Here is a 72,089-nt window from a genome sequence, read left to right as displayed (position 1 = left end):
GGTCAGGACCATTGCCGTTTATAGAAGACATGGCTCTCAGATATCACCTAAAATATCTTTTGAATTCTGAAAATGAATGGAGATCTCAGAGGTTTGAAATGATATGAGGGTAATAACGCTTATATTTTGCGAATCAACCCTTTAATAGGGAATTTTACAGCTGTCAATTTCTCACAAACATTTTAGCGTTGTTGAGGTTTAGAAACACCACTGATTGGCCATTGTGTTTATACTCTCAACCTGATGCTTATAATACATATTGCTCAACAATGCCCAAATGTTAGTGTGAAATAAATGTTTTTAATACTACAGTACTGATTGGTTGGTAGTTAATTGGTAATAACTGTATTTCAATCTTTATTAACCAACGCTTTCTTATCAGGCCCAACTAGGCGCACACGAGCCACAAAATCGGAACCACATCTTGGGAACCTAAACCAATACTTCAAAAATCTCCATTAAAATAGGTGGTGTGAAACAGCTTTAAATATCTCGTTATTTCAAATCAATAATTATAATATAATTGGATGAAAATTTAATTCCTGATTATCAGCAGTATGTAATCAAGAATTTCTTTACTCTAATTACTGATTTAACATCACTTGAAATATTTTTTATTTAAAAAGTGATGAGATGAAAATAACATACAAGTTTTTGCCATTTAAACTAAAGTTTCCATAATCTTGACATCATTTGCATATAACGTAATCTTTTTTCCATGTGCACCATATCCTCCACCATATCTTCTTTAAAGTCAGTGTAAACTGAACATTTCTGCAGGTCTTTATTTCTGTATGATGATGTATTTCCATAATGAGTGGTGGGTTTTTATTCTTGTACAGCTCCTCTTCTTCCACTAGCAGTCAAACTGATGTCATCAGAGAAGGACTGCAATTCCTGAGCGAAATCAAGCATTCAGATTTTGATTAAAGATTACCAAATGAAAGTTGTACCAGTTTTTCCAGTGGATTTATGTGCATGGATGGTGCATTCATTTATTTTACTTATGCTTGGTCCCTTATTTATCAGGGGACGCCACAGTGAAATGAACCACCAACTATTCTGACATGTTTAATGCAGCAGATGCCTTTCCAGCTGCAACCCAATACTGGGAAACACCCATTCACACTCATTAACACACTTGCTCATGCTCTACGTCCACTTTAGTTTATTCAAAAACCAGAACACCAGTGACCAAAATGACCAGTTTTAATCCATAGTGCATTTTGAGCTACAAGTTGCAAGACAGATCATATGAAGTGTTCATGATGTGATCATCATTCATGCGCAGTGAGGTCTGCTGTTTGTGGAACGAATCTAGGCATACATCTCACAGCATCTGTGATCCGAGTTAGCGTCGCATACCCTCAGGGTATATAACCTGACCAGTGGTCTCTGACTCAAGACCATCTGGATGCTTTAGCTCCATCAACACTTCAAGATCCACACTGCAAAGTGCCAGATGGGTCCCACTTTTTAGGGAATAAAATCATTTGCAAAACACACTACCTCCACTAAGTTTGCTCATTTTAAGGTCAATAAAATCAGTACTAGGACCCGTCACAGAAAAGAACGCAAAAAGTGATGGTATCAGATGGTAGCGGTCACTTGCATATTTGCCTTAGTCTCTTTTTTTATTAGGGGTTGCCACAGTGGAATAAACCGCCAACTCTTCCAGTATGTTTTACGCAGTGGGTGCCCTTCAAGCCGCAACCCAGTATTGGGAAACACTCATCCACTCGCATTCACACACACTTGTACGCTACAGCCAATGTAGTTCATAAAATTAACTTATGCCTGATTCACACGAGGATTCAGCGTCAACGCTTGACAGAGGGCGTGTCTGAAGTTGGGCTGACACGATCGTCATAGCAGCGTCAGCCAATGAAATTAGTCAGCAATCAGATACTGTCTGAGCTAGTGTAATTGCATACAGCAATCTGACTGGCTGACACTTGTTCTCAAAAGTTGAGAAAGTCCCAACTTCTGCAGCAAGCAATGCTACTGAAGCAGCGCAGACGTATCCACAATGCAGTTCAGCAATGTCTGACGTCACCCATTTAGGGCATCGACGCTGATACACCATGTGAATGGGGTGTTATACAGACTGTGGAGGAAACCCACGCGAACAACGGGGGAATATTCAAACTCCACACAGAAATGCTAACTGGTCCAGCTGGAACACTGGAAATAACACTGTGCAGTGATGGTATCAGATGGTAACATTCACTTGCATATTTTCTATGAAAATTGTGTCATTATAACACCAACAAAAAATATTTAAAACTATAAACGTATATATTAAAAGGTGTTATTTTGAAAGTCAAATAACCATCTAACTTGAAGTCAGTTTACTTATTATACTATAGACTTTAGTGATGATAATAAATCATTATTAGGTATATATTACTATACAGATGTTCACGTCTTTACCTTACCACACGAAGTCTGCATGTAATCCGAGATTTTTAGCCCACCATTGAGTCTATTAATTTACTTCTGTAAATGTGTGTACATTTATATTTATTCAGGTTTGAAATTTATTTCAGTAATATTACTAACTGATATGAAAATGTTCAAATGATTTATTTACAATACAGTTTGTAAAAGTAATATTTTCTGTATTTCAGTAGATATATGAGAGACTTTTTATGAGAGGCTTTGTTTACCAAATAAGTGGATTTAATTGGATTTGCATTGGAAACATTAAATAAGGTATAAACATTGGAAACACTAAATAAGGTAATAAAAAGCTATTCTTCTTTTAATTTAATTTATTAAGTTTTTAGCAATGAAACTCCAAAAAAATCATTCCACATAAATCTGCAGTTTATTTTACAAAATTCTAAGCAGAAATAGCAAAAAAATTCTGCAGATGTCTGAAATAATTCGGCACACTTAAAAAAAAAAATCAAACAGAAAGACTATATGGAGGCCATGTGAGAAGGTAAGCAAGTGTGTGAGTGTAAACACTGCTCATTACAGCATGTTTACTGTTTTTACCTTGAATTAATGTCAAACCAGTCCATTAAACATTATTAAAAATTGTTTAAGATGAAATACACTGAAGTGAAGAGCAATTAGTTGTCTAATAACTTGTATATTCACCACATCCGTGAAGTTTATGTTTATAATAATGTCCACGACTTCTACATTAGTGGAAATCACAATTTTAAATAATCACAATGGGAATTGTGTAGACATGACGGGTTTTAAGAAAACTAAAACTCAGATCAACGAATCATTAATTAGCTCTTAACTTTGATCATTTTTAATAAGTATTAGTGCAACTTAAACACTCGAATATATACATAAAAAACCTGTAAGCATATTAAAAACACAAATAATCAGCTTGGTTATTTGTTTCTTCTGCTAAATTATAAATTTGGCATTACATTGTATTTGCTCAATGGCGCAGCTGACAAAGAAATGATAACGTTAAGTTACATGATGGGCCTAACATGTCCGTGGCACCCCAATAACAACGTAATAATCTTCATAATCTATATGCAAACCTGGTTTTCTATCAAATGTAAACAATTAACGCTTCGCTATGACCTTGGCCTAAAGCTCCACACCCGCTTTTTATCCGGACAAAAGCAGATGCAGAGACCCGACATTCCGTGTCATTTTCCCTCCATAGACTCACCATATTAGGCGTCGAAAACACCGAAACAGGACCAAAAATATATTGTACATCCATTCGGGCTCTATGTACGTGCAATTCTAGTCAAAATGCATGTGTGTGCTGTTGCAAGAAAGAGCGAAATGTACATCCAGACCCGTATGTTTTCACAGGATGCGAGTCGCTGTGTGCAAATATTAGCTGGTGGGCTATTGCAGCCAGACCGAGCGCGAGAAAACGAAGAAAAAAACGATTATTTTCGACGCTCCAAACGCTTTAGGATGAAAAGTCCCGCTAATTTTTGGTCACCCTCGTGTGTTGGTTTGAAAGCATGAAAAACATCCAGCTCTCGTAGGCGATGGCATCGATTATTTTAACGTGTCGGTCTGTCTGACAGCGACAAACCCCCCCGCAGCTAACGCGCTAGCCTCCCCTCACGATACTAGCGAGCGCAAAACACGACCATCTCGAAGAAAACAAACAGTTTTGGTGACCTACATTTGGAATAAATGTCCTTTGGATTAAAATACACCGATATAAACGCGATTAAATCGACAAATGTCAGGTATAAACTGTAAAACGGTTTCTATTTAGCGGTAAGGTCAATGCTAGTCGGCTAGCTTGCCTAGCGACACAAAGATCCGGAGGCTCGCGAGCTCTGATTCAATGAATGTGGCCATTGTGTGCAATTAAACAAACACCTTCAAGCTGCAACCACTTACCCGACTTACAGACGTGCACAATGATCAGGAATGGGGGGTTATGCTCTTTTAGATTGCGCAGGAGAAAATGGTATGTTCAGTCGCTCGCCATTGTTATTTTTGAACTCTTTTTCTCTTCAGCGGGCGGCTCCACCGTCTTTTTCTCGGTGTATTCAGCACACTTCCTGCTGCGGGCTGAACGGGGATGGAGAGCTGCGGACGTGCTTTACCGCGTCACTATGCGCTCTTCTCCGTGTGTTTGCGTTGGAAGTAAACATTGCTCAGTGGACCCGATTTTTGATTAAAATCATACAGCTAGTTTTATGCACTTGAACTTTCTTGTTCTTCTTTCTAAAATGAAACAAAGCAAAGCAAAACGTGACGTTATCACATTTTTGACCATGCAGCATTGCTATTATTTAAAATGCATTGGAGTAAAGTTATAGGCTTGTATAGAAGACATTGGATTAGTTGTCTCATCAATATCAACCGTAAATGTTTAGGTTAACGCCAAGCTTATGCTATTTTTTACCTGTACACCTTTAAACTATCTAAATTGGATGAAAATTATTATTACCTGACTACATTTGATTTAAAGTTATATTTTAAGATGCTAAACCTTTGTAGTTTCAATATTGTAATCTGTCATATAACGCCAGCCAGGCCATTCTGGTGAAAGGGGTTGTTCTTCTTTTCTTAAAAAGTGTGACTTTCTGCAATCGCCCCATTTTCTATTAAGTTATAAGGTTTAAATACTGAATTTTAATGTACTATTTTTTACTAGATTATCTTGTCGGATGGTCATCGTAACCATACTTTTTAATATACCAAAAAAGCATTTACTAAAGATTCAGAATAAAGAATTATGTATACAAAACTTTCCTCAATCAGAATTTGGGATGCCGAATTTGGCATGGTGTGACTTCAGAAAGGGAACGGACAGCCAACACAGGATTCTGCTTGATCTTAAAGCATTTTTCGATGGGTTCTCACAATTTATTATGGAACAGCAGTCAAAATAGGATGAATGAGCTGATATATGGGACAAATTCTGGACCTTTTTCAGTAAGGCTGGGGTCTTGCAAACCACCCGAACCCCCCCTGCCTACAGGCCTGCCTACCTATAGATCAAATATTCAGCATTCGTGTCAGATTACTTCCCCCAAATTTGCAGTTAGTCTTAACACCCTTGTGCTGTTCAATTTTTTTATTCTTCAGTAGAACATTGAGGAAGATTTCTTGCTATCTCCTCAGTAATACAATGCAGATCAATAGCTGCCAGCACTCTGAGGGTGAATAATAAACATACACAGTCCAAACTAAATGAATAAATGTGGCTCTTGACAACACATCCATGTTTTATAAAGCAAAACAATTGTGTAAGGAATTAAACATTATTTTCCAGAATCAGTCATCAGTCATTTTCTTTTCAGCTTAGTCCCTTTATTAGTCAGGTGTCGCCACAGGGGAATGAACTGCCAACTTATCGAGCATGTGTTTTACGCAGCGGATGCCCTTCCAGTCACAACCCAGCACTGGGAAACACCTATTCACTCTTGCATTCACACGCACACATACACTACGGCCAATTTAGTTTATTAAATTCATGTGTTTGGACTGCCTCGCCCCGCTGGGAGGGCATCCACTGCGTAAAACAAATGCTGGAATAGTTGTCGGTTCATTCCGCTGTGACGGCCTCTGAAGTAGAGACTAAGCTGAAGGAAAACGAATGAATGTTATGATGCACTTCCAAATGTAAGTGAATATTAGATAGGGGCGGGGTTATATTTCTGCACTCCTCTCATCTTTCACTTACAGCAAACTAATGGTTGGAGCATATATGTGGCAACATATCATCTATAGTCATCAAAATGACATCTTCACAGAAGGACTGCTATTCCAGTGTGCGAAATATTCAGGTTTTGATTAAAGATTATTAGAACAAATCATTTTTTAATTGTGGATAACTGTCCAATTTAATACAAACAATGAGTGCAAGCTAAATAAACCTTGTAAATTCTGATTTCAAACATACTTTAAATAGTGTTTTTAATTATGTAATCACATGATTGATATTCTAAATATACCTGACAAGATTTTGGTAAACTGAATTTTTAAATCAGGGTGGTACAGTCTCCTTACAGTAAGGTGGTCACTGGTTCGAGCCCCAGCTGTTCTGTGTGTGTGTATGAATGAGAGCGTGTGGGTGTTTCCCAGCACTGGGAGTTCATGCACTAAAACATATACCAGTAAAACATATGCCTAAAGTAATTGATGGTGCATTCCTCTGTGGCAAAATCTGATAAAAAAGCAGGGACTAAGTCAGGGGTGTCCAAACTCGGTCCTCGGTCCTGGAGGGCTGGTGCTAGGGCCAATTTAGCCTATTCATCTGTACCACATGTCTTTGGACTGTGGGGTAAACCAGAGCACCCGGAGGAAACTCACACCAACAATAACATTCAAACTCCACCAAGAAACGCCAACTGACTCAGCCTGGGCTCGAACGAGTAACATTGTTGTTGCGAGGCGACAGTGCTAACCACTGAGCCATGTAGAAAAACAAATCTGTAATATTGTTTCATTTTAAATTAAAACTGCTCAGAAGAATAAATAAAGCTGTGTTTAAAATAAAGGCCTGTCCATTGATTTGGTTTTAGCAGTGTTTTATGGAGTCTAATGAGACTTTATGGCAGCAGTTGACATTTACTCCATATTCAAATGGTTCTGACTCACTGTAAGACATGCAGATAAGACGAATGACTATTCAACAGACTGATGTGTTTTCTGTATTGAGATTTTTATCAGTATAATGTATGATCAGGTGTATTTTCCTTCGAACGATAATGCCTTTTCTTATCAATACTAGTGATCGTCTATGCTGTGCTTGGTATTTTTACTACCCATGTTTTACTACCTTACTACTAAGCAATATTGAGATAATAAAGAACATTTGATTGGTCAGAAAATCTCACGAGAAGCTGAAGTTTGTCGTAAAACGTTGTTGATTCATGTTGGCAAAATTGACCACATCAGAGAAGTTGTCCATTTGGAGATAGAAAGCTCATTTAAATTATAAACATGGTTAGGTTGTTTTGTGGCATCTGTTTGGTATTGTGCTTACAAAAAATTCTCAATATGGAGATGATAGATCATTCGTTCATTTCCCGTCAGCTTAGTCCCTTTTTTTATTAGGGGTTACCACAGCAGAATGAACCGCCAACTTATCCAGCATATGTTTTACATAGCGGATGCCCTTCAGACTGTAACCCAGTAATGGGAAACATCCATACACACTCATTCACACACATACACTACGGCCAGTTTAGTTTATTCAATTCACCTATAGCACATGAACCAGCAACCTTCTTGCTGAGGTGACAGTGCTAACCACTGAGCCACAGTGTCGCTGATAGATAGCTAATGTAAATCTTAAACATAGTTGTTTTGTGAAACGGCACTAAAATAATCCTTATGTGTCGATAAAAAATCCCTTTGAATATCATTAGTGTGAAAAGGAACACGAGTTGTTGGTGCTATACTGCCCTGCAGTGTTCATTTTACCTAGAAAGTGTTGTCAAGTATGTTTAATTTTTTACAGTCTATGGTTTAACATTTTTCAGTTTGACAAAAATTAAAGCTGAAGAAGCACATATTTCCAACAAACCTGTTTTATTATCAGCAGAGGTAAACTGCAAGTTTAACATATCTTTCAATGGCACATTTATTATGTAGCTCAGTGGTGGCCAACCCTGTTCCTGGAGAGCCACCTTCCTGCAGATTTCAGTTGCAATCCATATCAAACACACCTGCCTGTAATTATCACGTGGTGTTCAGGTATTAATTAATTGGTTCAGGTGTGTTTGATATGGGTAGCAACTGAAATCTGCAGGAAGGTAGATCTCCAGGAACAGGGTTGGCCACCACTGATGTTGCTACACTACAGCCTATAGATGACCTTAAGACTAAAACATAGACATTAACACTAAACAAATTGATTTCAGGGGGATTTAACATGTCATGTTTTCACAGTTTGGTTTCACCTCAGACACGTTACATGTCATTAGGCCTAACGCATATTGACGTGTCAATAAAAATAATAATGTCAAAATCAGGAAGTCCTTCACTTTAAGGACGAGAAACTTTTTTTTTGCAACAAACAACATCAATTAATCAACCGAATCAACACTGTATGTATAGCCAGTTCGAAGAAAATACTGTACAAGCCCCAAATGCAAATAAAAATGCACAAAATGTCAACAAAGGCGGTAGCGTCAATTCCTCGACTCTCCACTAGAGGTCTCTCTGTCCATTACATCCACGCCTTCAGCTCGTCGACGCCAGTTTCTTGAGTAATAACACATTATCAAATCCAACAAACATATGCAAGAACACGCGTATGTCTTTGTGTGTGATGCTGGTTGCCACTGAGTTTGTATTTAGGTGTATAAAATAATGTTTTTGATAAATCAGCAATGGTCAAGCTTTTGAATTGACAACAAACTACGCGAATACTAATAGTAAAGGTTTGTTTTCTGACTCACCTTTAATTTCTGACAGTGAAAAAGCAGTAGAGGCCTTTATTGGTTGTGTGACCGAGTAGTCAGAGATTCAGAAATTTGATGGTTAGCATGGGGTTTCATGATAACATCAGGTCTCCTAACTGCACTAAATGTACTGTCAATTATTTCAGGGCCAAAAAATGTGTATAATTAATGTCCAGTATATAGATACTGCAATTCCCTGAGGTGCACACTTGTGCCAATCTTCAGCATCCCTGACACAGTTTCTGTGAGCGTCTTGAGTTCATGCCTTTCAGCAAATTAGCGTGTGATCAGGAAGCACAGGAAGGCCACTAATTAAAGCTGGTAAATCTCTCAAGTGGCCTCAATCAGGCTGCAGTTACAGTTACGAGGCCTTACAGTTTACATCATTGCATTTACAGGGGTCATCCATGACTACACTGAAAAAAGAAATGGTGAGGAGAAATGTTGACTCAAAAATTGTAATGAACTGAACTGGACATTTTTAAATAGAAAATAATTTATTGAATTCAACAAACAGACTTGAAACACATTTTTCACATCCTCAGATTCTATTTGTTTATTATTTTGCAGTCATGAATTTAATATAATATCTGTCCGTCCGTCCATTTCTATCTATCCATCTATCCATCCATCCATCTATCCATCCATCCATCCATCCATCCATCCATCCATCCATCCATCCATCCATCCATCCATCCATCCATCCATCCATCCATCCATCCATCCATCCATCCATCCATCCATCTCTCTATCTATCTATCTATCTATCTATCTATCTATCTATCTATCTATCTATCTATCTATCTATCTATCTATCACCATGAAAGTGTATTTTTAATTAAGATTTTTAGCTAACCTAAAATTAAACTCATTTGAGAATATGAATCTCTTTATTTATTTATTGTTCTCCTCTAAGCTGCATGATATGAGGTATTAATCACTGTCCATTGCAGGACAATTTAGGTCCGGTTTATTTGAAATTTGTTCACATCTGTAACCCATTATTATTGTAGTTCACTGCTAGACTTTGTTGCAATTTTACAGTTAGTAACTGCAAAAACAGCCAGTAAATTGCCACATCCATTCTGTACAGTTCATAACTGTAATATGCACTGCATTGTGGGTAATTTTAAAACTTTTACAGTAGCTTACTGCATATTAGGAATTTGAGGTATTCTACTGTTATCAAAGTAATCAAGTTCTGCTACTGTAGTTGAAGACAAAAATGAAGTTAGTAAATCCAAAAGTAAATACTAAAAATAAAGGTTTTGCTCTGTAAATAAACTGTAGAGTAAAATGTAAATACATGACAGTAAAAGTACTGTGAAACTGTCAAACTGTAAAGTTAATATGCTGTAAAAGTAATTTTTCCATAAAAAAAGTTGCGGTAAGCTTATTTTTCTGTTAAATGAAAATGCGGTACAACCCTGCTATTGTAAAACATATTCACAGGTAAGTTACTGTAAAGAGACGGTAGCGGTAACTTGCTGGCAACAGTGCTTCCAGTAAATTAACGTAGAAATACAATAAAAGTGTATATGGTATGTTTTAACACTCCCTCAGATGAACTTGAGCCAACCTGTTAGGAGGATTTTAAAGGAAGATGGCCCTGTGCAGACTGGCAGTTACCTACAACACGCCTTCAGACAATAAGCTCTTCTTGGCATGTTTACCTTGCACATTAGATCCATTAACTCTTCAGAGAATGCTACAATATCTGTTGTTGTTAGGTCAGTTTATCGAAAATACCTTTAAGACACTGTCAGGACTATTCAGGACATGCATGCTTAAATTCCTAAAATAAATAAAACATAGAGCAGATTTAATGAAAAGAAAGTGAAAAGATTTGCACAATGACTTTAGCAGCTGCACATGCATTTGTGGGATATGCAAATTGCAAATTATATGGGAGGAGATTATTTAAATGAATCACATAAGGTGATTCTGTGAATTCAGTTCACTGTTTGCCTAAAAAGCATATTATAAAGCCCATTTTGTTTACACTATGTAAATGAAAAGGAGTGGCGTCCTTTATTATACACTCACTGGCCACTTTATTAGGTACACTTGTCCAACTGGATGGTCGGGTCAGAATTTGGCGTCAACAACGTGAAAGTATGAATCCATCCTGCCTTGCAGCAACAGTTCAGGCTGGTGGTGGTGGTGTAATGGTGTGGGGGATAATTTCTTGGTATACTTTGGGCTCCTTAGTTCCACTTGAGCATTGTGTCAACGCCACAGCCGACCTAAGTATCGTTGCTGACCTTCTCCATCTCTTTATGATCACAGTGTACCCATCCTCTGATGGCTACTTCCAGCAGGATAACGCGCCATGTCAAGCACAAACCATCTCAGACAATGAGTTTACTGTACTCAAATGGCCTCCACAGTCACCAGATCTCAATCCAATAAAGCACCCTTGGGATATCAACAAATCTGCAGCAACTGCGTGATGCTATAATGTCAATATGGACCGAAATCTCTGAAGAATATTTCCAGTACCTTGTTGAATCTATGCCACGAAGGATTAAGGCAGTTCTGAAGGCAAAATGTTGTCCAACCTGGTACTAGTAAGGTGTACCTAATAAAGTGGCCGTTGAGTGTACATGCAGAAGTTTCCACATCTAACTTTTCTGCGTCTCTACGCTTGCTCTTTTTAGTAAATCTGTTCCTGTATGATATACCAATGGGTCTTAAAGGGATAGCTCACCCAAAAAGGATATTTTCCTCAACATTTGCTCATCCTAATTGTTTCCTCGTTTGAACACTAAACAAGATATTCTGAAGAATGTTGAGAGGAAAACATCTACATAGGGACAATAAATAATATGAAAGTCAGTGGATGTCTTTTTTACATTCTTTAGTGTACACTACCTGACAAAAGTCTTGTTGTCGATCCCAGTTGTAAGAGCAACAAATAATAACTTGACTTCTAGTTGATCATTTGGAAACGTGGCAGAAGGTAGATTTGTCTGAGGAATCATCTGTTGAACTGCATCCCAATCATCACTAATACTGCAGAAGACCTACTGGAATCCACATGGACTCAAGATTCTCACAGAAATCAGTCATATTTGGTGCAGGAACAATGATGGTTTGGGGTTACATTCAGTATGAGGGTGTGCGAGAGATCTGCAGAGTGGATGGCAACATCAACAGCCTGAGGTATCAAGACATTTGTGCTGCCCATTACATTACAAACCACAGGAGAGGGTGAATTCTCCAGCAGGATAGCGCTCCTTCTCATACTTAGGCCTCCACATCAAAGCTCCTGAAAGCAAAGAAGGTCAAGCTGCTCAAGAATTGGCCAGCCCAGACGCCAGAAATGAACATTATTGAGCATGCCTGGGGTAAAATGAAGGAGGAGGCATTGAAGATGAATCCAAAGAATCTTGATGAACTCTGGGAGTCCTGCAGGGACGCTTTCTTTGCCATTCCAGATGACTTTATTAATAAGCGATTTGAGTCATTGCAGAGATGTATGGATGCAGTCCTCCAAGCTCATGGGAGTCAGACACAATTATTATCTCTGTTTCCACTGCACCATGACTTTATATTCTATACTGTACATTATTTCTGTGACAAGACCTTTGTCTCAGCAAAGTCAGACCTTATTGTCCTAATGAACTAATTAACAATCAAGGCATGATCATATTTTATTTTGGTAAAATAAGCATAATCTAGAGGCCTTTGCCTTTCATATTAACCACTTCTGATACCAAATGATCAACTAGAAGTCAACTTATTATTTGTTTTTCCTAAAATGTGAATTGGCAACAAGACTTTTGTCAGGTGGTGTATCTTCCTTTGTGTTAAAAAGAAAGAAAGCAACTCAAAAAGGTTCGGAACAAGTTGAGGATTAGTAGATGTTGACAGAACTAAGATTTTTGGGTGGACTGCCCCTTTAAAATTAGATTAAATGCACAGTTTGACACATTTGCATGATTACATTGCCCAATAGGATTATAGCGTTTCTTCAAGCCAGAACCTCATTTTCTGCAGTGGAAATGTGTATAATGGTTTGAGTTTGCAGCTAGGAACCTACATAGGAACCATTTTAGGGGACTTTCTTTTTGGCAACTCATTTCTTCTAAAACACTGCTGTAAAAACACACTTTCACTTTTAGAGAGCATACAGTGAATAAACCACAAACAAATGATCACCATCATTACTCCTCTCTATTCTGATCGGAAGTGTAAGCCATCAGGAGGAGTTATCATAATAATAACTTTCCTCACTTTCTTCCTCTGTTGCTCTTTGTGTCCCCCGTGACGTCTGCTCCACGGATTCACCTGCTCTAATTCCTTAACAGGATTGCAGATTCCCGGATATCCACTTAGAAACTGATTAGGCGAGCTCAACTCATTAGCTCTGACAAACCAATTCAAAGCCAAAGAACAAGCCCCCTCCTATTGAGCCTTTACCAAACCTACACCAATGACCCTTACACAAATGGCAGATCGGTTATTAAACTGCTCTAATGAGATAACAACTAGTCTATTATGCTTTAAACAGGATGCAAAATGATTGTAGAATCAATACGGAGAACTTTACGACACTCCTAAGATGTTTGTGAATCTGACGTATTCGTGTTTACCCAATTTACCTTACTTGCTTTACTTCCAACAGATACACGGTTAAACTAAATCAAATGAATAAAATTAAATGGTTTCCATTTAAAATTCTGCAACATTGGGTTGGAAATATAATTGGTAAACTATCCTTAATGCTTGCCTAAAGCGCCTACATGATAAAAGTGGTATAAATTCATTGAAAATCACAGATTTTTTATACTTTTTTCATACAACTTATTAAAAATGAGCCAAATTAATACAATTCTTGAGGCTTTTTTGGGACAACCTGATTGTTTTATGTTGAATCCACTTAAAACAATTAAGTTAACTTAATGGATTTGTGTTGGAAGAACATGAAGCAATTGTGTGAAACCCAATATTTTACACAGTTAAAAACACAGTCACTATTTTAAAGCCTTTTGCTTGGGTTTCCATTGGTGTAGCTCAATCAAGTTTGTTGCGTTTTTAACCAATGATCCAACTTCTCTCATGCATAATCCCGGATTCATCACTTTCTGCGCTCACTTTTGCTTCGTCTTTCGACTCCATAACCTGATTTTCCATCGCAATCGGTTTACCTGTTCCCTGCCCTCCCCCTTTCCCCTCTCTCTTTCTCTCTCTTACCCTTTCTCTGCCCATCTTTTGGCTTATCCTTTCATCCCTGATCTCCTTCATCCCCTCCAATCCTCATCTGTTCCTCTTGCAGAGACGGGGGAAGAGACGAGAGAGTTTTTCCACAGGTAAGTTGCATCCTGTCTGTTGGGGAACCTGTGGGAGGCACAGAGAGATACGATTGAAGAGCTGTTTTGTGGACTAAGCAGAAAAGAGACTGAGAGAAAGAGAGAGAGACTTGGAGTAATAGAGAAGACAAGAAGCCTTTGTTGGTAGTGAGGTGAGTTTGTTCGTCGTCTTTTATTAGGTCGTGCAGTGATCTGAACTGGCGAACAAATCTATAAAACTTGGGCTTAAAGAGGATAGTTTACCCAAAAGTGAAAATTCCTTCTCACTTTTCTGATTGGTCGGAACCAATTAGACTTTGTTTTTTTCTTCTGTTGAGGTATTTGGAGGAATGCTGCTAGCCATTGACTTCTAGAGTCTTTTATGTTTCCTATTACGGAAGTCAATGCATACCAGCATTCTACATAATGTCTAGTTTTGTGTTCAATGAAAGAAAAAAACCCATGAAGGCTTAAAACCATTGGGTGTACTATCTCTTTAAGACATTTCCATGCCTTTTTAGTAACTTTGTATGAAAGTATAATGCACAAAAACTCTTAGAATGTGACAAACAGATGCAAAATGCTTAGTAAAATGTGTTAAATAAAAAAAAAAAAAGCATTTTAAGAATATAACTTGTAGTGATCCTAGTTTAATCTTTGGAGAATTACCTGAAACAACCTATCAAGTAATGGTAATTTGGAATTTTGTTTATTTTTATTGATTTCAATTGGTATTTCGAGAATGCACTGAAGATTTTCAGAATCAAATTTGGTCCTTGATACACATTTACTACAGTAATCGCAATTAACTATGCATATAATTGCATTCAACTAGCCCTAAACTTAATCCTCATTGACCTTAAACATGTAGTAAGTAATACTACTTTGCACTTAAATATATGTCAATAATATTTTGGCTTTTATACTAATGCATTCCTCTGGATGTTTGGTTCTAAACAGATCATGAGGTCGCAACTTGTAAACTTGACCAATTTGTAGGATTAAACTAATGCTACAGCTGCTCTTAAGCTTAAAAGTCATGAGATTCATAGCATCCAGACGAACATTCTTGTAAAATCGATCACATAAATCAAACATCGCAGAAGGTATACACTCAAAAAAGGTCATTTCTTCCTCTTTTCATTGCGTTTTGTCTTTGATCTCCGAACCCCGGGTACCAACTGATCTCGTCGCAAAGAGCAGTCGGTAATCGGATGACAGGAGATTTGATAAACCACCCCCCTGGGAGCTCCTGCAGGGGCTTAGACCTTTCTTCTAGCCCTCCTCGGCATCAATAAAACAACTGTGCTCTCATCAAGAGCTGAACTCATCATGATCTTGTAGCTATTATATCATATGATCAATCGATCGTCAGCTACACAATGCAAGATCATGGTTTCTACAGAAGACTAGTCTCTATTTAACAGTCATTTAAGTTAATTAGGATTTCCAGCTTGACAATTTCTCGTAGTTTTCTCGAGGTAAATTCATACGGCGGTCGAGTATCTCCATATAACTTTTTAAACCTTTGATATTTAAGCAGATCTCAGGTTAAGTTGATTACCATTGCATTAGATGCAGATTGCATTGTTGCAGATCTGCCTGCTTTTTTGCACATTACTGTTAACGGGAAGGCTTGATTGCTTCCATATTGAGGATTTTAAATTACCATTAGTCTGATGCAAATACAATTTAGCTTTTTTATTTGAAATTGCATATGTATTCAGTATTTTAATGTGAACAGGAGGCTTCAACGGGACTGGTTCAGTTTTGAAGGACTCATTTGGGAGTTTTCCTTGATGCCTTTTAAGCTGCTTGGTGCAGATGTCAATGTTTGAATAGTACATCTAATTAACGCCTGAGCTGTAAAGCATTTTCTGCTTAGCATTTCCTATAAAATATTAGCAAACTCTTCCAAATCAGATTAATCTCTACAGTTTTTAAATGACACATATCATTCCACTATTTCTGTCTTGCTTAGTGAGATTTTACACTCAGCTTAATTACTGTACAGTGAGTTTTTTTAACATTGAAACAAAGTCAGATTTCAATATAGTCATCAATACTTGATCTCTATTAAGTTTTATACGTATTATTATTAGATCAATACAGGTGATGTAATAGCCTCAAGGCCTAGTTCAGATTTATTTTATTGCATATATAGCCATTTTCAACTAGGATATGACTATATTACTCGTATTAATTTTCGTTTTTTTTTTGTTTTGTTTTTTTGCTTTTAGCTTGTGCTATTAAACACCCCGATCAACAGCAGCCATGGGTGAAATGGAACAGATGAAAAAGGAGGCTGAAGGCCTGAAGACACAGATTGAGGTGAGATTGGTGTTTAGTCTTGTATTTATATCTACTGTCAGGATTGATGAAATGCATGCAGCGAATGATTAAAAACCACTAATAACTTAGGATTTCTGCAGTTGACCTTATTGCATATGAATTTGTAGGAGTTTCACTTTCAGACACAAAATTGTTCTGAACGTATTTGAAGTCAAACAACATGATCTACTGAGGTCATTTTACTAGTATCTGCTCTATTATTTAACACCATGTTTTAACCGTTGGTCCGGCTTGCTTGCAACCTAACTGATACCCTAATGAGCTGTTTTTCTTTATAAGTGTGTGCTTTGTCTGTAGATCACTTGCACCTACATCAGTGCTTTTTAGCACTCTTTAGTAAATCTGGCTCTTTCCACACTTAAATTTGACACAGGAACACAGATTAAAAATAAATCATTAAATGTGAACGATTTGCTAATGTAACAAACTATTGGCTTCCATTTCTAGGCGGCTCGCAAAGCAGCCCATGACACAGACATGGCGGCAGCCGCTGCTGGAGTGGCTCCAGCCCCTCGGGTCCAACTCAAGACCAGAAAGACCCTCAAAGGTCACCTGGCCAAAATCTACGCCATGCATTGGTGTACAGACAACAGGTGAAAGCATCATTCCGAACCAAATCCAGTTACATTCGAGACATGCTAAACTATAGACTATAGAAAGTCATCATACCCCTTTGAAATAATGACTTTATTTGACATACAGCCTGAAATCAAATCACATTTCAGTCTTTGAAATGTTATGCAGCCTTCCCCTAACCTACTACTTTGACTAAAAGTGAGTAAAGGTATTGATTTTCACAAGGTATGATGATTTTCATACTGTATTGAGGGCTTGGTAAAAAAAATAGATAAACATGTCAGAAAGTTAAATATATGTTGCCCTTTGTTGTCACGTGATCTGCTCAACCAGGTTAATAGCTCTCACACAGAAATCAGCTAAACCTTGTGGTCACCTTGAATTAGCTAATTCTTAGTTAGATCAATTATCAGGGTCAGAGGCCTGAAACAGGCTTTAAGCCTTGCTGTGTTCAAGAAGCTGTACTCAACGTGTCTGGGACACAGAAAGATTAAAAGCATTGTAGAAAAATAAGCAATTTGATACAAAAATCTTATGTCCGGTGTTCAGAATAATATATTTTCTTGTTGTCTTTACCACTCTTTCTTCCCTATTTTTTTTAGACTAATGGTCAGTGCATCACAGGATGGCAAACTTCTCATCTGGGATGCTCACTCTGGAAATAAGGTGATTTAAGTGAAGTTTTGTGAAATTTCGAGAGGAGCACGTGCTTATGAATGATAGCACCTGGTGCACATTAGCTAACACTGATTCACCAATCAGACGACTCCTTAACCACTATAAATAACCAGAGTATCTTACTTCAGCCATCTTCGTCTTGAAGAATCCTCCCTTCCACCCCTACTCCTCCCATTTCCTAGTCAGGGCAGCACGGAGGCCTAGTGGTTAGCACCACGGCCGCACAGCAAGAATGTCACCAGCTCGGACACTTCCTGGCCAGGTCGGCATTTCTGTGCGGAATTTGCATATTCTCCTTGTGTTTGCATGGGTTTTCACCGGGCTCTCCGGTAAAAAAAACAACAAAAAAAAACATGTAACATAAGTAAATTGACAAATCTAAATTGACAGCATAGACACTTCATAGCATTAATCTACTTCCATCATTATCAAGCAGGGGGAGTTCTCATGACCTACCTGAACTCGGACTCCCCTCTCACCCTGCAATGGGAGGGAACCCCGTGCTCGAGGATCTCACGAGTTCAGGGCTTTCTCCCGGGACAGTATGCCAAACAAGCTCCATATTCAATCATCAGCTAAGGCCGAACTTTTGAAATATCCATTAAGAAAAGATTAGCAATCATTTTAAGTTATTGTATATTATATAGATTAGCTGTCTATAAATATCGTGGGCTGTGCACAAACAATTGCTTTATTGCTGCTTGTTCAATTGACTTATTTAAAATAAACTAAAACAACACAATTACTGAGTTTTTTGAGGGACAACTTAAATGCCTTATGTTCAATTAACCTAAATGTGTAAAAATCTAATAAGAAAACTTAATTTCTTCATGTTGTAAACAGCATTTTTTACAGTCTACTCTAGTTTATTTTTTTTTTGCTGCTTGTTCAACGACTTATTTAAGATAAGCTAAAACAACACAAGTACTGAGTTTTTTGGGGGGACAGCTTAAATGCTTTATGTTCAATTAACTTAAATTGGTAAAAATCCCCTTAAAAAAACCTTAATTCCTTCATGTTGTAAACAGCAGTTTTTTACAGTCTACGCTCAAAAAAATTATTATTTTTTGCTGCTTGTTCAAACCACTTATTTAAAATAAGCTAAAAAAATACAATTACTGAGGTTTTTGGGGACAACTTAAATGTTTTATGTTCAGTCCACTTGTATTTGTAAAAACATTTATGATAACCTAATTGATTTGTGTTGGGAATTGTGCTGAACCCAGCATTTTTTACAATGTACATCAAACTGTAACAAGCTAAGTCAGCTGTAGCTCTTGCAGGACATATATTTTTGCATTATATCATATACAGCATAAAAAGTGAGTAAACCCATTGCCTTGAAAATGTTGATTTTACTTAAAAACATTTAAGTATTTCTGTTGTAATTGAGAACTGTTAGGTTGACTTAACTAACTTAGTTTTTATAAGTAAGCATGTTGCAGTAATGCATGTTGTTCATTTACACTGTAAAAAATGCTGGGTTCCACTCAATTCCTTTATGTTGTCCCAACACAAATTAAGTTAACTTAATTGTTTTTACAAATGTAAGTGGATTGAACATAAAACAATTGAGTTTTCCTCCCCAAACACTCAAGAATTGTATTGATTTAACGCATTTTAAAAAAGAAGTTTAAACAAGCATCAAAGATTTTTTGAGTCTACTTAGTCATTTGAAGGCAATGAGTTTACTCACGTTTTAAGCCGATCACTTTTTACAGTGTAATGTCCTGTATAAAATTAGGTATTAAAGAAATTATCATCTAAATACATATATTTTTATTTTTAAAGCAGAGGTTTGAACACTAAAACGTGATAACTTACTTTAAAAAAGTGAATAAATTTTTTGCCTTAAAAAGGACACGTAGACTTAATTTTTTTAAATGTGGGTAAATCTATTATTAATCTGTTACAATTAAGTTAACCTAACTTAATATTTAGAATTATCAACATACGCTGTAAAAAATGCTGGCTTCATCGATTTGTGTTGGGACAACATGATGGAATTAAGTTAACTTAATTGTTTTTACAAATGTAAGTGGATTGAACAAAAAACAATTGAGTTGTCCTCCCAAAACACTCAACAATTGTATTGATTTAGCACATTTTAAATAAAAAGTTTAAACAGGCAGCAAAGATTTTTTTGAGTGTACTTAGTCATTTAATGGCAATGAGTTTACTCACGTTTTAAGCCGATCACTTTTTACAGTGTAATGTCCTGTATAAAATTAGGTATTAAAGAAATTATCATCTAAATACATATATTTTTATTTTAAAGCAGAGGTTTGAACACTAAAACGTGATAACTTACTTTAAAAAAGTGAATAAAATCCTTGCCTTAAAAAGGACAAGTCAACTTAATTTTTTAAAAATGTGAGTAAATCTATTATATTTCTGTTACAATTAAGTTAACCTAACTTAATATTTAGAATTATCAACATGCACTGTAAAAAAATGCTGGGTTCCACACAATCGATTTGTGTTGGGACAACACGATGGAATTAAGTTAACTTAATAGTTTTTACAAATGTAAGTAGATTGAACATAAAACAATTAAGTTGTCTTCTCAAAACACTCAAGAATTGTATTGATTTAACACATTTTAAATAAGAAGTTTAAACAAGCAGCAAAGAGTTTTTTGAGTGTACTTAGTCATTTGAAGGCAATGAGTTTACTCACATTTTAAGCCGATCACTTTTTAGTGTAATGTCCTGTGTGAAATTAGGTATTAAAGAAATTATTAACTAAATATACTGTATAAATATTTTTATTTTAAAGGAGAGGTTTGAACACTAAAACGTGATAACTTACTTTTAAAAAGTGAATAAAATCGTTGCCTTAATTTTTTTTTTTTAATGTGAGTATATCTATTATAAATCTCTTACAATTAGGTCAGCCTAACTTAATATTTAGCGTTATCAACATACGCTGTGAAAAATGTTGGGTTCATCGATTTGTTTTGGGACAACACGATGGAATCAAGTTAACCTATTAGTTTTTAGAAATGTAAGTGGATTGAACACAAAACAATTAAGTTGTCTCAAAGAACCCTGCTGTTTAGCTCATTTTAAATAAGTAGTTTGAACAAACAACAAACATAATTTTTGGAGTGTAGTTTATTCATATAATATTTTTAAGGCAACTAATTGCAGCCAACTTGACTTCACCAAGTAGGACATGTTCCTGGATTGACATCTATGTTGATCCCGAAACAACATTCCATTGAGAATTAAGGGAAATGTTTACTGTTTATGTTACGTTCAGGCTTATGGTTTGGTTTATGCACTTCTACATGATTGTTTTCCAACTATTGATCTGATTTGTGGAATAATTTGCAGTTATGGTTGGGTTTAGCGGTAGGGAATAGCTATGGATCACATTTTCCAACAAAATGCTCCAGGATCAACACAGATGTTGATCGCATTATACTTTACAAAATCATGACGTGCTCTAATCGCTTTAAAAGCAATGGATTTACTCACTTTTTTAAAGTAAAGAAATAGCTTTTTACAGAATATAATCAGTTGTGAAAATACTTATTTCTGTCTCTTCAATTCAATTCAAGTTTATTTATATAGCGCTTTTCACAATAATTATTGTTTCAAAGCAGCTTTACAAAAAGCACACATTATTGCATTGTATTCAAAACTAGAAAAGTCAAGGTTATTAGTTACCATAACTTTATTAGTTCCTAATAATATTAACTATTAACTAGCAAATAATAATCAATTATTAACAATAAATATAAATACATATAAATAAATATTTTTAGCAAATAATAAATAATTAATAATTAAATATAATTATATATAAACATAGTTAGCCTGCAGTTATATAGTATGTAGAGTCAATAAGAGCGTAACTGGAATGCTGCATGATATTATTACCAGTTTTAATTAGTTTTGCGATTACATTTGATGATGCACAAATGAAAAAGTTCAATAAAATTCACCATTTTTTTTTTGCTTCTTTCATCAGGTCAATGCTGTTCCCCTGAAGTCCTCATGGGTGATGACCTGTTCATACGCTCCTTCTGGAAATCTCGTGGCCAGCGGCGGACTGGATAACATGTGTACCGTCTACAACTTGAAGACACCCGTAATCAAGACTGTGAAAGAGCTGGATGCTCACACAGGTACAGAACACACCTGAAGATCAAACAAGAGACTTTACTTTCTCGCATACTTGTCTGCAAGTATCTGCCATGTTGTGTCTCTCTATTATTCGTAGGTTACTTGTCCTGTTGCCGTTTCATAAGTGACACTGAGATCGTCACCTCTTCCGGTGACACCACATGGTTTGTGACTATCTTTTACGTTTAAATCAATGGTTTTGTTACAATCTGCTAAAATAGAGAACGCTGAAAGACATGATCCATTGGATTTTACTCACATTTTTAAAGGTAAGGGGTTGCACACAAGTTATCCCTGCTGAAAAATCCAGCTTAAACCAGCCTAGGCTGGTTTTCCAGCCATTTCCAGGCTGGTTTCCAGTCATTTCAAGTCTGGTCTTAGATGGTCAGGCTGGAAAATGACCAGCTAAATCCAGCTAAAGCCAGCTTGACCAGCCTGGTCAAAGCTGGACATAGCTGGTTTTGGCTGGACTCCTAGCCTGGCTAGGCTGATCAAGCTGGTTTTAGCTGGTCATCTCCCAGCCTGACCAGCTAAGACCAGGCTGGAAATGGCTGGAAACCAGCTAAAACCACCCAACCAGCCTAGGCTGGTTTAAGCTGGATTTTTATGCAGGGATATGGGCTGAATTTAAACAAACAAATTAAATTTAGTAATGCTCAACTTAATTTATTTGTTTAAATCCAGTCCATATAAATAGTTCGCAACCACTTCATCACTTCATCTTCGGAGCAGAAATTAACATATTTTAGATGGAATCCAAGAGCTCTCCATTGACAGCAATGGTATAGAGACATTCAAAGTCCAGAAAATAAACCAAAAATGTCTTCAAATGTAATCATACGAAGCTCCAAAAACACTTTTGTGCGCCAAAAACTTTTTTCGCCAATGTTTTCTCTTCCTTGTGTGCACAGGCATATGCATCATATAACTGTGGGTAATACAACATTTGGCCATTAGCACAACATGCAAACATTGTATTGCCTGTAGGAAACGAAACATTCAAGACAGGACATAGATAAAGTCGTTTTTACTGAATTTTTGGTGCACAAAATTGTTGTTGGAGCTTTCTATGATTCCATTTGAAACACTGAAGACACATAGATAATGTTTTTGATTTATTTTCTGGACCATTGCTCCAAATGGAGAATAAAGCCTGATTTATATTTCTGCGTCAAGTGATTGGCGTGACCCACGGCAGGGCCGGAGGGGGACTCTTTTTCAGCCCTGGAGTTTCAAGCCTCAGACCGGCCCACCTCAGTTCACCACTGACTATATTAAAAAAGGTTATTTCCAATTCAGTTTCTAATTACACTATCACGTCTTTTTTGAGAAAAAAGCTCTTTTAGAACTTCAAATGTGCAACAACCCTTACAGTATTATGTCTTGACAATAAAAATGAAAAAAAAAAAATGTTACTTAGACAAGGACCGAACCCAGGTTGGCCGCGTCATAAATTAGCGTACTAACCACTGTACCACAACAACTGTATGATGAATGGTGACTTATCTAGTTATATCATCATTAACCTGCAGGCTGCATCCTGCTCACGAGGCTACGAGAAAATAGATAAAAAGAGCAGAGCTGCGGTAAAATAATAAATAAGAAGGCTGTGGTCAAGTAAATAAATAAATTATTTTTAAAAAGTGTGACTGCTGAGAGCAATAGATTCTGGAACTAGGGACACCGGCCCTCGCGGCCAAAAAACGGACCGGCCCACCGGGAATTCTCCCGGTCCTCCCGATTAGCCAATCCGGGCCTGACCCACGGCAATGCCATGCATTTATACTTCTGTGCACTGTTTGAGTTGCTCTGCAGGAACACTTCCAAACCGCTAGCTGGCAGTGAGGTTTTTATGTTCCTCTGTGTCGAGTTTCTACGCTGGTGTATTGTGTTTTTCTGAACGCTACCTTAGTGTAGAAGTGGCTTAAACTTACTCATTTTGAGGCGGGAAACACTCGCTCCAACGGTTTCGTGCAGCTTTAGGTCCCACCCACACTCATCAGCGCTATTAAGCTGACTAATTACAGAGCTTGCGATACACGTCATTGCGACAGGTAGTTACAATTTCGAAGAGGTGCGTCAGCGTCTGCAATAGCCACAGCAAGGGCTATGCAACCAGGCTGCGCCAGAACATATGCAGAAGTATAAATCAGCCTTAAGAGAGCTTGTGGATTTTATCTAAAAAATATGTTGGATCTAAAGTACTTCTGTTCCTGGATGATGCTTAATGACTAAGGGCTCTATTTTGACAGTCCATGCGCAAAGTGCAAAACGCAGGGCGCAAATGCTTTCAGGGCATGTCAGGACGCGTTTTTGCTAATTTAAGGACGGGAAATCTGCCTTGCGCTTCGGCGCATGGTCTAAAAGGGTTGAGTTCATTTTCTTAATGAGTTATAGGTGTGTTTTAAGAATAAACCAATTAGAGTCTCATCTCCCATTCCCTTTAAGAGTCAGCTGCGTCGCGCCACCAGAGCGCATTCACTATTTACAGGACGCAAAGTAAGTCTAAGTGGAAAAAATGAGCATTTCACTAGCAAACAGTTAACAGTTGACAGTTTTTTAACAGAAAACTGTTAAACAGAGCATCTACCGCGTGAGAATGAGAGATAATGGATCTACTTTCACTTTCGCTCTTGGATAGGGAAACCTTTACGCACAGACATCAATTAGCTTATATATAATTAATTTTGTTTGTTAAGCACAAATATTCGTTTCAAAACTATTTCTAAATTCAGTTCTAATTTCCAGCAAACGAATAAATGAATAATAATAGCAAAATGTGCTCAAAAACCTGAGTTATATCCTAAAACACATGCTGTGCCCCATATGGTCTAAAACCTGACAGGTGGGCAAATCTAAGCTTGTTTTTAATAAAACAAATATAAATATGGATATAATAAATAATACTGCTAATAATAATAACAGTATACAAAAGCAAATTGTTATGAATGAACTGAAAAAGCCTCCCGAGATGAAGAAGACATAAAAGCAGTGATTTTTCATATTTATGTAGGCTAGAAAATAATATGTTTTGTAATATTTTAATCCTTTATATTTATATCCTATATCTATTCTTATTATATCCTATATATATATATCCTTAATATTTACATTTTTTCATATGTAAAGATATTTGCCTATTGCTCTCTTGTGCGTATTAAGCAGTGTGTAAGCGAGGCGCAACTCTGAGCCGGAGTTTAGACCGGGTTAGTTTTGGTCTAATGAAAAATCTATCATAGTTTCTTAAAATAGCAACGCGCCAGCAGTGCGCCTCAGAACGCCTTCCTTTTTAGACCAGAATGCCTATGGGCGCACAAATGAGCACTAATGCATTTGCTATTTAAACAGCGTAGCACAACGCCTCAAAACGACTCTGGCGCCAAGCTGAAACTACCAAAAGACTACTGCGTCACGCCTTGCGCCACACTGCGCCAGGTGTATGATAGGGACCTAACACTTAATGATCTTAACCAACAATTTTTTTTATTTTCGTTTGACGTGTACAGAAAGCTATTATGCTATAACAAAATCTATTTTAAAGCTTGAATATTTCAGTCCCATTCACTTGGATTGCACGGAAGATGCAATTTTAAGTAAATGATGACAATATTTTAATTTTTTGATTGAACTTTCCCTCCAAATGACAGGATTTTCTAATAAAATGAAACCTAAAATCAATGAAAAATCAGCCATTTTATTTTAATTACTGAAGTAAAAAGTCTTTCTTAGCCAATTATTGTTTAGTATGGCAAGCATTTTGACTTTTGCTTAATATCACTAAGGAGTTAGGGGGGCACGGTGGCTCAGTGGTTAGCACTGTCGCCTCACAACAAGAAGGTCGCTGGTTTAAGTCTTGGCTGGGCCAGTTGGAATTTCTGTATGGAGTTTGCATTTTCTCCCTGTGTTGGAGTGGGTTTCCTCCGGGTGCTCCAGTTTCCCCCACAGTCCAAAGACATGCGCTACAAGTGAATTGGATAAACTAAAAGTGGTGAAGGAGTTTTTCCCCAGTAATTGGTTGCGACTGGAAGGACGTAAAACATTTGGCGACCTCTGAAATAGAGGCTAAGCCGAAGGAAAATGAATTTATAAAGAGTGAAAAAAACAAATACATGCAAAACAAAATGAATGCCTGTGGCTCCTAACGAAAAGTGTGGATTAAAGTTAATAATGCTGTAAATAAGGATGTCAATGGACCAAAACGTCATAGCTTGGCAACCAATCAGAAAACATGCCTTGTGCTCTAATTCCTTCAATTTCTTCACATTTGTTTTCCAGTGCACTGTGGGATTTGGAGACTGGAAAGCAAAAGACGGTTTTCCTGAACCACATTGGCGACTGCATGTGTCTGTCTCTGTCCCCCGACAACAACATGTTCATTTCTGGAGCTTGCGACTCTCTGGCCAAGCTGTGGGACATCAGAGATGGCCAGTGCAAGCAGACCTTCCAGGGTCACACAAGTGACATCAATGCCATCTCAGTAAGTTTAACGCCAAATATTTCAGAAAACGCTGAAGGGTTGCAGCACAGTATGGGTCTTCAGTGGTTCATTAGTAGTTATATGGAGCTCCAAGAGCAATTTTGTAGCACTAATGGCCATGTGTTGTCATTAAGGAACACAAATGAACGTATTTTAGATGAAATCCGAGAGCTTTCTCCTTCTACATATACAGTAATGGTTCAGAAAAGTCCAGAAAAGGAATCAAAAACATTGTCAAATTTTAAGTGTTTTCTTCAGTGGTTCAACTGTAATCAAATGAAGCTCCAAGAACAATTTGTGCACCAAATAATCAGTAAAAAGGATTTTGTCCATCCATGTCCTTTCTTGCATGTTTCATTTACTACCAGCTATACAATATTTGCGTGCTGCACTAATGACCATGTGGTGTATTACCCATAGTGATATGATGCATATGCTTGGCATTGGCAAAAAAAAGTCTTTTTTTACAAGTTTTCTAGAGCAAAAAAGGGTTTTCGGAGCTTCATATGATTTTTTTAAATACATTTTTGGTTTCTTTTCTGGTTTCTGGTTCCTTTCTATGTTTCCATCCAAAGATACCGATTAAAATTTTGACGCAAAATCAAAATATCACATAAAACATTTACGAATAAAGCACTGTTTCCATCCAATGAGTCAAAGAGAACTAAATTTTCACTTCCTGATTAACTGGCACCAAATATCAAAACATTAAATAAAATTTGCTTAGGTAGGAGAAGCCACTGTGGGCCTTTTTTTCCTTTATAATAAGTGAAGTTTCGAGAGGAGCATGTGATATGATCACGGCTGGTCTCCCATATGTAATCATTAGCATTCCAATCGGATCATTCCCGACTCACAATAAATCTCCCAACTAGTATTACTCCCTTATCTTCGTTTTGAAGAGTCCCCCCACAGTGGTGCCCCCAGAAAATGTTTAGGGGTGGCAAGAAGAGGCCGCACCAAGTCTTGCAGTGGCGCACACACACACACACACACACACACACACACACACACACACACACACACACACACACACACACACACACACACACACAAAAATAATTCAGTGTGATGTTATATTTTTGTTTCGGGTAAATAAAATAATGTGGTCTTAATTCATTTAATTTATTACTCTTTAAAAACTCTATTAATCTTTTAAAAAAATCAATAAATTTAAATTCAATAAATAAAAAAATCTATTTTAGTTTAAAACACCTGTCATATACATACACACACACACACACACACATATATATATATATATATATATATATATATATATATATATATATATATATATATATATATATATATATATATATATATATATATAAATAAATAATCAGTTAATTTCGCATACTTTTATTGTACAGCATAGAGTATGTCATGTCTATAATTAATGAAGAATAATAAATGAATTAATAAAACAAACAAATGAAGAAAAGGCATTACTATATACACACACACTGACTATACAGACTCTAATAATATAATTAATTCATATTTATTTTTGAGCCACATCATTATTATTATTGATACAGCTTCTTCTATTGATGTACCTTAAGGTAAATAACAAATTGCCATTGCTTTCTATTGAAGGTGTGTGCGTGCTGTCAACGATGATGGGGGGAGGTAGGGGTGAATCAGCTACATCAGTGGCACCAATCAATCCACAATATTTTAGTGGCTGCTATTTATTTATTGAAATATTGTGAATTTACGCAAGTACATTTGAATTAATAATGTCAACAGCAAAATCATACTGTGGCCAGAGTTTTCACAGGGGTGGCCTGGCCACTTCTTGAAAGCACCCCTGTCCCCCATCCATCCTTCTTTACTAGGGAGAGCTATCAAGAACTACCTGATTTCATATCCCCTGACATGCTTAATTATCTCAGATCTCAAGGTTTTCTCCTGGGACAGCATGCCAAACCTACTAATATTACCAAGTAATATCTAAGCGCGAACTCTTGAAATGACTTACAATGATAGAACGCAATGAATGTGTGTGGCTTTTGGAGATTTTCTTTTTGGAGGTGATAATACTGAACCACTTTGATGACAGACTTTGGCTGAGGTATTTTAGAATGACCAAAACAACCTTTAAGATGTCTTACAATGTAATCGCGCCACAGATGCTGTCTCGTGGTGGCCATTTTGTTATCACATGATCTGTAAAAACAAATTTCGATACGCATGCTGGACTTTATTCAGTTAATGAGTGTTTCCGTCCTGGTTTATGCGCATTTCTTATTATCATTATCAAATAAAAAGTTTATCCTGAAAGTGTATCCTATTTTACGTGCATTTTTAAAATGCATGCACATCTTGACATCTCCATTAAGCATTTTTTAATGTTGATATTTCAAAATTTGCATTAAAAAGGGTGGATGTAAATCTAGTAACGATAATGATGACATTAACTTTCCAACAGTTTCCAAGATTTGAGTTTTTACAATGGGCTCTATGCACAGCTAGTGTTTTTCAGCCAGCGATGAACTTCCAATGAAAAGTTTCTGTGACTATTTTTAATTTAATAAGGTTCTTTTCATTTAATAAGCATTCATTTAGCTGTTCAACCGTGAAACAAGATGAAAGACGTGTAAACGCTAGCACCATCACTCCATTGAAAACACTGGAGTAAAATAAATGACCAAATTTTGATGACTGTGTCAAAAGTGGAATTTAATGCAGTGCTTCTTGTCCGGTCTGAGACCCCCTTTATATGTATAACAATCAGGGGGTGAAGATCATTGATTTTTAAAGAAATTTTGTAACTGAAGCGTAAGCAATTGTGCTAGCTGACTGAAAATTAAAAGTCTGTGTGCCCAGCAAAGCTTACAAGTCTAAATCTTCCTCTTTCTGCAGTTCTTACCCTCTGCCACTGCGTTCATCACTGGCTCGGATGACTGCACATGCAAGATGTACGATATTCGCGCCGATCAAGAAGTGATCTGCTACCAGGATTCAGCCCTGAACAGTGGAGTTACATCAGTGGCTCTCTCCGTGTCTGGACGCCTCATCTTTGCTGGTTATGATGACTTCAACTGCAATATTTGGGACTCACTAAAGGGCGAGAAAGTTGGTGAGTTGAAAGTTTAATAAAGACCCTTTCGAAGGAAATCAAATCACTTGGCGTCATCAAGATAGTTTCATGTCAATGATGGCTATATGAAACCACCCAGATGCTTTATGACTGACATGTAAAGCAACCAATCAAGTTAATTTTGTTGAATAGCAGTACTGGTGTCTTGAAATCTAACAATGATGCACTACACATACTTTCAAGAACCCACAATGTATTATGATGATTGTCACAGCTGTAAACATGATGGATTTCTTAATACATTCAAAGAGGTTTGCCATCATGCATCATGCACACACTTGTCTTGGAAACCCTATAGAATTCAACCAATGAGATGATGACTTTAAAACTTTGGTGTTTCCAAAATTGTATCCATCTGACATTTCGGACCCATGGTCCATGGCCATGAAGTCTGAGCATGAGACTTATATTTAATGGCAGATATTTTTAATCATCCAAAAATTGTCACCTTAGAAATGTAGAGATGTAGATGCTTTTCTTCCAATTATTCATTTAAATACTGAAATTGTAAATGTTTTTTATAAATTGAGAAGAAAAAAAACTAGAACTGTACAAAGAAATAAGTCAAATAAAAGATAATGTCTCAATTTTAATTCTGTGTCAGAAACAGGCTTCTAATCAGGCCTCTATTTATTTTCAAAGGCATATTATAGATATTACTGACACCAATTAATCCACAAAGGGTTTTTATATCCTTTTTGACTTCATAATATTAAATCAGAATGTTTTAACCTTCTGTTCCACAGCTTAATCAATCAATCAATTAGATAAATAAAATCAATATGTACAATTCTTATTGATTTTTAACTGGACTATTGATGTGTTTATTGTATTATACAATTAAACATTTAATTCAAACAACATCCCCTCCCTTTTTAACAGTATCTTTCCTTTGATTGAGGTTTACTACTTCAAGGGGGGCGGGATTAACATGTCACTCGCATGAGATCCACCAGTAACAAACCACCAATCAAACCCTGCCTTAATATTAGCATTGCCGGCAGCTAGCTCTCGGCAACTGTCACATGGTCGCCCACTGTGCCCGGTCAGTACCTGGATGGGAGACCACATGGGAAAGCTAGGTTGCTGCCGGAAGTTGTGTTAGTGAGACCCACAGGGGGCGCTCAACCTGCAGTCTGTGTGGGTCCTAACGCCCCAGGATATTGATAGGGACTCTATACTTCTTATGATGTTAAACTGAGGTCCTGACTCTCTGTCTTTGTTAAAAATCTCAGGATGCCCTTTGAAAAAGAGTAGGGGTTAAACCCTGGCATTCTGGCCAAATTTGTCCAGTGGCCTCCTAACCACCCCTATACCATATATCAATCAGCTGGTGTGTGGTGTGCTGTCTGGCACAATATGGCTGCCGTTGTGTCATCCAGGTGGATGCTGCACAATGGTGGTGGATGAGGAAATTCCCCCCAATGTGTAAAGCATTTTGAGTGTCCAGAAAAGCGCTATATAAATGTAAGGAATTATTATTATTATTATTATTATTATTATTATTATTATTATTATTATTATTAATATAAAAAGTAAATATTTTTTAAAAAGCAGCTTTAAGCCACGATCACGCTGCATTTTTTGCCCCATAGACTTCCGTTCATACACAAGCGAATGCGCCAAACCAGAAACACAAGCTTGTGCGACAAGTTTCACAGTTCACTGCATTGCAAAGTTCAAGCTTGGTGAACTCTGACCTGCGAAATTGCATAACATGACTGTGTGCAACCAATCGAAGATCAAAACATGACCTCTCTGGACAGAGATTTCAAATATGGAGCAAACGTTTGCTTTTTTGATGTCTAATCATCTTGCTTAATCCCGCCCCTTTTTGCAGCTCCGTACGACAGACTTTCGCATGCTCAAACACTAGTGTGATGGTGGCTTTACTCAGCTATATAACACAATAATGAAGAAAAGACTTCTGTTTAAAGTCTTAAGCAGGTCGTACACCAGAAGCGCCGCGCAACACGGCGCGTACATGACAGTTTAAAGTATAGCAGGTCCCACACTAGAAGCGCTGCTCGGCGCCGCGACACAGCGCAAACATGACAGTTTAAAGTATCACACACCAGACGCGCACATTCGAATGATATTTAACATGAAACTAATCAGATGGCGCTCTGTGGCGCGGCTGAAAAATGAATTGCGTCCTGAGCCGTGGCCGGGCGCCGCCGACAGCCGCCGACTTGCGGCGCCTTTGTGTGTATCCTGATAGAAACCTATGTTTAGAATTCTAAAATACATGGCGCTGTGTGGTGCTGCGCGGCGCACCACCGAGCGGCGCTTCTGGTGTGCGACCTGCTTTATTCACACTACGAGCGACTCGCAGCGGCAAAGCGACAAGCACCCGGTTATTTCAGCGGAGGGTGAGCGACTTCCGGCGAACCCCGTAAAAATGAGCGACAGCAAGCGTTGGCGAGCAGCGAGTCGTGTCGAGCTTGGGAATCCTTTAACTTTATGCAAATGAAGAGTGACTTTGTTGAGCGACAGCCAATAAGAGCACCAGTAGAGCTCACGTGATCCTCTCTCAGCTCGCTCAGAGGGTGGTTGTATTCTCTGTGCTGTAGACCTACACAGGCCTGTGATTGCAGTAGGTCGTCACCCAGGGGGGGGGTGAATGGGCGTTGTCAGGCATTGCCGAACTGCATTGTGGATCCGTCGGCACCTCTTCAGTGGTGTTTTGCTACAGAAGTTAGAAATTTCTCAACTTTTCAAGCGCAGACGAAGCGTCAGCCAATCAGATCGCTGCATGCAAATACACCCACTTAGACAGTAGCTGATTTTTGACTAATTTCATTGGTTGACAAAAATTTGCCTCTACTTTCCCCACATCTCAAAAGTCTTGCTATGTATTTTTCTCTCAACGTTGCATTACTGAGAAACAATCTATCGTGCAATAAATAAATAAATTAGTATTTTCACGGTACGTAATCTAGGGTTTCTCAACCACGTTCCTGGAGGACCACCAGCTCTGCACATTTCCATGTCCCCTTAACCAAACACACCATATTCAGATCATCAGCTCATTAGCAGAGACTGAAAGACCAGTAACGGGTGTGCCAGACAAAACAAGCAGTGCTGGTGGTCCTCCAGGAACGTGGTTGAGAAACACCGATCTAATGTAAAGATCTGTAGCTACTTCGGTTTCATTAAAACTCAAATACATGCGCATTAGGAACTAGGATCTTCTTACATACTGTTTTTCCTCTCTCTCTCTAGGTGTGCTTTCTGGCCATGACAACAGGGTGAGCTGCACCGGTGTACCAGGAGATGGCATGTGTGTGTGCACTGGCTCATGGGACAGCTTCTTGAAGATCTGGAACTGAGCCGGATCCTGTCATAAGACAAGAACAAGAAAGAAAGGATAAGGAGAAGGTCGAGAAAGAGGAAGAAAAAACGGTCTAAGCAACAAAGAAGCACACAAAGGTCCAGCTGAATGTGTGGGGATCTCCGGAAGACTGGCTGTTATTAGAATATATAAATGGATTATTTAATTGTAAACATGTAAGTTGCAACTAACAGGAAGTTTGCATTAATGTTATCAAAAAAACGCGACACTCTTGTGACAACAATACGGTGACTTGAATTTATAGTGTTTCTGACAGCTTAAAAAAATAACTAAATAACTAATTGATCATTTAAGAATGAACAAAATAGCATACAATATTTTTTTAGGTGAAAGTTTGCATATTTTTATTTATTAGACGCGATGCTAGAATGCAGAAGAAATTGTACAGTTACTTTTTTTCCAACAAACCACACTGACTGTCTGAGATCTGATGTTGGTGGCTATATTTTGTTTTCATTTCTAACAATCTTTCCCCCTTCAAAATGGCACGATATGATAAAAGAGCAAATTTTAAAATGTATTTACTTCTTTCCTCCTATTGTAGGACTTTTACATGCCAGACAGTTCCTCTTAAATATTGCAGTGGTTACTTGAATACCTTTCTAATAAACATAGTGTTCTGCATTAAACAATACTTTAGTGTGTGTGCAGTGTGTGTCTGTAAAGCTCTGAGCTGTGAAAATGGGTGTTTTTAAGCCATTTTATGACGACTGTCAGCTAGGGCTGCACAATATTGATGTTTTTTTTTCTCTGTGATCTATATTGCAATATGAATACAATTTATCTATATGGAAAGTCATTCATTTAGATTGATCTGGATGATGTTGAAGGGGAGTGAAACGTGCAAGTCTATATATTATTTTATATTTTATATTGTTTATTATACACAGTTGAATTATTAGCCCTCTTTGAATTTTTTTTTTTTTGTTTTGTTTTTTAAATATTTTCCAAACGATGTTTAACAGAGCAAGGACATTTTCACAGTCTGTCTGATAATATTTTTTCTTCTGGAGAAAGTCTTATTTGTTTTATTTTAGCTAGAATAAAAGCAGTTTTTAATTTTTTAAGAACCATTTTAAGGTCAAAATTATTAATTTCAACTGTACATATAATAAACAAACCACAGTCATTAATAAAATACAGTGGAGCAAAAATCAAGTGATATAATTTGTGCTCTCTGGGGAGTCTAACAGTATTTAGGTACATTAATTTAATAATTAAATGTAACATAACAGTGAATATTTTTGATATAATTATTTGATAAGTCCCTTTATTTATCCGGGGTCGCCACAGCGGAATGAACTGCCAACTTATCCAGCATGTTTTTACGCAGTGGATGCCCTTCCAGCCGCAACCCATCTCTGGGAAAATCTTTATTAGTTATAAACCGTATAATTTTTTGTGCCTGAACACTTTAAACTATCTTAAAATCCTCACACAGTTACAGGAATTAATAAAAAAGCCTACAAATGAAAAACTTTCAATATATTATGGTTCAGTTCTGCAGTTTTAACCTGTGGTTTCTGGTCAACTGTAGTCCCAACTTAACATTGTATATCTTGAACAGACACATTGCGATAACTATTGTGCAGCCCTACTATCGGCATCATTTATAACAATGTTGGTTTACAGTATGCATCTATATTTATCGGTTGAATCAATCATTTTATTATGCAAATTTCATGCAGACAAACTTGCATCAGGCACTGTCAGAATCTAGGACAGTGTGAACACTGTAAAAATGATTTCTTACTTAGTTTTTGTCTTGTAGTCCAAATATCTAAATATACTTAAAAAGAAGCATTTTCTAGACAAGTAAAGACATGTTCTCTTGTTTTTAGAAATAATAAGTCAAAATTCTGTGAGTTTTACCTTAAAAAGCTGAATAATATGCAAATGGGGCAAGCAAAATAATCTTATTTCCAACAAGACTATTTTATTTACTCTATTAGCAGATTATTAAGCTTGTTTTAAGGAAAAACTCACCTAACTTTGGCTTATTATTTCTGAAAACAAGACAATATGTCTTTACTTGTCTAGAAAATGCTTCTTGATTTAAGTATTTTTAGATATTTGGACAAGAAACAAGACAAAAACTCACTTTCACTTGATAAATAATATGATGTTAGTCCCATAGAACACTTACCGGCCTTTTTATAAGGTACACCTTATTAGTACTGGCTTGGACCCTCTTTTGCTTTTAGAACTACCTTAATCCTTCGTGGCATGGATTCATATTATTGAAAAGAAAATCTAATGTGTGAAATGTAAGTTAAATAGCATAATAAAATCACCAATAAAAATCAGCCCAGACGAAGTGACTAAGACGGTTTAGTTATCCAGGTCAGAATTTGCGCTCATGTCAATTTACAATCCGAGTCTCAAGTCGGACGCTTTTAGTTCTGCGGTGAAACCTAATTCCTTTAAGTATATTACCACCGACTGCAATCTCAGTCACCTTGGGAAAGTAGATCAGGCAGTTGTTTTTTCTTTCACTTAAGAAGGAAGACATGAGACTTACTCTTAATCCACTTCAATAGAGCTTTTGCCAAAGAAACGTCAGCTGGAACCCGAAGACAAGATGACCAATAAGTGTCTGCAGATCCTCTTGATGAAGCCTGTGGTGTACGGCCTTTCATTGCCTGTAAAATAATTCATGACATTTATAAACTGGTGCAAAACACAAATATTGCATTACAAAATAAACTCCATTGGGCTGAAATAAATAATATGCTATCAGTCACATAGTACACTCACCGGCCACTTTATTAGGTACACCTTATTTGTATCGGGTTGGGCCCTCTTTTGTAATCAGAACTGCCTTAAACCTCGTGTCACAGATTCAACAAGGTACTGGAAAATTCCTCAGTAATTTTGGTCCATATTGACATGATAGCATCACGCAGTTGCTGCAGATTTGTCGGCTGCACATCTCTCATTCCAACACACCCCAAAGGTGCTCTATTGGATTGAGATCTGGTGACTGGGGAGGCTATTTGAGTATAGTGAACTCGTCACATTTAAGAAACCATTCTGAGATGATTCACGCTTTATAACATGGTGCATTATCCTGCTGGAGCCTTCAGAAGATGGGTACACTGTGGTCATAAAGGGATGGACATGGTCAGCAACGATACTCAGGTAATACATTCACCAAATATGAATGCCTCAAGTCTGTATATTTGCAAAGCTTTAATACACACCTAACTTGACGTGTCATTGCCACTTCACACTGCCCACACCACATCAATTTGGTAACAGCGCCACCTGACGGTCAACAAATAAAAACCATTGCATCTTCCCATGAATTTTCTGCCATTTTGACTACAATCATCTTGAAAAATCTTTATTAATTGCTACATTTATGAACTTTGCCCTTTACTTGCAGCTATACGTATTAATACTATTATTATCATCAACTAAACACTAAGGAGATAATTTATCCTCGAATAAGTTGAATGTTAATTAGATGACGTTGACGGCGCTTTCAAAGTGTGGCCATACCTACCTCATGAATATTAATTTGATTCTCCTGACGTGTCATGCAGCCTTCCAATGTCAAATGGCCGCCTCCTGAATATTCAAGATAAAGCCTACTCCGTAGTAGGATTTGTTAAGTCTCCTCACGGTCACGGGAGTGATATTATCGCATTCAGTAGTGTGTTTGGTCCGTTTGGTTTGTCCTGCAAAAATGTCCTCAAGGAAATTCTTCGTCGGAGGAAACTGGAAAATGAACGGCGATAAAGAGTCTCTGGGCGAGCTCATAATGACCTTGAACACGGCCAGTCTCAACGATGAAACAGGTCCATGGCGTTTGTTTGATGCTGTGTTGTTTACCTCAGAGCATATATAGCAAAAAGTACATTATTTTGTTCAATTACCACGATTATTCCGTTGCGTTTTGAATAGTTTGGACGCCACTTTGTTTAATGGGGTCACGTGACACTTTAAATGGATGGAGACTCACGTAGACTTGAATGACTTAGACTTAAAACTTGTATAAAAAACTTGTCTGCTCTTTTTATATACCTATTAATGTTCTTAGTTCATGCTATCAATGTCACATTCTGGCATAACGTAAACGTAATTGATTTTTAATTTCGGTGTGCTGCCTTTATTTAATTCCCACCTTGTACATATATATGCCAATAACTAATTAAATAATTATCTAAATAATGTTTTTCCTCTTATATTTGATCTATGTGCATAAACTGTTGTTTGCCAAGTGATTAGAAATTAGAGAAGGTAAATATTAACAATGTAAATGACAAAAAATAGTCTATATTGATATACATTGTGTATTTGTCTTATATTAATACATTTTTTCACATTTATGTTTTACATAAGTATATGGATATTAGGCTTCCAGAAGGATTCATTATATATATATATATATATATGAAATGTCAGTTTTCACCAAAATACGGAAACCGTTTCTGGGGTTTTTTGTGTGTAAGCAAGTATTTTACAGTACTCTAGAAATACTCAAAAATGAATCTGTCAATGTTTTCAAACTATTCTATTTGATTTAAGTCAGACAAGTGGCAATTTCACATCCGTAACGACACTTTTTCCTCATAAATGTGAAAATATTAAATAAAATTAAACCAATCATTTTTGTTTTACAGAGAGCCGACTCTCATCATTTTGATAATCAATGTTTATTTTAGGTTGTGCAGTTCAATTCACAGAATTTCTGCAAAGTATATTGTCTACTGTAAACCAGGACTTTTTGCCACATCCATGACGCATGATTATTTTCCAGATTTAAAGTACAAAACATGTTTACAGATTGATATTTGCGATATATGCGAATTTATGTTTTGAGATTTTACTGCAGATGTCACATCCATAATGCTGGAATTGCTCATATATATTATGACAACACTTTTGTCATTTATTTTTGTTATTGTTTGTCGTATTTGATTTTGTTTTAATGACATAAATAGTCAATATTGATATATGTTATGTATCTGTCTAACATGCCGTAAAAGTAATATAGATTTTAGGCATTTAGAAGAGGGATTCAACAATAAAAAAAAAATTATATTAATATATATATATATATATATATATATATATATATATATATATATATATATATATATATATATATATTAATATAATTTTTTTTATTATTCATTTAGTTAGTTAGTTAGTTAGTTAGTTAGTTAGTTAGTTAGTTAGTTTCTTTTTCTCTCTCTCTGATTCCATATTTTTCAGTCCCATCCATATTTGTCTTGTCTGTAAAATGTAAAAAGTACACACATTTTTAGCCACACACAGCTGTAGCTAAATAATTAAACTTGCATTATCCATTATTTGTCTCAGAAATGCATTAAAAAATACAAAAAAATGCTAACTATTTATTCCAGTTTTACCTGTGGATATAATATAAAATAAAACACAAAAATGGTCGATAAACAGTATTTACATATAAACTAGATGTATCTTTTTGACCATTTTGGGGAATGTAAACAAAAACAGTGTATTTGCTATTTTACATCCTTCATTTCTATAGCTTCGAGAATCCAAAAGGGTCGTATATTGATAATGTTATGAGATCTGTTTTAGCATTAAGTTAGGATTGAATTGCCTCTTGGTAATGAAATTGTTTGATAAGCAGATAATGTTCATGGGCCAATGACATAACCACATTGAAATGGTCTATATTATTTCATTTAATCAAAGGCATGTAATATTTTTCATAGAAAAATCCATATTTGTTCCTTAATGCATAAAATCCCTATTAAATACACTTTATTAGTTAGCATTGGGTTAGCCAAATGATATTTGCTCTATACACACATTATATATACAACATGTCCTCTCTCATATATATATATATATATATATATATATATATATACACACACACACACACACACACACACACACACACACACACATATATATATATATATATATATATATATATATATATATATATATATATATATATATATATATATATATATATATATATATATATATATATATATATATATATATATATATACCCCACATCTGTTGCATATGCTTAAAGATAAAGTTGTGCATTAAATATCTCATTCATCTTTAGGAGGAATATCTGATCCAATGCACTAAAACAAAAATATACACACATATTTCACATAAACACAGAGTAAATGAAGACAGATGTTTCATTTCTCCTTTAAACAAGCCATTTAACAATCGTACATCAACAAAACACTGGCTTTATCTTCATTTTTAGATGTAGTTTGTGGAGCACCGTCCATCTATCTGGATTACGCCAGGTCTAAACTGGACCAGAGGATTGGTGTGGCTGCTCAAAACTGCTATAAGGTGCCCAAAGGAGCCTTCACCGGGGAGATCAGGTATATATGTGCTCAATGATAGCTTTTATGAGCAATCGTTCATCACTGCCAATGCTCATATTTCTCATTCTCTCCTTTTGTTTTGCACTCCAGCCCAGCGATGATTAAAGACTGCGGCATCGACTGGGTGATTTTGGGCCATTCTGAGAGGCGTCATGTTTTTGGGGAGAGCGATGAGGTTTTTATATTATCTAGAACCTTTTGTCTTTGCTTTTCTGTATATATTGGAGTTCAGGCATCACGTTTATGCAGATCTGTGCTGCTCTGCATTCAGCCTTGGCTCACTCTGATTGGCTGTTGTGTCCTTTGTAGCTGATTGGTCAGAAGGTGGCCCATTGCCTGGAGAGCGATTTGGGCGTGATCGCCTGCATTGGGGAGAAACTGGAGGAGAGAGAGGCTGGAACCACCGAGGACGTGGTGTTTGAGCAGACCAAAGTCATCGCAGGTTTTTTAGTATACGCTGATTTATTGTGATTTAACATTGCGGATTGATTGTCTTTATTTATTTATTTATTTATTTATTTTAGGCATAAAAATACTCCTATTTTAGTAGTCCTGTTTCATCAGAAATATTGTGATCGAGAGATGTTGAAACTACTAAACGTGGTTTAATATACCAGTGCCATTGCTTGTATTATATTGTATTATATTATATTATATTATATTATATTATATTATATTATATTATATTATATTATATTAAGTTATATTATATTATATTAAGTTATATTATATTATATTGTATTATATTATATTAAGTTATATTATATCATATTATATTATATTTTATTATATTATATTATATTATATTTTATTATATTATATTATATTATATTTTATTATATTATATTATATTATATTATATTATATTATATTATATTATATTATATTATATTAAGTTATATTATATTATATTATATTATATTATATTATATTATATTATATTATATTATATTAAGTTATATTATATTATATTAAGTTATATTATATTATATTGTATTATATTATATTAAGTTATATTATATCATATTATATTATATTTTATTATATTATATTATATTATATTATATTATATTATATTATATTATATTATATTATATTATATTAAGTTATATTATATTATATTATATTATATTATATTATATTATATTATATTATATTGTTTTAAAGGGGTTGTTCAACCAAACATAAACATTTATTCACCCTAAAGTGAGCCCAAACCTTTGTTTCTCTATTCTGTTGAAAACAAAAGAAGATATTTTGAAGAATGTCAGAAACTGGTAACCATTAATTTCCTAAAACAAACACTATTGAAGTCAATGGTTAATGGTTACTGTGGTTTATGTTAATGTTCAATGGAAATGTTTTTCAAAATATCGTCTTTTGTGTTCTACAGAAAAAAACATACTCAAACAGGTTTTGAACAAGTAATTAATGACAGAATTGTCATTTTTGGGTGAACTAACCCTTTAAAATGCCTTACTTGTCTGCAAATATCCAAAGGTGGTGTACAAATCTGTGTGTAAACCATAAAATAAAATATTATATTATATTATATTATATTATATTATATTATATTATATTATATTATATTATATTATATTATATTATATTATATCATATTGTTTTACAGGGATAGTTCAACCAAAAATAACATTTGTTCACCCTAAAGTGGTTCCAGACCTTTGAGATAATTTATTCTGTTGAACACAAAAGAAAATATTTTGAAAAATGTCAGAAACTGGGAACCATTGATTTCCAAAAACAAACACCACTGAAGTCAATAGTTAATGTTTTGCAACATTTTTCAAAATGTCTTCTTTTGTGTTCAACAAAATAAAGAAACTCAAATACAAGTAAATGATGACAGTTTTTTTTTTTTTGGGGTGGGGGGGGGGACTATTGCTTTAAAATGTTGAATTTGTTCACAAATATGCAAAGGTGACTTTCAATGCTCTGTGTAAACTGATCAGTTAAGAAAAGCATATTAGTTCTAAAACCCTGTTCGGGATGATATGCATGACACCCATAAATCCTAAATCTCATGATGAATTTGTGGATTTTATAGACAATGTGAAGGACTGGACTCGTGTGGTCTTGGCGTATGAACCAGTATGGGCTATTGGCACTGGCAAAACTGCCTCTCCTGAACAGGTGAATGTTTGTTTGATGAATCATAATCACGTTATTGATTCGCTGTTATGACATTATATTGCTGTAATTTTATAAGTTTTAAATTTGTATGCAGCAAAGCAAGAGAAATTATACAACTTAATGGATAGTTCTCCACTAAAACAACATTTACTCAACCTTGTTTTGTCAATCATGTTTTTTTTTTTTTTTTTTTTTTTAATTGTAATTTATGATTTTTTATTTTATTTTGCAGAACAACCCCTTCCCCAACTATTTAACTCCTGACAGATGAGGCAATAAAAATGTATAATATTATATAAAATAAATAAATAACACAAAATAAAGATTACTGCCATCATACATCTTTTTCAGGGGGTGCATTTATACACCAATTTACATTGTGTTTCATTGTAGTTACCTCCAAATACATTGTTGATAGCTTGTAATACTTTCTTACACCTCTTCATTCATGGACATGCAGTTTGGAAAACAAATTAAAATCTTTTTAATTAAATCAAAGTGGTTTCTGACTCCATCGAAGGTCCAGATAACCACACACAAACACACTCGTACTATAATACGTTTTACAATACCAATACATCAAATAATCATATGGTTATGCAAAACAGCAAACCTCACTGGTTTCTCATGCCTCACACACATACTTTATAGCAGTGTTTCCCAACCCTGTTCCTTAAGGCACAACAACACTACATATTTTGGATGTATCCCTAATCTGACTCATTCATTTGAGGTTTTGGAGTCTCTTCTAATGCTTTGCTGTGTTGATTCTGGTGTGTTTGATTAGGAAGAGGCCTAAAACATGTACTTTTGGTGTTCTTTCAGGAACAGGGTTGGGAAACACTGCTTTAAAGGTTTGGATACACATGAGTTAATAAACAATGGCAGAATTATTTTGGTGAACTAACCATTTTCTAATAAACTTTTACATTTTATAGATACACCTTTCAAAGTTCGAGGGCTTTATTTGTCATACCATTAACAATTGTGTATTCTATTTGGTAATCTTGCACCAAAATAGCAGCATGCAAGTAACCAATGACTTCAGTGGCAGTCTTGAAGGTTTGTGGTTTGTGTGCTGCAGGCGCAGGAGGTGCACGAGAAGCTGAGAGGATGGCTGAGAGCGAACGTGTCGGATGCAGTTGCTGACTCTGTGCGCATCATCTACGGAGGTGAGTCTGCAGTGTTCACGTCATCCCCCGTCTGTTCGATCAAAAAAATAAATTACTCATCCTGCATCATCATTTTGCAGAACGTCTATGATGATGTCCGTAAATGATGTATTAACCCCCTAGGGCTTAGTGGCCACGTGCACCGTACATTTTAGCTCTTAAGTGGCTGTTTAAAATACTTTGAATGTTTTATATTTTGTTACAGACATAGTGTCATCCTGCAACTGTTTTGCAGCATATGAAATTTCCCAAATCCTATTTTTATCTGTCCAAGATGGGGAAAAAAATTGTTTTACTCTCTGATAGTCGAAGCAAGTTAACACAAAATGTCTATGTTAAATATGTATTAATAAACATTCAGGAAAACATGTTTTGTGTAAATTCGGACCACGAGTCCACATATATGGACATCATTTTTTTTCTAAAAGTACATCATATCAAAAGATGATACTTAGGTGTTTATTCTCATTAGGTTCCAATAAGCCCAAATAGCAAAGAGAAATAAAAAAATGCATGTAAAAAAACACCTTGGGCCTTAAAAGGTTAAGATTTTTCAGATATCAGTTTTCATGTAATGCATGAAATATAGCTGCTGTTAAATCTAAAAAGTCTGCAAAGATTTCATGATCAAAGTGCAAGGTAAATGGAGCAATTATTTGACCATATATAGACGCCATTCGGAGCTGCCTGAGATGAGTCATCAGTAATTTCAATCATCCTGCACAAACTAATGTGTGACAAATGTGCATAATGCCAGTCTGTGCTGTGTACAACTCCTACATTCGCCCTCAAACACTCTAGCATGACTTCTGGAAGAGTTTGCTTTTTGTCATGTCAAGAAGATGGCAGGGCTTGACATTATCTTTTTTGATCACCAGCCACTGTGGCTATTACTAGCCACTCACCATTTTCACTAGCCACAGTTTTGTTGTTGGGAAAATATATTTTATATGCCAAATTTGACTTTGGCACGCTAAAATTACTTAATTTAAATTATGTAGTTTGTCCACATGACTCCTTAACTTTTTAAATATTTTTATTTTTATTTTGCATGACTTTTTAGCGATCAACACTAAGGATTTCCCATTTTTCTTCTCAAGCCACATCAAACTAATTATTTCCCTGCCACATTTTTTTTTAGAAATGTGTCAAAACAAGCTAAATGTATAGTTGAAGTCAGAATTATTAGCCTGAAAATAATTGCAACTCAATGCAATTAGGCATGAAGACCCGGTCTACACGATCTACCATTTGAGCATCGCGTCAACAACACAGCCTACCTGAGTATTGTTGCTGACCATGTCCAACCCCTTATGACCACAGTGTACCCATCTTCTGATGACTACTTCCAGTAGGATAACTCACCATGTCATAAAGCGTGAATCATCTCAGACTGGTTTCTTGAACATGACAATGAGTTCACCGTACACAAATGGCCTCCACAGTCACCAGATCTCAATCCAAACATCCAAAGTGGCCACTGAGTGTATATACAGTAATACACACAGCTGATTGGTCAAGTTTGGGTTTGCAATCTCTAGCCCAGAATCAAACCAGCTCTGGAGCAGGTTAGCCAAGTTGCCATAGCTAGGGGTGCCGCTGGCCGCCACTGGAAGGGGTCACGAACGCAAGTAAAGAGTGGGGGTGGATTGTTTTAGCCAGGGGTCAGGAGGGAGGTGTTCCTGGAGGGCCGGTGTCCTGCAGATTTTAGCTCCAACCCTAATCAAACACACCTGGACATGCTAATCAAGCTCTTACTAGGTATACTTGAAACATCCAGGCAGGTGTGTTGAGGTAAGTTTTAGCTAACACCTGCAGGGACACCGGCCCTCCAGGACCGAGATTGGTGACCCCTGGTTTTAGCATTCGATGGTGGGGTGGGCGTAAGTTAATGAAGAGGAGGGAGCGGTAATAACATCTCTGGGGGCCCCCAAAATGCATGGGCCCTTAGAACCTCCCCCACCCCCCCACCCAACCAATTAAAACCAACCAACCTCCTTGAGCCTGAAAAATCTGAATTTATTAAAACGTAAAAAAAAAAAAAAAAACTGCTTTGTGCAAGTGTTTTTTGATCTCGGCTGAGTATAAACCTCCTTTAAGATACTCTAAAACAAAATTAGGACATTTTTAAAATGTAAAATACTTCAATATGGAGATTTCATTATTATTACTACACGATAAAACTGGTGATGCTTTACAATATGGGTTGTGTTAATTAATGTTTGTTGATGCATTTCAATCATCAAACAATGAACAATACATTTATTACAGTTCATGTTAGTGAAAATACAGTTATACGTTGTTAGTTCATGTTAACACACGATGCATTAATGTTGTTGGATGTTAATAAAGCAATAGTAAACGTTGAACTATGATAAAGAAATGCTGTACAAGTATTGTTTATGTTAGTGAATCTTAACTAATGAAACCTTACTGTAAAGTGTGGCCATAAAATTGATGTCATGTTGCGTTGCCGCTCACTCACCAATCATGTTCATCTCTTCTCGTTTCCCAGGCTCTGTTACTGGGGGAAACTGCAAAGAGCTGGCGGCCCAGGCTGACGTTGATGGCTTCCTGGTTGGAGGGGCTTCCCTTAAACCAGAGTTTGTCGACATCATCAATGCCCGCTCGTAGAGATGCTCAACCAGACGCTCTGAAACCACTGCACTGCCCAACCAGTATAAACCAGCTTCATGTTGTCATTCCAGCAGGTCTGAATGTTTGTTTGTGCTCTTGTTACTGTTTGCTTGTTAAATGCTCAAGCTGGATTATCGGACTGGAAAATTAACTCCCTACTTCGAATGTGTTACAAGAGAGCTTGGGCATGCTTGTTATTTCCTCGCTGCTGCACCGCTGTGTGGGGTCTATGCACTTACAGAGCACACTTACTTGAAATCTAACACGCTTTACACTGATTACCTTACAAAGTGAACGCTTAACTGAATTTGTAGTGACTTTCAAAAAGCACTTTATCCTCTGTAGAGATGACTACCTCAGTAGATGATTAAAAACCTCTTTGTCCTGTCATGTCGGTGTGTGAAGATTGCTTTTCTGATTTTTTTTTTCAGAGACTTTGGTGTCATTTACACTGATGCACTTTAAAGTACACATGAAATCAAAACTAGCCATATTGATTTTGTTAGCTCGCATTGCTAGTTTTGTGGTGAACAATGCTTTCTCTTGTAGGGGAGTGATTATGACATAGCGCCTGTTGTTGGTGTCCCGAGAGGAAATCCCCCTGCAGAAACTGGACAACAGTTCATCAAACTGGGCATGGCCCCGAACCAATCTACACTGTTTTTCAGCCTTCCTAAAGCACAGCTACTCTCTTAATAAAACCCATTTTAGCCATTTAGCAATGCAGCTAGAGTCAGCGGGCAGACAGAAACCCTGGCCATGACATCAATCCGCGTCTATTGTGAAGAGAATTTGACGCGCGAATGAAGTGAGTAAACTCAATGTTCATGCGTCTATTAACGTGCAAATAGTCAATGGTTACAGGTTTTAATCTTTTTTCGAAATTTCATTCATTAGTGTTCAACAGAATAAAGAAACTCTCAAAGGTTTAATTGGGGCTGGGCAATATGGCAAAAATGCAATCTCAATTAATTATTTTCCATATAAAACAATAACGATATACATTTTCATATCAGTTGTTAATGCTTCCAGATTTAATAGAGTATCCCAACAATGACTGAAGCCACAAAAATGAAAAGGTCCATTAAAAATCATAATCTATTTTCAGTGGCCGATAATTCGGTGCATCTCTAATATCAAAACACTTCGATTCTCATTGGTGTACATTTCTGCTGTGTGATTGGCTCTTAGATCATTATAAAGTAATAAAGTCCAGAGCTTATTGTTATCGACAAAAATGTTATCGTGATTGGATATGATATCGTTTATCGTTAATATCGTTCAATTTGATCTACTCCATGTCCTGAAACACATCCCCTCTCCCGCTTTCACTTCTAATTTTACTAGCAAAAGCGATTCGTTTGTGAATGAATCTTCGTTATGAACGATTCCTGTGAACCATCGATATCCCTGCGTCTTAATGTGCACATCGATATCAGATATTAACGCTTTCAGATTTAAAAAGAGTACCCCAATACTGACAAATGAGAGAGTTCATTAAATATCATAATCTATTATCAGTGGCCGATAAATCAGTGCATCTCTAATACCAAAACACTTCTAGATTTTCATTGTTGCACATTTCTGCTGTATGACTGGCTCTTAGATCACCATACAGTAAAAAATTGCAGAGCTTCCCTGCTGAAAAATCCAGCTTAAACCAGCCTAGGCTGGTTGGCTGGTTTTAGCTGGTCAACCAGGCTGGTTTTAGAGGGGTTTTGGCCGCTTCCAGGCTGGTTTCCAGCCATTTCCAGCCTGGTCTTAGCTGGACAGCCTGGGAGATGACCAGCTAAAACCAGCTTGACCAGCCTAGCAGGCTGGGAGCCCAGCCAAAACCAGCTATGTCCAGCTTAAACCAGCCTGGTCAAGCTGGTTTTAGCTGGTCATTTTCCAGCCTGACCAGCTAAGACCAGCTAAAAATAGCCAACCAGCCTAGGCTGGTTTAAGCTGGATTTTTTAGCAGGGTTATCATTGTTGTTGACATTAATTTGTTGCAATTGGATATGATATCGTTTATCGTTAATATCGTTCAATTTGATCTACTCCATGTCCTGAAACACATCCCCTCTCCCGCTTTCACTTCTAATTCTAACAGAGAGAGCGATTCGTTTGTGAATGAATCTTCGTTATGAACGATTCCTGTGAACCATCGATATCCCTGCATCTCAATGTGCACATCGATATCAGATATTAACACTTCCAGATTTAAAAAGAGTACCCCAATAATGACAAATGAGAGAGTCCATTAAATAGCATAATCTATTATCAGTGGCCGATAATTTCGGTGCATCTCTAATACCAAAACACTTCTAGATTTTCATTGTTGCACATTTCTGCTGTATGACTGGCTCTTAGATCATTATAGAGTAAAAAAATTGCAGAGCTTATCATTGTTGTTGACATAAAATTATTGCAATTTGATATCGTTTATCGTTAATATCGTTCAATTTGATCTACTCCATGTCCTAAACACATCCCCTCTCCCGATTTCACTTCTAATTTTACCAGCGAGAGCGATTCGTTTGTGAATGAATCTTCGTTATGAACGATTCCTGTGAACCATCGATTTCCCTGTTTCTCAATGTGCACATCGATATCAGATATTATCGCTTCCAGATTTAAAGGAGTATCCCAATAATGACAAATGAGAGAGTCCATTAAATAGCATAATTTATTATCAGTGGCCGATAATTTCGGTGCATCTCTAATACCAAAACACTTTTAGATTTTCATTGTTGCACATTTCTGCTGTATGACTGGCTCTTAGATCATTATAGAGTAAAAAAGTCCAGAGCTTATCATTGTTATTGACTTAAATTTGATGCGATACGATCGCGTTTCTCAGCCCAGTCTTGATGTTGAGAACCAATATATCCGTCCTTTACTTTTAAAGAAGAGAAGAAAAGACACATGGAGACCGGATGCTGACGAAAGTAATGACAGATTTAATATTCCTTAACACTATTCTTTGACAGATTCGTCATGTTTTTTTCACCCTCCATCTTTCTTTCGCCACAATAATCCCACAAAATGATGAAAAGAGAAGTCATCAGGGAGGAAAAGGAGTTCAGGAAAGGGGGAACAAGCCGAGTCATAACCACACAAAGGGAAAGAGACGAATCAAACAACGAGAAAAGGAAGAAACACAGAGTCGTGTGCGTTGGTGGAACGTTGCTACACAAATGTGAGTGAGTGTGTTTGTGTGCGAGTTGTTGAATCAGATCTGTCATTGTGGTCGTTATGTCTTTCTTCCTAAAGAACTGGACTCAGATCAGTCATTTTGCAGGAGAAGTGCATCATTTTTGCATCTACCCGGACAGGTAGACACGCCCCCAAACACACCATTGGTTGAGCAAGCTAATAATAATAATAATAAGGATAACAATAATAAATGTATTCAAAATAAATACCCTCAAAGTTCTAGATATGCTTATGAGCTTGCTTACAATCATACCTAATAATGGCTCAATTGTTTTAATATAAAGTGGCGAAAAATGATCCACTTCCCCTTTGAAATGAAGATCCAGGGTAAAAGAAAAGGTCAAAGTACATTTTAAGAGTCATTGCATGAGAAAATCAGGCAGATGTATGAAAATTTATATGTTATATGTTATATATACACACAAGTATTAGAAGTGATGTGTGAGCTTACATTTTGCTTCATTCTCTTTTTTTTATTCTATATATCTTTATTTTATTATTATATTTATATTATTATTATTTATTTATTTTTTGGGGGCTGTCTTGATCTATGATGCTTCAGACAACAATAACATCATTTATTATGACATGTTTTTGACTCTGTGAGAAAAATATATAAAGACTTTTTGATGTATTAAATAATGAAGCAATTTTTATGGAAATAAACATTCTACACATTATTTAACTTTTTATTGTACTGAAATGAGTAAAACACTTTATATTTAAGTCAATTTTTATTTTATTTGCATATTTTATTTTTTTAATAAATATTTCTTTTTTATTTTATTTTATTTTATTTTGTTTTATTTTATTTTATTTTATTTTGTTGGAATAACAGTTTTTCCTCAGCATGCTTTTGGGTCAAAGATGAACACAAATAACAGCATAAGAAAGAGAAAGTTTGATTAAAAAGCATCTAATGCCCTGGGCGAACTCCGTAAACTCTTCTTTAGAGTAAAGCCTTACATGTTTAACAATCTCAACCACAAATCTGAACACCTCAAAATCTATTCCATGTGGCAGAATCCTGCACCTCATAAACATTCCTCTAACTACTTCATTTTAAATCCTCTCTTTTTTTCAAAAATCGATGAATTTTTTTGCCTAGTTCTCATGCAATGAACCATAAAAATTACATTGGATTCATCTCATAATTATGTTGCAATATTCTTACTGTACATATATTTTCCACATCTAAATCTTAAGCTTAAATTGATAGATTGCACCTGATTAAAATAAACCTTTATTCCGTCTAAATTCAAATCCATCTAGTTAATCTCAAGGTCTGTTTTCTAAATCGTACGCATGCATGTCCACCCTTATTTTCCTTGTCAGGTCTTTCTCTTGTGCATAATCATGTTTGGTCTGTCCAGGATCCCCCTGTGCATAATATTTGGTCTATCCAAGCCTGTCCGCAGTCCAGTTCTGTTTAAATACGTATTTCAAGTGTCGCTGTTTTGTATATCAGTGCAAATAGTGCTGTTTTGATGCGTTTTTGAATGATTTAAGGGATGGTCAAGGGTAGTCGGTCGCTTCAGTGCAGTACATACTCTGTTTGTCAGTTGTGTGATTTTTTTTTTTTCAGTGTGTTGATGTCGATATCACAGAGCGCTGGGGTTTCTGAAGTTGTGCCCGGCGAATCGAGCCTGATCGGCCAGTTCCTCTTCAATCCTGGAAGGCAGAGAAAACAGACGGAGATGGACGTGGATTAATTATATGGGACGTGACAGAGAAAGAGCTGGAAGTCTCTAATCAACAGCGCTCATCAATGTAATTATTGCTTCTTTTTACGGACGCTGCTGTTTTACAGATGGTCTAAGTGCAACAGTCATTGTGCGAGTCATGTTCTGTTAAAAGACTGACGCGCCATTAAAACCAAAGGCTTTTACATTTTAAGTACACATGAAATCAAAACTAACCATATTGGTTTTCTTAACTCACATTGCTAGTTCTGTGGTGAACAATTCATCTGTGCAGGTCATTAGGGGGGGGGGGGGGGGGGGAAAGTAGTTTGCCCTTGTAATCTAAAATTAAAATCTGAAAATGTACTTCCTGTTTGTTTTCAGTTACATAATTTTAGTATTATCATCATCATCAATAACGTTACTAGTTGAACACAAAAGTTCATAACATACAAAACGAAATCATACAGATGAAATGTCTATGTTTATGCTTTGTTTGCTCGTCACTACACCTGTTCGCAGTGCAAAAGTCCATCATCTTCACATTGATTTTAGTCTTGACTCATTGCTGGTGAAGGACTTTTGTCCTAGGAGCACTGTACCAATATGGCGGCGGTATAACGCATGCTCAAAGTCTGTATGCGATATCTAGTTTATATATCTATGGTACAGTGAAAGGTGTGATTTTTGAAATAGCAAAACAATCAATAAAAGACAATAGCTATGTTTTCATCTAAAGATGCAAATTAAATTTAAGCGCAAAAGTGGAATATCGCATTAAAGACATGCGAATAAAGCAGCGTTTCCGTTTAATGAGTCAAAATCGTCACTTCCTGATTAACTAGCACCAACTATCAACAATGAAAATGGAATTTGCTGTGGTAGGAGAAGCTGCGTGAAGCTTTTCTTTATTTGATAAATTACTTGTGCCTCAGAAGACAAATGCCGAAGTGCAGTGAATGCGCAGTGGCATTTGAAGGCATGAGACGCCGAGCACAGACGCTCTTGACAGTTCTGGAGGTAATAAACACTATAACTTACACTAATTCTGAAACTGCTGATAACAAATAACAAAATCAAATGACTTTTTAAAAAAAAAAAAAAAAAAAAAGTTGTTTGTCCTTGTAATCTAAAATTAAAATCTGAAAATGTACATCCTGTTTGTTTTCAGTTACAACCTCAGATTAGATTTAGGTATTTGGCGTGGATAACATACTTAACGACGCCCCTACAGCAGTCAGCTTTGACAGTGTTATGATAACAAACAGAAATTGTGAGGAGCAGGAGGAGTCTGTAAGGTTGCTATAAAGCTGCGGTCACACTGGGCTTTTTCTCCCATAGACTTCCATTCATACACACGCGAATGCGTCAGACCGGAAACGCAGGGTCATGCGTCAAGTTTCACAGGTTGCCGCGGTGCAAAGTTCAAGCTTGGTGAACTCTGACCTGCAAAATTGCATCACTTGACTGCTTGAGGCCAATCGAGGATCAAAACATGACCTCTCTGGACAGGAATTTAAAATATGGAGCAATCGCTCGCTTTTTAAATGTCTGATCATCTTGTTTAATCCCGCCCCTTTTCGCAGAGCCGTAAGACAGAATTTAGCAACTTTTCATTTTATTTTTTCTATCTTCATTGTACATTAAATTTCATTCATTCATTCATTTTCATTTCCAGCTCATTCCTTTTATTAATCAGGGGTCGCCGCAGCGGAATGAACTGCCAGCTTATCCAACATATGTTTGGGCAGCGGTTGCCATTCCAACCGCAACACATCACCGGGAAACATCCACACACACTCACTCACACACTACAGACAATTTAGCCTACCCAATTCACCTATAGTGCATGTCTTTGGACTGTGAGGGAAACTGGAGCACCCGGAGGAAACCCATGCCAACATGGGGAGAACACGCAAACTCCACACAGAAATGCCAACTGACCCAGCCGAGGCTCGAACCAGCAACCTTCTTGCTCTAAGGCGATAACCACTGCACCACCGTGTCACCCAACATTAAAATTCCTGCTAAATATTTCCTTTGTATTGCTAACAATGTTAGCATCCTTGAAAGCTCTCTTACCTCATTAGTTGGTTGTATTTGGCGAGACGCTCAGATCTACATGGAGCTCCTGTCTTTATCTGAAAGATAAAGAGTGAAAAAGTTCACAGTTGTACTGCAACTCAAACCAAATCATTTCCTTTGCACATTTCGATGAAACAAACACGCAATTAAGGGTCCCATGGAAAAAAAAAAATGTAAAAATAGATGTTAGATTTAGTTTGTTTTAAGGACATCTATATGTTGGTGTGCTCCAAAATTTGCATTTAGGAGATATAAAACCGATTTAAACATGTAAAGCTTGCAGTATGTCACTTCACATCACCTCATACTTCAGTTTCTCATCAAATATTGAACCATCAAATTCGTTCTAGTATCTGACATGCCCCGCCCACTCAACCACTCTCACTGGCAGAGCTGTAATAAAACAAATCGCTATTGGTAGCTTTTAAAAAAGGGGAGGAGCTACACTGTCACACCCTTTTTGCACATTTCAAAGCACTTCATGGGACCTTTAATAAAGCAAGCAATATCTCCTAACAGTATAAATGGTGAAATGTGTACCTGTCCAGTGCAGAGTCCCACCACTAGATCAGCGATAAAAGTGTCTTCTGTTTCTCCGGAGCGGTGGCTGACCATCACACCCCATCCGTTAGCCTGAGCCAGCTTACATCTGAAGGAAACACCATTAAAAAGTGAGATAATGCTGATACTAAACTGTGATTGCCTGGTTGTAGTTTTCAGCCACTCACGCTTGGATGGCCTCTGTGACAGAGCCGATTTGGTTGACCTTCAGCAGCAGGCAGTTGCACGCACGGTCCTCTGCTGCCTTCTCTATCCTCTTTGGGTTTGTGACAGTCAGGTCGTCGCCAACGATCTGGATCCCCACCGAGCCTGTCATGTTAGTCCAAGCGGGCCAGTCATCCTGATCAAACGGGTCCTCGATGGACACCACTGTCAATTTTGACAAAACCAAACTTGGTCAAAATTGCTGGTATGTACAGTAGGGATGTTCCGATCGGTGTTAGGGAAAGTTACTTATGATAGTAATGCATTACAATATTGAGTTACTCCCAAAAAAGTAACTAGTTGGATTACTTAGTTACTTTTTATAGTAAGTAATGTGTTTGCTTACTTTTAAATAACTTTTTTCTGAAAACTTCCTGAGCCCAGAGCTATAGCTATATATACAGATTAATGAAAGTTTAAAGCAATGTGTACTTTTTGTTTTAATTAGTGATGTGTCCATGAACAACTCACAGTCCATGTGTTCAGATTGAGAACTTTCGAAAAAAACGAGTGCGGGATTTATTGTGATGACGCTCTTTTTAATTCAGCAATCACTTTTTTAAAGCTAATTAATAAACTAAAAAGTAACATACTGAGCAATGCGCTACGTCACTCGTTAAGCTGCGGTCACACTGAACTATTCTTCCCATAGTCTTCCATTCAAACGCACGCGAATGCGTCAGACCGAAACGCAAGCTCCTGCGGCAAGTTTCGCAGTTCGCTGCATTGCAAAGTTCAAGCTTGGTGAACTCTGACCTGCGAAATCGCATCACTTGACAGCGTGAGACCAATCGAGGATCAAAACATGACCTCTCTAGACAGAAATTTAAAATATGGAGCAATCGCTCGCTTTTTTAAGTCTAAACATCTTGTTTAATCCCGCCCCTTTTCGCAGCACCATAAAACAGAATTTCGCACGCTCTAACTCTATTGTGAGTGTGACTGCAGAATTACTGAGAAAAGTCATAGTATTAATAAAGACTATAGAATACACAAGACATGCGTCACTCGTATCTATTTGTATAGGGAAAAGTGTAACTGTCAATATGGTGAATAAAGCCCCGCCTACTACTACTAGTACATGAGCCAATCAGCGATCGCTATATGGTGAATAAAGCCTGTCTTTGCAATAGACTGATGATACTTTGGGGGAGGGGCTCGGACCAGACGTGAGTTTTTGCAGATATATTGTGATTTGGATGTTTAGAAATGAAACTAAAGAGACAGTTGTTGTTTAATTTTATTGGTGATTACTTATATGTAATGTAATCGTAAGTTTGGCAAGCAGTTTTTGGAGAAATTGATGTTTCCATTTTAAATAGAATGTCTGAACATACTGACCGAGATACTTCGCGTTTCGAAGATGGCCGCCATGTGAAATGACTTGCCTCAAAGGGACTTTGGTATTACACAACTCGTGTTACTTGTAATGCATTACCCTCAGCACTGGTTCCAATATCTGTTGACCCTTCCCGATACCGATTCCGATAACTGAGCTCAGGTTATCAGCCGATATCAAGTATTGAACTGATACCCGAATGTGTATCTGTTGACTAAATGACTACTAGCCCTGTATAAATTGACAGATTAAATTGACGGTGCGCTTCAGACTTATCCATTAATGAATGATAAACAAATACATGCAGTGAACTATTTTTATTATCTGGCATTTTGATTGTCAAACATTGGACAGTAATATTATTTACTGTACTTTACTGAAACAAGTTCTGCCACAAATCAAACATCGTTTTAATTACGCTTTTGAACTGCATTATGGTACTTCGATCTTTCTTCCGACAACTTTTAATCTTGAAAAGTTTGAAAAAGTGACTTTTATGAACATTTTTTATAGTTTAAAGTCATATATTTTCTGTGTTGGTGTTGTTTATTACGCTACGAAAACTGCCAGTACATTTTCTGTTCCTTTACAGACTTATTTCTCTATTTATATTTATTATTTCTTACTAAAAGGTCAATAAAAGTCACTTTGTTAAAAGTTAGAGTCGAATTTTCACCATGAAAGAGATCACCATCCCATAATGCAATTCACGACCGTAATAACGTAAATACTTGAATGTCAAAGTCTATACGTTTTACTGCGTTTACAATTTACCCGGAAAGTCGTTGATGAACGTCTGGTAGATCTCTAGAAGCTCGTCGCTGCTGATGTGTCTGTCTGCATTTGGAGGCGACTTGAAGTCAAGGTCGTACTTCCCTTCACGGTAAAACTCAGACGCTGCTACATCCATCCCGATCACAACTTTATCTGTGAATCCGGCCTTGTCTATGGCTGTCTTTATCAACTCGAGCGCTGTGAGGAGACAACAGAACAAAATAGCGTTGTAAAAATGATCCCTGTTTACAGTGAAAATATCTAAGATCACTGTACTCTGCATGTTAGGTCAGTAGTTGGTGATGTCACAAACTGCGAACATACTGTATGTCAGCTTTATGAAACATCATGGCCTCTTTGAGTACACTCACACGATGTCATTGTGATAGAGCAATTCCATGCAAAAGGTTTCACCAAAATAGCAAAACCCTATCTGGGTTTTTTTTTTTTTTTTGCATGGAAGGGCATCTCCTGCGTAAAACATGCTGGAATAGTTGGCGGTTCATTCTGCTGTGGTGACCCCTAAATAAGGGACTAAGTCAGGGATCACCAAACTTGTTCCTGGAGGGCCGGTGTCCTGCAGATTATAGCTCCAACTCTAATCAAACACACCTGCACAAGCTAATCAAGGTCTAACTAGGTATACTTGAAACATCCAGGCAGGTGTGTTGAGGCAAGTTAGAGCTAAACCCTCCGGGACCGAGATTGGTGACCCCTGGACTAAGTCGAACGAAAATGAATTAAAGCGTTTGTGGAACTTCATAAGATTACAGTTGAACAACTGAAGACAAATAGATTGTTTTGGTTGCTTTTCTGGACTTCATATGTTCATATTGCCGTCTATGGAGGATGAGAGAGCTCCAGGATTTCATCTAAAAATAGTTTAACTTGTGTTTCAAAGATATATGAAAAGTTTATGGGAAATTAAAATTAAATGAGGGTAAGTAATTAATAACAGAATTTACATTTTGGGGTGAACTAACCCTTTTAAAACAATGTTCATCTAAAAATTGCAGGTCTTTACCGTTACAAGAAAAGAGCATGTAGCATTGAATTACACTGCTAACTATTTTTGGAAATTACATGGTATTTAACTGTAATATTATCTGTGTTTTACTGTAGGACAGTATGTTAGTGCATTGTAAAGTTGCATCGTGAGAATTACTGTATATTTTAATTATTTCTGTGTAATTTTTATATACAGAAAAGTACATGAGACAGGTAAAACTGAAATGATGAAGCTGAAACAATATCAAAAGAGGACTCAAGCAGAGAGCCACAAGTACACAGAATACATGAGGAATTATACAAGGCACAGGTCAACACAATAGGTATTGAAACAGACTGATGGAAACCCAGCTAATGTTCTCTGTTTCTATAAAGTATACCCATTGTGTCCTATTACTGTATATTTTACAGTAAAGATAGTGCCCTGTAGAAACATATAAAGCTAAATAAATGGTGCTTTAATTGTATATACAGTATCTTTAAGTTACTAACAAACTTCTGCCAGTAAGTTGCTGTACACTACCTGATAAAAATGTCTTGTCGCCTATCCAAGTTTTAGGAACAACAAATAACAACTTGACTTCTAGTTGATCATTTGGTATCAGAAGTGGTTTATATGAAAGGCAAAGGCCTCTAGATTACACTTATTTTACCAAAATAAAATGTGATCATGCCTTGATTGCTAATTATTTAATTAGGACAGTAAGGTCTGACTTTGCTTAGACAAAAGTCTTGTCACTGAACAGAAATAATGTACAGTGTAGAGTATAAAGTCATGCCACAGTGGAAACAGAGATAATATTGTGTCTGACTCCCATGAGCTTGGAGGACTGCATCCATACATCTCTGCAATGACTCAAACAACTTATTAATAAAGGAATGGCAAAAGAAAGTGCTCCTGCAGAACTCCCAGAGTTTATCAAGATTCTTTGGATTCATCTTCAATGCTTCCTCCTTCATCTTACCCCAGACTTGTTCAATAATGTTTATTTCTTTTGACTGGGCTGGCCAATCCTGGAGCACCTTGACTTTCTTTGCTTTCAGGAGCTTTGATGTGGAGGCTGAAGTATGAGAGGTGCTATCCTGCTGAATAACTTGCCCTCTCCTGTAGTTTGTAATGTAATGGGCAGCACAAATGTCTTGATACCTCAGGCTGTTGATGTTGCCATCCAATCTGCAGATCTCTCGCACGCCTCCCTACTGAATGAAACCCCAAACCATGATTTCTCCCTTAACAAACTTGACTGATTTCTGTAAGACTCTTGGGTCCATGTGGATTCCAGTAGGTCTTCTGCAGTTTTAGTGATGATTGGGATGCAGTTCAACAGATGATTCCTCAGAAAAATCGACCTCCGCCACTTTTCCAAATGATCAACTAGAAGTCAAGCTATTATTTGTTGCTCTTACAACTGGGATTGACGACAAGACTTTTGTCAGGTAGATTTTACAAGAACTTGTTAACCATGTATGACTGAAAGCATATTTTCTTGTAAAACATATTCCTTATTTAACAACTACAACAGCAGCATAAATCATTTCACACCCCACCTTCACTGTTCTCCAGGATATTTGGCGCGAAACCTCCCTCATCCCCGACATTGGTGGCATCCTGGCCATATTTCTCCTTGATGACACCTTTCAAGGTCTGGTAAAGTTCAGCTCCGACCCGCAGCGCATCACGAAAAGACTCCGCACCCACAGGAAGAACCATGAACTCCTGCATGGCCAGTTTGTTTCCAGCGTGTGAGCCTCCGTTGATCACATTAAACGCCTGACAGATGACAGGGAGGATGTGCTTAGTCAGTTCATTTCCACAAATCATCAAGAGAAAATACCAACAGTGCTGAATTATTGTCTCGTGCACTGAAGTCATGGAACAGAGTAATGAGTTTTCTTACAGGAACTGGCAGCACTAGTTCTGTGTTTCCTGCCAGATCAGCAATATGACGGTACAGGGGGGCGCCTTTTTCTGCCGCACCGGCCTTGCAGATGGCAAGAGACACTCCAAGGATGGCGTTAGCACCAAACTGGGCTGCAGACATTATGGATGGAGAGAAATTATACAGTAGTTATATATGGATATGACATGAGGGTGAGTAATTAATAGCAGTATTTACATTTTTGGGTGAACAAACCCTTCTAAAATAGTGTACAAAAACAATGTTCGTTTAGAAATTGCAAGTCATTTTCACAAACAATTAAAAAAAAAAAAGAGGATGTAGCATTGAATAAAAATAAATTAATATGTATTTTTAAATTTTATCAACTCATTTATATGTATAAAACCCATTGTTGGGTTATTTTTGTTTTTAAATGAAACTAAGGGGCGACAAGGTGGCTCAGTGGTTAGCACTGTCGCCTCACGGCAAGAAGGTCACTGGTTCGAGTCCCGGCTGGGCCAGTAGGCATTTCTGAGTTTGCATGTTCTCCCCGTGTGTCACATCAGCAATCAAGTCCTTATAAAAGGCTGGTAAACACCCAGATTGAGGTAGAACAAAAAATCTGCCATTATATGGACTACAGATCCAGTCATGCAACCCTCACACGCACCTGTTCTGGATTTCGCAGACTGCACACACACATACAGCCGGAGGATCGTTATGATTACATGGACTTTAAATACAGCGCACTAATTAGAGGGGAATAATAGTTGGATAATAATCATGTGGAAGCGCATAAACCTAACTGTAAGCCTAAACTTAACATTAACTGTAAACGTATCCCTTAATTCTGATTGGCTGATTGGAATGTTGTTCCAGGATCAACATAGATGTCAATCCAGAAACATGTCCTACCGGTTGAAATCAGGTTGGCATTGTTTTTACAGGTGGTTTGTCAACCCCACTCACCACTGTGAAGCAAACCACCTGTAGAAACACTCCTCTCTCTATAAAAAAAAACCTATAGCACTTAATCCCCTGAGTTTCTTTGTATAGTAATGAATGTGAGTGTATAATAAGGAATGTGAAAGGTGGCATATTTGAATGCAGGGTATCATTTTCAGTCAAAAAGTTACTTTTTAGTGTGTTATTATGGCCTGTATGGCTGATATGACAAATTATTTATATGGGCATATTTTTTTTATTTTTTTTGTCATTCTAGGTCATCGAATATTTTAATAATTTACTGAAGTACAGCGCTAAGCATGCAGATGAATAAGCACATACGTAAATCACTGATTTGGAAATATCATTTTATAATTAGCATTTTGTGGAAATCCAAATGCGATTGGTCAGACTTTGATTAAAGATTACCAGAACAAACTATTATTTTCAGCAGATTAACTTTAAACAGATGAATTAAACAAGGCACAGGTGAACACAATAGGTATCGAAACAGAAAATGATGGGAACCCATTTAATGTTCTCTGTTTCTATAAAGTATACCTATTGTGTTCTATTGCTGTATATTTTACAGTAAAGATATGCATAGCGTTCTGTAAATACAGCAAAATAAATGGTGCTGTAAATGTAAATACGGTATTTTTCTGTAATTGATTTACAGTAAATTTAGATTTCACACAGCCTTTAAACTACTGTAAACCTTAAAAATATTATTTATTTTTTATATTGGACTCACATTTGTTCTCTGTGCCGTCCATTTCGATCATCATGTTGTCCAGTTTCTCCTGATCCACCACACTTATCTCCTAAAGTTCACATCATGAAGATATAAAACTCTCCAGGTTAGTAATAATAATAATACAGCGCTTGATTGATGCATGTTAAAATATGAATTCATTAACCCTGCTGCTGTCAAATGAGTTTTGTCAATCAGAAAAAAACAATCATCAATTATTCAAAGACTATTGAAGTATGTTTAGGCTCTTTAGCTTTCGCATTGTAGAGTGAAGATTAGGAAATCAAAAAGGACATGATAAGAACGAAAGAATGAAATGTGTATAATCATAATGAAAATCGAGACCTGGATAATAGGAGATTTTGTGTCTCTGCCATTGGTAGATTTGAAGCAGCTGTTCTAAAAGCTCCTGTTATAAGTAAACGGGGTTTAAATATGAAAAGAAAACATGGTTTAAAAAGTGCAGGGGTGGGATCTGATTCTGATCCCGTCTGATCGGAATCTGATCTGTAAAACAAACAAACAAACAAATAACAAATAATTCGATTAACAATTATTTAGATTTAAACTGTGAAATAAAAATCAGATTGAAAATTATTGGGAAAGAAGCGGGGAAAACATCTGGAGGAAGAAACTGCATGGGATGAGAAAAACACAAGAGGCTGTAAAATAATATAAATCATAATGAAAATGAATTAAATAACAAATGTAGCTATAGATAAGTCCATTTTAACTAAATATTGCGGATGTAAATACAAGTCTGTTTCCTATACAGTTTCCTTTATTTCACAGTCTGCTGACGTAAATAAACGTAATTAAACCTTAAATGTGCTGTATGTAAGTTTATGACTATTCAAAAGCATCAAAATACCATATTCTTCTTTGAAAATGTGTTTTCCGTGCCAGAACGTTCGCCTTTGATTGGGTCATTTAACCCTCCCACTGCCAGTTTAGCAAATTATATTTCAGTACCTCGGGTTGCTTTGGTGGAAAACAGCGTGATTCATTCACTTAGTCGTAAAGGCTCTGATAGTGTGCATCCGCGACCGAAATGCGAACGTAAATATTAGGTGAGCAGGTTACACTGTAACCCGTGTCCTAACAACATACTACATTGACGAGAATTGCAGTGATAAGCAATTCGGCTGTTTGCACCAAACGAAACACGGCAGAAATGTAAATACAGCCATTCAGAAGCACAGAATAGTGCATTCACTGCACTCCAGCAAAATGCTAATGTTTATAATCGAATTATTACATATTAAACCTTATTAAAATTATTAAATGTAGATCCTGAATCACTGATTTGTGTTGGTTTACACTCAGTCACAGTTCTAAAGTTTAATGTCAAACAGTTTATCTTATTTTCAAGATCTGAGGTGAACTATCTGCTGCTGCTTTCAGTGGTATGGCAATAAATGCCATGTGAAATGGCATTCAAACTCATATTATTAGCATTTAACACTGAATAAAGCACATGAGGTGTACCTGAGGTGATCACTGTCAGTTTTCTGTTGCTCAGCTGCAATAATTAGAAGCCATTTTTAAAATATAAATTTCAGGTGTTGGTAAGAGTAAAAACTCTTTGTAATATGGAGAATATTCCTTCTATCGCATGATGTTGCTTTTAGTTTGAACCCGATTTAAATCAGTCTTGATAGTCAGGCTCTTGTTGTCGTCAATCTGGCAACCTGCGCTTGCGTCAAGCCGTCAGTCAGAGGAGGAGCCGAGTGAACGTGTTTTGGACCATGTGCTAGTTCAACCACTGGGTGTCAAACTTACATACTGCACCTTTAATAATGTTACAATTATCATTTAATATATATATATATATATATATATATATATATATATATATATATATATATATATATATATATATACATATATATATATATACATATATATATATATATATACATATATATATATATATATATATATATATATATATATATATATATATATATATATATATATATATACATATATATATATATATATATATACATATATATATATATATATATATATATATATATATATATATATACATATACATATATATATATATATATATATATATATATATATACATATACATATATATATACATATACATATATATACACACACACATATATATATATATATATATATATATATATATTATCTTGAAGTTTAGATAAAATTTTTAATTCTATTTTTTTCAAATATTTCCCAAGTGATGTTTAACAGAGCAACCTTTTTCATTTTTTGGCTCAATATTGTAAGCCGCCCTAATCTTTTTTTTTTTTTGATTGGCTACAGAATAAATTGTTGTCTAATTACTTGCATAGTTAACCTAATTAGCATATGAACGCCTTTAAATGTCACTTTAATACTAGTATCTTGAAAAATAAATAGTAAAACATTATTTACTGTCATCATCCATTCATTTATTTTCTTTTCGACTTCGTCCCTTTATTAATCCGGGATCACCACAGCGGAATGAACCGCCAACTTATCCAGCATATGTTTCACGCAGCGGATGCCCTTCCAGTTGCAACCCATCTCTGGGGAAACATCCATACACACCCATTCACACTCATACACTACGGACAATTTCGCCTAACCAATTCACCTGTACCGCATGTATTACATACGTCACGACTTCACCGATTCTACATTAAACAGCACTTGGGAAATATTTTAAAACTAATTTTGTCTTCAAGTGCCTATGAAACCTGTGGATTATTTGTTCCTTTTTTATTTTAATTTCATAGAAATTAATCTGTTTAGCTCAGGTAATCTTTTCCAGAATTAAGCAAAAAAGAGCAGATCGCAGTTTATAATCCTTCTGGTGCTGGCTGAGTTCTGATTGTTTGATTATTTATACTAAAATGTGCTTTATTTCACTTACAGATGCAATGATGGCTGGCCCGAGAGTGTCATTAATGTGTCCGACAGCCTTCAGTACACCTTAAAACATGGGTCAAGACGGATCAAATTAAATACTAATAGTACAAGGTGTCAAAAAAAAGAGATCTTTTTTAGTTTTATCCAATCCCTGAGTAGTCTTTGAATGCTGACCTTTGCCATTATAGCGGCTCTTGTCTCCGTCTCGGAGTTCTAGAGCCTCGTAGATGCCTGTGGATGCTCCGCTGGGCACCGCAGCCCTGAACAGACCTGAAAACACATTAAACATTTATTATTACCAAATATAAATGAATTAATTATTATTTACCTTTTTTCCATTATGCTTTTAAGAAGAACTTGTTATATTTAATGGACATTTGTGGAGGAATTCATTTTTAGATGACTCCTATAGTCTGATTTATTAGCATTAAAAAACTGCTTTTATTCTAGCCGAAATAAATTTTAAAAGATTTTCTCCAGAATAATAAATATTATTAGTCATACTGTAAAAAAAATCCCTGTTCTGTTAAACATTATTTGGGAGATATTTGAAAAAGAAAACAAAAATCACAGGAGGGCTAATCATTTTGACTTCAACTGTATATTCCACATATTGTTTTGCATGGATTAGCATGTCGGCTTATGCTATTCTGCTGAGTAGAGAGACTTTATTGATTCACCTTTATCGGTTCTCAGGTCCACCTCCACTGTAGGGTTTCCCCGAGAGTCCAGGATTTCCCTGGCAATGATGCTTACAACAGACATCCTTAAAGACAAGAGCAAAAACAGACAAACGATAAGCTAAACCTCTACTTTTCTCAATGTCAGTGTGTTGTTTAGACACTGTTTATGGCATTTATTTTAAAGTAACACTCCACTTTTTAAAAAATAAGTTCCTTTACAGCTCCCCTAAAGTTAAACAGTTCAGTTTTATAATTTTTTAATCCATTCAGACATTTAACAGGTTTGGCGGGAGCACTTTTAGCTTAGCTTAGCATACATCATTGAATCCGATTAGACCATTAGCATGTCACTCAAAAATGGCGAAAGAGTTTGTATTATTTGAAGCTTGACTCTTCTGCTGATACATTGTGATGGACGAAAAATGAAACGTCTGTAATATCAGTGTGCCTGTTGTAGCCATAGTATGGCAGATTGTAAAGGTCCACCACTTGAGAGAAGTCCACTGAACACAGCCCTGTGAACTTTGGTTCTGACCACTGTTGTTCCCAAGGGTTTTTAATATTGCTGTTGCCGGATTTTTAATTGTTCACAATGTTTTCTGACAGGGTCTTAAATAAAAAAAATTTACTGGCGAGTTTCTGATGTGCATTAAATGTTATATATGTTTGTTTTTAAACGGGAATCTTATGCTAACTAATGAGAGTACAAAACAATATTGCTGCTTCAGAATATTTCAGACATATTAACATATTGGATAAGAGCAAAGCCACAGCACATGCAAACAACTGGATCTTCTGTATTAAATGAATTTGACAAAAGGCGCGCAACATTTTCACACGAGAAAGCACATTTGTATGCGGGAATGTTGGTGATTTGCTGATATGCTGCAACGGCCCCTTTAAATATGAGTAATGTCGCAAATTTTGGTGCTCTCAGGGCCAGATCGTTGTTGTCAGGTGCGCCATAGTGAACTTAGATGCTCTCGCTGTCGTTATTGAAGTGCAGTACAAACATGTAAACAACACAATCAAACTATCACCGCATTTTGTCTATACACAGACAACTGTTTGACACTTCTCTGCACCTACCGAGGCAGTTAAGGAACACAGACACACACATCATGAAATGCAGAGGTTGTTTCCCTATTCGGCATATGGTATCAAATTCCTTTAAAACTACACTTTTCGTCGGCGCCAGTGGTGCAGTGGTTAGTTAGTGGGTCGACACACCGGTGCTCACGGCGACCTGAGTTTGAATCCTGCCTCACGGCCTTCCCCTCTCTCTGCTCCCCATGCTTTCCTGTCAATACTCTCTACTGTCTTATTATACAATAAAGGTTTCAAAAAAAAAAAAAAAACTACACTCTTCCAGCAGTTCCACACATCTAATATCTTGTTTGTCAGGGCGGACATACATGAAATGTTCCAGATGAAAGTGAAAGTGCCAAAGTGCAGTTAAAGTCAACAAATTAAAAACAAAACACCCGAAATTACATGAAACTCCAGAGGAAACATGGATAGCGGGCTGAGGCAATGACATTAATTGCTGTATAATGATATATAACATGTATAAAAGGAACATTCAAAAAGCAACTCATGTAAACATCATCATTATATTTTTTTCGATTAAGGCAAATCATTTGATCACTGGGCGATTAATCGAAAAGAAATCGAAGTCAACATTCAGAACCTATAATCAATATAACTTTTCAATATAACAATATAACTTAATGTGTCACGTGACCCCACTCTGTTAAAGGCTGTGGCTGATTTCTGCAGCCACTTTGCAGCCACATCTGATCTCTGGACCAGTAGGACGATGGACTCATTCTTGACTTTGCACTACACTGACGATGATTGGAAGCTGCGCCAGAGATTCTTTAAGATGGCATATAAAACTATGAAGACAAAAAATACAATTAGGAAATAAATAAAATAATCGTTCATTAATTGTAATCGATTTAAGACGTTCAATTAATCAAGATTTTCGTTTTAAAATCACCCAGCCCTATCAATGACTGATGTCCATGTAACGTAGTCATTAGGACAATGACTACAGGTGACCATCACCTTGGTGTGTACCAAACTTTAATTAAACCAAACTTGCAGTGTGAACACACCCTTAGGCTTCGGGATTTTGACAGCTTGACTAGACAATTCACAGGAATTATTATTACCATTTGCTATTCAATAAAAAATAAGTAGTTTAAGCACCAATTCTCACTATTAGTGGTTTAATAATTGTTTATTAGTACTTATAAAGCACATATTCTGTTCTGTGTTGATCTTTTTTACATATCCCTAATCCTACCTAGTACTTAAAACCAACTACTAGCTATTAATAAGCAGCAAATTAGCAGTTTATTGAGGCAAAGTCATAGCAAACGGTTTATAAAGAATTGCGTGTGACTGGAAAAATAGTATGGGGAAAATGGCTAGACTGTGAATATTATATAATATTTAAAATATGCACTTTAATTCTACAAAATAACCCCACAAACATACACGAAGTGACCGCCATCTTTTTTTGGACTTCAGCATCTCTGCAAACGCGTCAGGAGATGTCAATCAATCTGATGGTGCCTTTTTAAAACGGCTGTGTTTTTCTGGAACATTCAGTCCCGTCTTTTGTAGAGCAGTGGGAGAAACTGCTCAAGCATCGACATGGAGATGCCTGAGCTGGCAGCCAATGGAAAAGCAGAACATGCGAAATGCATCCTAAATATGCTACAACCGACATGGGCGCGCGCACGTGTCACCTTGTTAATGCAACGGGCGACCACCAGCACCGAAAGCGGCCGAGGAGGAGGGCCCTTATTCGGGATGACACAGTGGAATGTTTGCCCGCAGGTGCTCAGGTTATGATCGAGCATCTAAATCCGGATGAGGCTAATTTGCCAATGTGTGTGTGTGAGAGAGAGTGTGTGTGGTACTGCAGCAGATATAAGGGGAGGAGGGGGCGGACGGGTGGGGTGCATATAGCGCAGAAAGTGGCGTGATGGGGCAAGAACAAGATAAATATTTTAACATGCCTTTGGCGAAAAGAAGAGCTTTCTGAAATGGAGCATCGAAGCGAGTAGTATGTAGTGGGTTGTTCACGAGCGATTCGTTTCTGTGTTTTTTTTCGCGCGCGTCACGTGACTAATATACAAATAACTCCGTACGACTCGCGATTTTTTCCTTGTTTCTTATCTTTTCCTGTATAAATAGTTGCATTTTTAATCATATTTGTGTTCATTTAGGGGTAAAAAATGTAATATTTCGATTAAACTTTGGTTAAATTAGTCAAAACTGTATGTATCATGAGCAATTCTGTAAATTGACCCACTCTTACATCACGAATTAGAACAGATTGGACACACACTGACAACACACACACACACACACACTCTGAGAGGCAATACAGAAAGAGTGTTGCAAACACATAGTGCGATATCCATCTGCCCGACCCCTTAGCCTACCAGCGGACACCAAAAAAAAAAAAAAAACGCCACCCAAAATCAAATCCAGCATCCCAACATAAGAAGTGACACCTCACGCACGAGTCGATGTCTTCCTTTTCTAACTGGAACATTCACAAATCAAGTCCGTATACAGAATAATTAGCATAATGACCTCAATGACCCCATGGCAGATGATGGAAATGAGCTGCCTAAATAGATGTCAAATAAAAAGGCTTCTTACCTGCCGTCAGTGCGTGTAGCCTTGCGAGAGGCAAGCCTGGAAGTGTGAAACTGCGGAAGAGAGAGGAAAACAGAGCGAGGGTGGGAGGAAAGCAGAATGAGAGCGAGATGAGAGGAGAAACAGAAGGGGGAGGGGATGAAAAGATGAGTCAGAGGAAGATGCTGAGAATTAGAGGGGAGAGAAACAGGAGGATGAGTAGGTCAAGGCGACTGATTAATAAGCGGGAACAAGGGACCCGGGAAGAGGAGGGGAGACAACAAACACAGGGTGCTGCAATGCTCCTCTGTGCATGACGGCTGGTAAAAATAGATGCATGGAGGAACTGGGTTTAAAAGATGCTGAATGTGCCTGCATTAGTGGCGAATGCTGAAAATGTTGAAACATATTGTTGGTGGAATGAGGATTTTAGGTTGCAGAACTTTGTGTTTTTGGTGTATTTTTAAAATGTGTTATTTTACAGGATGTTTTTTTGCAATAAAAAAAATGTATACATACAGTTCAGAATTATTAGCCCTCCAGTTAAATTTTCATTTTTATACATTTCTAAACATTATAGTTTGAATCAACCCAGGCTCATTCTGAAAACGTACCCCTATATACATTTCTGGAGAGCACCAAAACATCCCAGGAGATATGTTTTTTTGCAGTTTTTTGTTTATGCGAATCCACCAGAGGCCGCTGTGTACGCCTTTTGAGATCTCAAATTGACTTGCCGACCCACTTTCCTAAGCCCAACCGACAGTGTTTTGAAAAGCAATCCAGAAAAAGAAAAGCCCTCGCCTGATTTTTACAATGTTTTCAGCTTTTACTTACATTATCAAAATGTTATTTACTTGTTTATTTTATTTTTGGCTTTTGTTTATGTCTTACCTGCTTTCTGGAAGCGTTCTTCACTGGACTTGAACCCCGTCGGCGCAGTCAACCCTTCTCTGTGTTTCAAGACTGCGATGTATGCGCGAGCTATTGGACAAACTGGTAACAGCGGGAAAGCCGTCTATACTGAGGTAAGTGGTCAGCTGGTAAGCGAGAAAAGGAACGGCATCATATCGCCCCCTAGTGTTCATTTTAAAGACGAAATATAGCCATACTTACTTCTGGCTACATAATTCGCAATCTCCAGAAATGTATATACAGTAGGGCTATGTTTTCAGAATGAGCCTGTGTTGGTTTTAATAACTTATTTCTTTTATTTTTGCCATGATGACAGGACATAATATTTGACTAGATATTTTTCAAGATACTAGTATTCAGCTTAAAGTGCAATTTAATGGCCTAACTTAGATTAATAAGGCAAGTCATTGTATAACAATAGTTTGTCCTGTAGACAATCCAAAATAAATAGAATTGACCTTAAAATGCTTTATATATAAACTGCTTTTATTCTAGCTGAAATAAAACAAATAAGACTTTCTCCTGAAGAAAAAAAAATATTATTGGAAATACTGTGAAAAAAAATGTGAAAAATATTTTCAAAAATATAGAAAAATTCACAAAGGGCTAATAATTTAAACTTTAACTATATACTGTATAATGTCACTATATGCTGTCATAAATTTCTAAAATATCAAATTGTTTCTTAAACATGAGTAGTTGTGGGACAAATAAAGGTTTGGTTGAAAAATGGTCTGAATGACAAAATCAGATATTCATTCATTCATTCATTCATTTTCTTGTCGGCTTAGTCCCTTTATTAATCCGGGGTCGCCACAGCGGAATGAACCGCCAACTTATCCAGCAAGTTTTTACACAACGGATGCCCTTCCAGCCGCAACCCATCACTGGGAAACATCCACACACACATTCACACACACGCTCATACTCTACGGACAATTTAGCCTACCCAATTCACCTGCACCGCATGTCTTTGGACTGTGGGGGAAACCGGAGCACCAGGGGGAAACCCACGCGAAGGCAGGGAGAACATGCAAACTCCACACAGAAACGCCAACTGAGCCGAGGCTAAATTGTCCGTAGTGTGTGTGTGTGTGTGTGTGTTGATGTTTCCCAGAGATGGGTTGGCGGATCATTCCGCTGTGGCGACCCCGGATTAATAAAGGGACTAAGCCGAAGGAAAATGAATGAATAAATTACTTTGTGAAACTTTATAAATATTTAGTTTTTATTATAAAAATTATTTGAAATAAAAACATTTTACTTGAGTGTTTAAAAAAACGGTAAAATCAAAATTGACTGTTCACTTTTCTTAATACTTCATATGCTTTTTATTTTTTCAAACTATAAGACATTTTTGTTTTGGTAAACATCCGTTGATTTTCTAGTGGCTGTGTCTCGAAAACAGCATTTCATTCTCTGCTGATGTCAACATTGTGGAAAATTATTCATAAATATTTTTCGGTTAATAAATGTAGCAATTTCTTTTTACAATGTTGTAAATTCCTTGTGGATAGTCACATTCAAATTACATTTTTTTACACACAAACCAAGATCATTACAAAAGACAAAACACATTGTTGTTGACTTAATTAAACTATTGGATTTTCAATCTACCATATTCTACTAAGAAGTAAACTGTAATAATATATGTTTGAAATGTACGCATTTGAAAAGTAAAAATGCTGAATTGCTGATTTTGTGCGGAAATATGTATATTGTTAAAGTGAATACGAAACGTTAGACTGTGTTTACGAGACTGATGCAGAAAGGTGAGCGAAAGATAATCTGTGATTACGCTGTTTATTTTAATAAGATTATTTTTTCTGAGAATTGGGTCACGCTGATCTTGACACTACATACGTTCAGACTGAGATACAGAAGGTGGTTATGAGGACAACAGACTACAAACATCTTAGCCAGATACAATTACACCAACTTCACTCTTTTACATGTATCACGTTCATCCAATAGTTTTTCTTCGGCTTAGTCCCTTTGTTTATCAGCGGTCACTACAGCGGAATGAACCGCCAACTATTCCAGCATATGTTTTATGCACTGGATGCCCTTCCAGCTGCAATCCAGTTCTGGGAAACACCTATACACTCTCGCATTTACACACAAACACTACAGCCATTTTAGTTTATTTAATTCCCCAATAGCGCATGTCTTCGGGCTGTGATGGAAACCGGAGGAAACCCACACCAACACAAGGAGAACATGCAAACTCCACACAGAAACACGTAAATAACCCAGCCAGGGCTTGAACCAGCAATCTTCTTGCTGTGAAGTAACTGTTGCTAACCACTATAGATAACTAAGACTGCAGAATAACAGAGATGGGTCTGGATGCAGACCTGGTGCAGATGCAGTCTGAGCTGCATCCAATGCTTTTTAATGGGCTCACCGAACCCCACCCATCACAGTGACGTCACATGTTCCATTTGAGTGCATTGTGCCTGACATTGCATCGCTGAGTGATGCAATCTCAGCTTGCATCATAAAGGCTGCATCCAGATACTATTGGAATAATGTCACATCTTTAAAATGAGAATGATCTAAAGAACCAGCTGTAACTTGATTTCACTTATGTTATCTTGTTGGTTGATGAGTTCAGAAGAGAAGAATGAAAAACCTTCAAGACAAATTGCAGAAGTTTTTTTAAGCGTGTTTAATGATATATTACTATTATATTATTAATATATTATAAACAATATAAATGGTATTAAATGATTGTAAACCAAGGCATTTTGTGAAGTCCAAAATTCCCAATTTCGAACTCTGTCCAAAAAATCACGTGTTTTACGATATCTTTACAACACCCCCCCCCCCACCCCCCCCCCCCCCCCCCCCCCCCCGATTCCAGACATCTTATTTATAAATTTCTGTGTTTATTTGAAAGTTGTGTCACAATATCCTCCATGAGATTTCAAGAGTTCACACTTAGATATTGCTTGACAACTGTAAGCAGGTTTGGCATGCTGTCCCGGGAGAGAACCCTGAGCTCGGAGATAGTTGAGCCCAGGGCTCCCGCCAGGTCCATAGAACAAGTGAGGGGAGTACGAGATCAGGTGGTTCTCAAGAGCTCCCTTTTTTTTGTAAAGGAGAAAAGGAGGAGAAAGGGGGTGGATGGGGGGTTTCTTCGGAAAACGAAGATAAGGGAGTAAATCTAGCTAGGCTACTTATAGTGAGTTAGGATAGATCTGATTGGTTAACTAATGAGTGTAGATAGGTGGCCAGCCGCAGTCAATTATATCACTTGCTCCTCTCGAAATTAGTTTAAAAACTTCACTTAAAGTTGCCTGGGGAAAAAAATTTGGGAATCGAACTCTCTGCAGACACATGGGACAATTGTTTGACTTCAATACAGTCATGCTCAGTCAACAGCAGACACCAACTGGTTTAATTCAAGGTCATACATCGTGTACACTATACTAAAGCCAAGCTCCATAAAATCTTTCCTTCTGTCTCACCAATGTGCGATAGATGCAAAATAGCAGAGGACACGGTTGCTCATGCCTTTTGGCTCTGTCCCCTACTGAGCAGATTCTGGACCAACATATTTGACTGGTACTCCAAGGCTTATAGTACACTTTTTCTGCCAGATGCCAAACTTGCTATCTTTGGATTTTCCCTCAAACAGTGCAAGACTATTTAATGCAAGGCCTGGTGGTGGTTAAAAGATTATTGCTTAATAATTGGAAATCACTGTTACCCCCCCCCCCCCCCCCCCCTCATTCCAGAACTGGATTTCTGATATGATGTCTGTCATTCAGATAGAGAGACTCAGAATTTTAAGGACTAGCTCCACGAGAAAAATTTTGGCTATTTGAGGACAATTTCTTGATTTATTTGACAAATCTATATCTCAAGAGCAATCCACTGACCCCTCTGAGGTTTAAACTATACACCCTCTCTAGTTTTAATTGCATGTTTTGTGACTATGATGTGTGTGTGTGTGTGTGTGTGTGTGTGTTTTTTGTCACTTTTCTTTGTTGTTTTCTTTTATATTGTCTTTTGTTCGTGTAAAGTATGAGCCAATGTTTGTTCTTGTTAAAAATGCTTAAAATAAAGTAAAACGGACCCATGAAAACCCATGAAAATGGGTTTTAAGCATCAAAACAATATTAATATTTAAATAATATCAATATTATCATTTAAAAAACATATTTTGTTCCTTCGAATGTGCTCAGTTAATTTTATTCATATATTATTTTTTAGTTATTAGTAGTTTTTTTATATTATTAATAGTACTTGTATTTTATTTTTAATCAGTAATAAAAAAAATGACTATCATGCAATTTTACCATGATGCCTCTAAAATGTCACTCAGTGTA

The 72,089-nt window shown here is 36.7% G+C and overlaps 4 protein-coding genes across 25 annotated transcripts in view; 2 read left to right on the top strand and 2 right to left on the bottom strand.

Annotated features, from left to right (window-relative positions):
• si:dkey-89b17.4 overlaps window positions 1–4,527 on the bottom strand; it is a 15,733-nt gene extending 11,206 nt beyond the window's left edge. For 9 of the 17 annotated variants that reach the window (XM_073931422.1, XM_068215230.2, XM_009293994.5 and 6 more), the window contains exon 1: window positions 4,348–4,527. The gene's annotated coding sequence lies outside the window, so the exon portion shown is untranslated. Of the gene's footprint in view, window positions 1–3,649; window positions 4,269–4,347 lie in introns of those variants that run through there. The other 8 variants (XM_073931423.1, XM_009293995.5, XM_073931427.1 and 5 more) reach the window with 1 other exon arrangement.
• Window positions 4,528–14,127: 9,600 nt separating this feature from the next.
• On the top strand, window positions 14,128–33,475 carry gnb3b (guanine nucleotide binding protein (G protein), beta polypeptide 3b). Of its 5 annotated transcripts, none has more exons than XM_005159345.5 (9): window positions 14,128–14,185; window positions 16,405–16,495; window positions 16,964–17,109; window positions 17,695–17,758; window positions 21,749–21,905; window positions 22,001–22,067; window positions 26,179–26,380; window positions 29,249–29,465; window positions 32,712–33,475. In XM_005159345.5, exons 2-9 carry the CDS (start codon window positions 16,439–16,441, stop codon window positions 32,816–32,818), a joined length of 1,017 nt encoding a protein of 338 aa, XP_005159402.1. In that variant the 5' UTR covers window positions 14,128–14,185; window positions 16,405–16,438; the 3' UTR covers window positions 32,819–33,475. The 5 variants fall into 5 exon arrangements, 4 of the variants coding, with proteins under 4 accessions (XP_005159402.1, XP_073786846.1, NP_998367.1 ...); XM_073930745.1 differs by having other exon boundaries at window positions 14,128–15,645; NM_213202.1 differs by lacking the exon at window positions 14,128–14,185 and adding an exon at window positions 14,190–14,337 and having other exon boundaries at window positions 32,712–33,473.
• A 2,978-nt stretch (window positions 33,476–36,453) lies between these two features.
• tpi1a (triosephosphate isomerase 1a) lies at window positions 36,454–45,543 on the top strand. Its single transcript, NM_153667.2, is given in 7 exon segments — window positions 36,454–36,644; window positions 39,077–39,200; window positions 39,294–39,378; window positions 39,513–39,645; window positions 41,269–41,354; window positions 42,439–42,526; window positions 45,042–45,543. Coding segments are annotated over 7 exon segments (747 nt in total). The 5' UTR covers window positions 36,454–36,532; the 3' UTR covers window positions 45,161–45,543.
• Window positions 45,544–49,590: 4,047 nt separating this feature from the next.
• eno2 (enolase 2) lies at window positions 49,591–66,888 on the bottom strand. 2 transcript variants are annotated; one of them, NM_001003848.2, is made up of 12 exons: window positions 66,862–66,888; window positions 63,175–63,260; window positions 62,669–62,764; window positions 62,499–62,557; window positions 59,597–59,666; window positions 57,916–58,049; window positions 57,566–57,788; window positions 55,010–55,207; window positions 52,860–53,061; window positions 52,672–52,780; window positions 52,129–52,187; window positions 49,935–50,035 (listed from the first exon to the last, which is right to left on the bottom strand). In NM_001003848.2, the coding sequence occupies exons 2-12, from the start codon at window positions 63,257–63,259 to the stop codon at window positions 49,966–49,968; spliced, it is 1,305 nt and encodes a 434-aa protein (NP_001003848.1). In that variant the 5' UTR covers window position 63,260; window positions 66,862–66,888; the 3' UTR covers window positions 49,935–49,965. The 2 variants fall into 2 exon arrangements, with proteins under 2 accessions (XP_068071158.1, NP_001003848.1); XM_068215057.2 differs by lacking the exons at window positions 62,499–62,557; window positions 62,669–62,764; window positions 63,175–63,260; window positions 66,862–66,888 and adding an exon at window positions 59,942–60,103 and having other exon boundaries at window positions 49,591–50,035.
• Between the last annotated feature and the right edge of the window lie 5,201 nt (window positions 66,889–72,089).

Source organism: Danio rerio, chromosome 19, assembly GCF_049306965.1.
Source record: "Danio rerio strain Tuebingen ecotype United States chromosome 19, GRCz12tu, whole genome shotgun sequence".
NCBI lineage: Eukaryota > Metazoa > Chordata > Actinopteri > Cypriniformes > Danionidae > Danio > Danio rerio.
The sequence above is the reverse complement of the archived record's forward strand: the minus strand, read 5'-3'. Positions and strand labels throughout refer to the sequence as shown.

Excerpts from the sequence above, each read along its gene's own strand:
- gnb3b (XM_005159345.5), top strand. The coding sequence starts at position 16,439 with ATGGGTGAAATGGAACAGATGAAAAAGGAGGCTGAAGGCCTGAAGACA. Across the intron at positions 17,110-17,694 it reads CATTGGTGTACAGACAACAG|ACTAATGGTCAGTGCATCAC; the intron begins GTGAAAGCATCA and ends TATTTTTTTTAG. Across the intron at positions 26,381-29,248 it reads GTGACATCAATGCCATCTCA|TTCTTACCCTCTGCCACTGC; the intron begins GTAAGTTTAACG and ends CTCTTTCTGCAG.
- eno2 (NM_001003848.2), bottom strand. The coding sequence starts at position 63,259 with ATGTCTGTTGTAAGCATCATTGCCAGGGAAATCCTGGACTCTCGGGGA. Across the intron at positions 62,558-62,668 it reads GAGCCGCTATAATGGCAAAG|GTGTACTGAAGGCTGTCGGA; the intron begins GTCAGCATTCAA and ends CCATGTTTTAAG. Across the intron at positions 50,036-52,128 it reads AAATACAACCAACTAATGAG|GATTGAAGAGGAACTGGCCG; the intron begins GTAAGAGAGCTT and ends TCTGCCTTCCAG.